This window comes from Zonotrichia leucophrys, chromosome 3 (genome assembly GCF_028769735.1).
Source record: "Zonotrichia leucophrys gambelii isolate GWCS_2022_RI chromosome 3, RI_Zleu_2.0, whole genome shotgun sequence".
Classification (NCBI taxonomy): Eukaryota; Metazoa; Chordata; class Aves; order Passeriformes; family Passerellidae; genus Zonotrichia; species Zonotrichia leucophrys.
In genome coordinates, this window is record NC_088172.1 from 112,346,441 (window position 1) to 112,411,654 (window position 65,214).

At 52.1% G+C, this 65,214-nt stretch overlaps 2 protein-coding genes across 4 annotated transcripts; both read right to left on the minus strand.

The window, feature by feature from the left end:
• Positions 1-3,759: 3,759 nt before the first annotated feature.
• Positions 3,760-34,976, minus strand: SELENOI (selenoprotein I). Of its 2 annotated transcripts, none has more exons than XM_064710000.1 (10): positions 34,819-34,976; positions 19,180-19,248; positions 18,789-18,897; positions 16,498-16,572; positions 14,935-15,197; positions 12,639-12,747; positions 11,147-11,195; positions 10,573-10,753; positions 9,482-9,664; positions 3,760-7,797 (listed from the first exon to the last, which is right to left on the minus strand). In XM_064710000.1, exons 1-10 carry the CDS (start codon positions 34,864-34,866, stop codon positions 7,681-7,683), a joined length of 1,203 nt encoding a protein of 400 aa, XP_064566070.1. In that variant the 5' UTR covers positions 34,867-34,976; the 3' UTR covers positions 3,760-7,680. The 2 variants fall into 2 exon arrangements, with proteins under 2 accessions (XP_064566070.1, XP_064566071.1); XM_064710001.1 differs by having other exon boundaries at positions 7,732-7,797.
• Positions 34,977-44,659: 9,683 nt separating this feature from the next.
• LOC135446257 (interferon-induced very large GTPase 1-like) lies at positions 44,660-57,611 on the minus strand. 2 transcript variants are annotated; one of them, XM_064709982.1, is made up of 3 exons: positions 57,572-57,609; positions 54,685-54,873; positions 44,660-52,024 (listed from the first exon to the last, which is right to left on the minus strand). In XM_064709982.1, exon 3 carries the CDS (start codon positions 52,020-52,022, stop codon positions 44,724-44,726), a length of 7,299 nt encoding a protein of 2,432 aa, XP_064566052.1. In that variant the 5' UTR covers positions 52,023-52,024; positions 54,685-54,873; positions 57,572-57,609; the 3' UTR covers positions 44,660-44,723. The 2 variants fall into 2 exon arrangements, with proteins under 2 accessions (XP_064566052.1, XP_064566053.1); XM_064709983.1 differs by lacking the exon at positions 54,685-54,873 and having other exon boundaries at positions 57,572-57,611.
• Positions 57,612-65,214: the final 7,603 nt, after the last annotated feature.

Genomic DNA, 65,214 nt, shown 5'->3' on the forward strand with positions numbered 1-65,214 from the left:
TCACCAGGAGGGTGGGAGCATCCCCGGGAAGGTGGGAGCAGCCCCGGGAAGGTGGGAACAGCCCCTGGGAGGGTGGGAGCTGAAATAAACAGGGCCAGGAGATTTCTTCTCCTTTTTAATGCCTTTATTAAAAGTGATCAGCTCAGGATTGGGCCGCTCGGCAGGGCTGCAGTCCCCGTCGCGTCTCCCAGGGCGACTCAGAGGAGGAGGATATGCGCAGCTCCATCCACCAGGGGCAGAGCCAGGGATCCAGTCCTCGTGGGAGCCTTAGGGCGTGATGTCCCCGTCAGATGTCGATCCCGTGACCTTCCCAGGTGGCTAGTCCCGGCGTCGGGACCACTCCCTGCTCAGGGCGAGAGGGGCTCCGAAGGTGTTCAGCATCTCTGCAGGCTCAGCACTCGGCTCCTCACGTCCAGACATCACTTTAGTCTCTCAGCTCTTATTTGGCTCGTTGTTTTTGGGGTTTTCTCGTTGCATCTCGAGTCGGGGTCCCACAAAGCATTCTGGACTTTGGAGTCACTTTGCATAACCCCCCCCACCCTCTCAGGTGTCTTCCCTATGTTGGAAGAGAGCACAGCCTCAGGGGAAGGGTCCGCCTCACCCAGCGAGGTTTTTTACTAATACAAAAGAGGAGATAAGCCTTAACGACCCGGTATTACAATAACAAAGCACTAAGAATCCTGGCAGAGACCTATCTGGCGGGGTCCCTGTAACTCTTTCTCACAAAAAAAATATTAACTGAATTTTTGTTCATAACAGGAGCTGCCCTATGAAGATGGGAGCAGCCCCGGGAAGGTGGGAGCAGTCCCAGGAGGGTGGGAGCAGCCCCATGAAGGTGGAAACAGCCCTGGGAAGGTGGGAGCAGCCCCATGAAGGTGGGAGCAGCCCCCGGAAAGTGGGAGCATTCCTGAGAGAGTGGGAGCAGGCCCGGGAAGAATTGGGAGCAATCCCGAGAAGGTGAAAGCAGCCCTGGGAAGGTGGGAGCATTTCTGAGAGGGTGAGAGCAGCCCCGGGAAGGTGGGAGCAGTCCCAGAAGGGTGTGAGTAGCCCCATGAAGGTGGGAACAGCCCTGGGAAGGTGGAAGCATCCCCGGGAAGGTATGAGCATCCCCAAGAGGGTGGGAGCAACCTCAGGAGGTTGGGAGATGTCCTGGGAGGGTGGGAGCAGCCCCATGAAGGTGGGAGCAGTCCCATGAAAGTGGGAGCTTTCCCGACAGGGTAGGAGCGTTCCCGAGAGAATGGGAGATTCTTGAGAGGGTGGGAGCAGCCTCGGGAAGGAGGGAGCATTCCCGAGAGGGTGAGAGCAACTCCGGGAAGGTGGGAGCATTCCCGGGAAGGTGGGAGCTGGTCTGGGAAGGTGGGAGCAGCCCCGGAATGGTGAGAGCAACCCCGGGAGAGTGGGAGCAGCCCCAGCAAGATGGGAGCAGCCTCGGGAAGGTGGGAGCATTCCTGAGAGGGTGGGAGCAGCCCCATGAAGATGGGAGCAGCCTCTGGAACGTGGGAGCAGTCCCGGGAAAGTGGGAGCATTGCCGAGAAGGTGGGAGCAGCCTCGGGAACGTGGGAACTGTCCTGGGAAGTTAGGAGGAGCCCCGGAAAGGTGGGAGCAATCCCGAGAAGGTGAAAGCAGCCCTAGGAAGGTGGGAGCAGCCCCATGAAGGTGGGAGCATTCCTGAGAGGGTAAGAGCAGCCCCGGGAAGGTGGGAACAGCCGCAGGAGGTTGGGAGATGTCCTGGGAGTGCGAGCAGCCCCATGATGGTGGGGATCCATGAAGATGGGAGCAGCCTCCGGAACGTGGGAGCATCTCCAGCAAGGTGGGAGCATCCCCGGGAGAGTGGGAGCAACCCCGAGAGGGTGGGAGCAGCCCTGGGAAGGTGGGAGCAGCCCTGGGAATGTGGGAGCAGCCCCATGAAGGTGGGAACAATCCTGAGAAGGTGAGAGCAGCCCCGGGAAGGGTGGGAGCAGCCCTGGGAAGGTGGGAGCAGCCCCATGAGGTGGGAGCACCTCGAACGTGGGAGCAGCCTCGGAAGTGGAGCATTCCCGAGGGGGTGGGAGCATTCCCAGCAGGTGGGAGCAGCCCCGGGAGGGTGGGAGCAGCCCTGGGAAGGTGGGAGCAGCCCTGGGAAGGTGGGAGCAGCCCTGGGAAGGTGGGAGCAGCCCTGGGATGGTGGGAGCAGCCCCGGGAAGGTGGGAGCATTCCCGAGAGGGTGGGAGCATGTCCAGCAAGGTGGGAGCATCCCCGGGAGAGTGGGAGCAGCCCTGGGATGGTGGGAGCAGCCCTGGGAAGGTGGGAGCAGCCCTGGGAAGGTGGGAGCAGCCCGCGCCGCCGGCACCCGGTGCGCTGCCGAAACCTATTGTCAGTCGCAATCCCTTAATTCCATTACACCTACCGCGGCAATCCGCTTAGGGGAAGCCGTGGAGAGGATGAGGAAGGAAGAGGCATGGTTTAAATACACCTAGGCTTTATCCCGGGGGGAAGCACACGGCCCAGGGCACGGGAGAGGCCGCGGGGCTCCTGGGCTCTGCTCAGGGCTGGCTGAGTCAAGGGGTTAAATTAGAAATATAATTAGTAAAAATCATATACTGTGATTAGAGCTTAACAAGAAAATCAGTCAATACTAGGTGGGGATAACTGAAACAAGGTTGGGAATGACAGGTGAGGTATTCCAAGAGTGCAGGAGCCATAAATACCACTGGCTTCGAAGAATGAGAGGAGGTTTGGAGCAGCAAGTCAAGAAGCCCTGCCAACTTGACATGGATGAAGAGTTTACCATGAGGAAGATGTTTTACTTCCTCCCCAGAAGCCAAATCACCCAATTAAAGAGGACAATTTCACAACCATAATGGATATTCAGCTGATTATATTACAAAGCATAATGATTATGTATTATGCATCCTTAGAAACATCTTGGATGTGTAAAACCTTTTCTGTAGAGAGAGCAGGAGTCTGCAACTCCTCATGCATGGGTTTGGAAACGATTCCACATGCATCCAGCGCTGTAATAAATACAATGTATTAATTATTTTATTATTAATAATACTATTAATTAATGACTAATAATAATATTATTTATCACTAATTATTAGTGTTTATTTATTACTTCTTTTCAACTTTAATTAGTTGAAGAGTTGTCTGTCCATGCTTCACTGGCCCCCAGTCTGCAGCCTGCTCTGCTGCTCGTGGGACCTTCACACCCTGTCACTGCTGTCACCTGTGTCCCTTGTGCTGCTCCCCAGCCCAGCTGTTCCCTCACACCCTGCAGATGTGTTCTGAGAGCTGGAGCTCCTCTGCCATGGAGCCAGGCTGGGAGAGCTGGGGGTGCTCACCTGGATGGGAGAAGGATCCAGGGAGAGCTCAGAGCCCCTGGCAGGGCCTGAAGGGGCTCCAGGAGAGCTGCAGAGGGACTGGGGACAGGGATGGAGGGACAGAGCCAGGGAATGGCTCCCAGTGCCAGAGGGCAGGGCTGGATGGGATCTTGGGAATGAGGAATTGTTCCCTGTGAGGGTGGGCAGGCCCTGGCACAGGGTGCCCACCCTGGATCCCTGGCAGTGCCCAAGGCCAGGCTGGACATTGGGGTTGGAGCCACCTGGGACAGTGGAAGGTGTCCCTGCCCATGGAATGAGCTGGCCCTGAGCATCCCTTCCCACACAAATCACTCTGCCACTTGCTGAATCCATCTCTGCTCACTGCCCTCCAGCCCATTCCCCGCTCCACCTTTTCCTCTTCACCACGTTCGGCAGAAAAAAAAAGACAAACACCAGTAAAAGGTGTGGAAAATTTTATTCTTTACTGAACTTTATTAGTTTTCTGTTTGGCTTAAACACAATAAATATTTCAGCAGTAGCATTGAACAGACTGGAATTCACACCCACTGCAGTACCTGAACCCCCAGACTCTGGACTCTGGGAAAGCCATCGGGGCCCCTGGGATCACAGCACCTCACTGGGGGCCACTGCCAGCACCAGTGTCCCCTTCAGCCCAAGGGACAGGAGCAGGAACTGTCCCTGCTGGCAGGGAGGGATGGGGGCAGATTTTGAGGTCTCCAACCAGCTCTGACCAAATGGGCTCTGTGGGTGCTCTGGGCTGAGGCAAATTAGCCCAAAAACTTCTGCTCCTGGGGCAGGGATGGATGGCCCAGCCAATTCCTTGGAGACCAGTCTGGGGGTTTCTCCAGCCAGGTCTGACCACACCTGGATGGGCCAGAGGGTCTTTTCCATAAGCAAAAAGATCAGCATAGCTCCCATTGTCACCATGGAATCACTGGGGTTGGAAAAGCCCTCTGAGCCCATCAAGTCCAACCATTCCCAGCACAACCAAGGCCAAAGTGCTGTCCCATGTCCCCTGGTGCCACATCTACAGGGCTTTTAAATCCCTCCAAGGATGGGGGCTCCACCCCTGCCCTGCACAGCTGTGCCAGGGATGGACAGCCCTTTCCATGAAGGAATTGTTCCCAATATCCAACCTGAACCTCCCCTGGCACAGCTTGAGGCCATTTCCCCTTGTCCTGTCCTTGTCCCACCAAGAGCAGCCTCTGTGTCACCTCAGCCACTGCTCTGACACAGCTCAGAGGTAGAGGTGGGCAAAACCAGGAGGAGCCAAGGCTGGTTTCCCAAAAGCACCCCTTCCCTAAGGACTTTCCAGCTCGGTCAGAAGCAGGCATGGATGCTCTCAGGGAAGAGTTCAGGGCCCTCACTGGACCAAACCAGCTCTGACTCCCAGCTGCAGATCCTTGACAGGCCAGAAGGTGACACCAGGCCAGCTCTGTTTAAGGAGCTTAAAGATGTTCCCAGAGCCTTGGGAGCTCCCACTTCCAGTGCACTGCTCCCAGCTCTGGCAAAGCCTTGGGGCAGGGGGATATGAGGAGAGGCAGCTGTGACCAACCAGGGCCTCCAGGAGAGCTGGAGAGAGGGACAGGACCCAGGGAATGGCTCCCACTGCCAGAGGGCAGGGCTGGATGGGATATTGGGAATTAGGAATTGTGCCCTGGCAGGGTGGGCAGGCCCTGGCACAGGGTGCCCAGAGCAGCTGTGGCTGCCCCTGGATCCCTGGAAGGGTTCCAGGCTTGGAGCAACCTATCCCTGGAAGAAGAGACAACACAGCTCAGCTCTGGGGCACCAGGCAGGAGGAGCTGAGGAGCCAGGGCCTGCCCTCTCCATCCCCAGGAGCACAGCCCATGGCAAGGACAGAGCCCAGCCAGTGACCACCAGCACAAACATCCCCCTCAGGGGCTGTTACCCAGGAACACTTTAATACTTAACACCCAAACCCATGGTGGGCAATAGCAGAGTTGGTTCTCAACTGTCACACAAGGTTTGGTCTCTTTGTTTCTATTCCCCTCTCAGAATCCAGGGGCAGAAATCCCTGGATTTCTAAGAGCAAAGGAGAACCCCCCCTCCCCAGCAGTTGCCTGGGCACTGGGATGGGCTCTGCCCCATCCCTGTCCCCACCAGGCACAAGCCAGCCCAAACCCCAGTGCTGATTTAAGGAGATTTTTTTTTCTACTTTCAAGGTGCAATAAATTAAGGCACCAAAGAGCCAGAACTCCCCCAAGATAAAGCCTGTGCAGAGGAAGCAGTTCCAGTTTTGGAGAGGGATGTTCTTCCTATACACCAAGACTTAAGCTCAGACAACTCCTCCCATCCTCAGCAGCATCCCAGTCCCCAGGGGCCAGTGATGGCCATGGGAAGAGACAGGACAAGGCAAGTGCCAGGTTTGGGAGCCCAGAGTTCAGCTGGAAGCCTGAGGGAACAGCTCAGTTCTTCTCTGCTTGGGCAAACACAAAACTAGACAGAAAATCATCCAACATACACATTTTTCAGTGTTGCCAGCCCAGCTCTGCTATCTGAACAAGTCCCACAGGAAGCTGTGTCCCAGCTGAAGATTCCCTCTTATTCCTGTGCGAGCAGGACTTGAATTTATCTCCATAATTCTATTTCATTAAATAGCAGGATTCAAAAACTCAGGTGCAGCCCAAGTCATTTATCCATGGAGGGTTTGTTTTTTTTTTTCTGTACAACATGAGTAAAATGGATTGGAGGAAGCTACTTTATTAAATAAACTCCAAAAGCCATCAGCCCCCTCTCCCAGCCCTGCCACAGCCGTAGGGACACGTGAGATCCAGAGCCTCCCACGAGGGATGGCAGCCCTGGGAAGGGCCCAGTTTGCTCCTCACAGGCTGCACTGTGACCAGGGGCTGACCAGGGGTGACCAAGACTGACCAAGGGCTGACCAGGGGCTGCCCAAGCAACCCGTGAAGTCACGAGCTCAACCTCAGGGCTTCCAGTCTTGGCATGACAGTGATTCCATTTCCAAAAGAAAAAGCATTAAATAGCAGTTACACGTTGAAGGCTTCCCAGAGCAGGAAGAGGCTTCCCCTGCAGAAGGAAATTGCTCTGACCAAGCTGTCAGATGCCCCACGTTGCACAACAATCAGTGTCTGAAGGAATTTGTTCCCATGGTAGTTCCACCTGCACGATTGGCTGTGCTTGTTCTCTTCCGGATGCAGCCTTTCCAGAGCCTGGGTTTAAGCTACACTCTTCATTCAAGCACAGGTCTTCATTGAATCAAGCCAACAGGAAAGAAAATCAGCATTCAGTCTTCACCACCCCACTCGAAGAAGTCAATTATAAAAACAAATTAAAAAATAAAATCAACGCAAACACATCTCTGACAAGTGGACAGTAAACGAAGAGATGCCTGGATGAGACACGCGGGTGCTGGGGACAAAGAGAGGGAGATCTGAAAGGTTCCCCACCCCTGGGAGCATCCTGAAGGTGCACACACGACCAACACAGGGCTTCAGGTGCTTCTCCCAGCGGTGGAATTGCAGTTGGGAAGGGCCAGGCTGTTCCTGGCTGTGGAAAAGGGGCTCAGGCAGCAGGAAAGGACCCACAGAGCCAACCCATGACAGCAAATCCATGATGGCAGGAATGAGGAGAGCTTGGCTCTGTAGTCTCAGACACCTTCCATAGCCCAGACCCCATTCCCAGACTGGGAACACACATGGACACTCAGGAATGTGTTAAATGTGGTCCCAGGTACCACACAACGTGCAGAAGCCACATTCTCACTCCTATGGGAAATTGAGCCCTGATTTTCCAAGCCCCCCATTTAGGATTGAACCACAAGCTTTGAGTGTCTTTTTTCCTCCCCTTAAAAAAAAAAAAAGAAAAAGACAACAAAGGTGCTAGCAAGTGTTTGCCCAAAAGCAGGAAGGCAGGACAGAATGTGGGAGAACTGTCACCATCTGCTCCCAAAGTACCAGCCCAGCACAGGGGCTGTCCAGACAGCAGCACAGGGGACAGCCAGGAACTACTCCCACCACCAGGATGTCCCCCTGCCCTTGGAGGAATCAGCTGCGTTGCTTTTGGTGTCAGGCCAAGATGCTTTGCTCAGGTAAAGCCTTTGCATCCCCAAGCAGCTTTCCCTGAGCAAGGGCCGGAGTCAGAGGCTTCTCTGGGAACATTCAGCTGGTCTAAGGTACAGTAACAGCGACCTGAAAAGGCTCCTCCTCCTCCAGCTCCACCCAAAACCCGAAGCTTGCAGGGATGGAAGAGCAGCAGGAGCCGCCCCGGCCCGGCCCCGCCCCGGCTGCAGCGGATCCCGCGTGTCCTTGGCCCTGTCCAGAGGATAGTTTGATCTGTGGTGATGGCTGAAGTATTTACAGGTATTTGCAGCAGGTATTTACAGTCCTTCTGCAGCCCGCAGGCCGATTTTCTCCTCCTCTGCTCCCAGTCAGTCCGGAGTGGGCTTCCGTAGGGAGAAGGGCCGGATGTTGAAGTGCCGGCTCAGCTGGCTCACCTGGGGAAGGCAGACACGGGATTGGGTTATCCTGGATCCCGGGGGGTTATCCCGGCTCCCAGGCATGAGCAGCAGAGCAGGCAGAGCCCCAGACCTGCTCCTTGTTCCCACCAAGCCCCTGCCAGCCACTGTGCCCAGCCCACCCCTGCCCAGCCCCATCCCTATCCCAGGCACTGGTTCCTCAGAGAACAGCCCTGCTCCCTTCCCAACCTTCCCAAACAACACCTGGGAGCAGGCTCACCCTCTGCTTTTCCCCTCCCCTTTTCCCCAAGGGCAGAAGTTGGGAATGTTGAGCCCAGACCTGCAGGATTTTACCCTCCTCCTTCATTATTCTGTTTAAATTCATTTGATCATCTCAGATATCTCTATAAAATATTCCTGAATCCATTCAAAGTCAGAGCTGGATAATTTACTTCCTGCAAAAGGAGGCTGAGCTTGACACAGTCAGGGCAGAGGCTTTAATCCTAATCATTCTCCCCAAATTCAGAGCAGTTTGGGATTAAGCCCCAATCCCAAAGCCTTTAAAGACTCTTCAGCTCAAAGTGAAGAGGAGCTGGCACAGATGGGCCCTTGGAAAGGCAGAGGGAGGGAAAGAGGGAGCAGAGCACTGGGAATCTCCCAGGAGGGCATGGGCAGGAGGATTACACCACCAGCTCAGCCCCATCTCCAGCTGTGATTCCAAGACCAAATTTATTTAAGCTTCTTAGTAATTCAAATCCTTCTTGCCCAGAAGCCTCATTACACTAATTGGAAAGACAAGGCAACCTGGCTATTACTCCTTGGCTGTAATTACAGCTGGGACACGACTCCATGGGCTCTGGGGTGGAACTGGGGCTCCCAGGGGAAGGGGCTTCCCAAGGAGGGTGTCCCCACTTCAGCTGGGACACGAGGCCCCTTGTCCTCCTTCCTCAGCAGCTTCCCAGTGGGACTCTGGGCTTCTCCAAGTTTGTTCTCTCTGTTAATCCAAACAAGGAGGAGGAAACCAATCCCTGGATCTGTGCACAGATGGACAGGAGGAAGGGAGGCCCTGGAGCTGCTGTGTTCCCACTTCCCCCAGCAGCAAAATCCCCACTCCAGCCTGGCTCTCTCAGCACCTTGGAGACCTCAGTGGGAGATTCAGAGCCCCTGGCAGGGCCTGAAGGGGCTCCAGGAGAGCTGCAGAGGGACTGGGGACAAGGCATGGAGGGACAGGAGCCAGGGAATGGCTCCCACTGCCAGAGGGCAGGGCTGGATGGGATATTGGCAATTAGGAATTGTTCCCTGGCAGGGTGGGGAGGGGCTGGGATGGATCCAGAGCAGCTGTAGCTGTCCCTGGACTCCTGACAGTGTCCCAGGCCAGGCTGGACACTGGGGTTGGAGCACCCTGGAACAGTGGAATGTGTCCCTGCCATGGCAGGGGTGGCACTGGATGGGCTCTGAGATCCCTCCCAGCCCAAATTCCAGGATTTTGTGCTTGGTTTTCCACTCATCTGACACACCCCAGGGGAAAGACAGCCCCTGCCACATCCTGTGCAGTTCCTTTCAACTCCATGCAACCTCCCCAAGCCTCTCACAAGGAATCCACCCCAAATCCCACAAGCTCACAGAACCATTCCCAGCCATATTCCCAGTTTCACACAGAGCACTCCCTGCCCCAAGCAGCAGCACTCCCAGCCACAGCCCAGCCCCAGGAGGTGTCACCTACCACGACCACTCCGTAGTGGATGTGTGCCAGGGTGAGGAAGGCTGTCAGCAGGTACAGCAGGAGCGTTTCACTGCCTGGAGCCAGCCCAGACACCACCAGGAGCAGCACGGCCGCGATGGGCAGCAGCATCCAGTTGAGGGGCTGGCACCGTGTGCTGCTCATCTGGCACACGATCAGCTGGCACTGAGGGGACAGGGACAGAGCCTGAGCCTGCTGTGGGCTCTGGGAGCAACAGATGTTTGTCCCCAGAGCAGAGGGGATGGTCACTTGTGTGATCTGTGACACTGTCCCCTGTGCTGGCACTGCAGGGGCACCTCCAGTGCTGGGGGCAGCTCTGGGCCCCTCCTGCCAGGAGAGACCTGGAGGGGCTGGAGCGTGTCCAGGGAAGGGAACGAGCTGGAAGGAATGGAGCCCAGGAGAGCTGAGGGAGCTGGAAGGGAATGGAGCCAGAGAGGCTGAGGGAGCTGGGAAGGGAATGGAGCCCCAGGAGAGGCTGAGGGAGCTGGGAAGGGAATGGAGCCCCAGGAGAGGCTGAGGGAGCTGGGAAGGGAATGGAGCCCCAGGAGGGGCTGAGGGAGCTGGGAAGGGGCTCAGCCTGGAGAAAAGGAGGCTCAGGGGGGACCTTGTGGCTCTGCACAAGTCCCTGACAGGAGGGGACAGCCAGGGGACAGGGACAGGACAAGGGGAAATGGCCTCAGGCTGGGCCAGGGCAGGCTCAGGTTGGACACCAGGAGGAATTTCTGCATGGAAGGGGTTGTTAAACATTGGAAAAGGCAGTGGTGGAGTCCCATCCCTGGAGGGATTTTAAAACCCCCTAGATGTGGCACCAGGAGCAGGGGTGACCTTGCCAGTGCTGGGGGACAATTGGACTCAGTGGTCTCAGAGGGCTTTTCCAACCTTAACATTCCCATTATTCTACCACTAGGCAGCTAAATTAAATTTTGACCAAAAATGTAGCCTTCCCATTTTAAGTTTATCCCCAAAAAGAGGCAGGAACTCCTTTCCCATCAGCACTTTGCTGCTCACAGCACATGTGAAAACTCAATTTAACCAATTCTCCAGTCCCCCAAGCATAAAGCAGAAGCTCTTACAGAGATGTTGGCAAAGGCTGTTCCAACCATGAAATAGAAGAGCCTGGGCTGGACCTCCAGGATGTCAGTGGGGGACAGGAAGATCCAGGTGGTGCAGAGCAGGAACAGCAACACCGGGGACACCAGGGGCAGCAGGATTTCATACACAGAGTGGTGCTTCAAGGTGTTGTTTTTGTAGGCCCTGAAACACAAGCAAAGAAAGGAAAATGCATGGAATGACTGAGAAATCCCTGGTGCTGCCTGCAGTAAGTACCTCAAGGGGCTCCAGGAAAGCTGCAGAGGGACTGGAGTGATAGGACAAGGGGGAATAATTTCCCACTGACAAAGGGCAGGGATGGATGGGATGTTGGGAATTAGGAATTCTTGGTTGTGAGGGTGGTGAGACCCTGGCACAGGGTGCCCAGAGCAGCTGGGGCTGCCCCTGGATCCCTGGCAGTGCCCAAGGCCAGGCTGGACAGAGCCTGAAGCACCCTGGGACAGTGGGAGCTGTCCCTGCCCATGGCAGGGGGGTGGCACTGGATGAATTTTCCACCCCCTTCCCACCCAAACCCTGCTGGGATTCTACAAAACTCACTTGTAGAAGTTGTACAGGCTCATGGGCAGGGTCACAGTGAGGGCACAGGCTGGAAGAGAAAAGTGCCACGTTAGTGCCCCAGGGCACAGGGGACACCCCATGCACCCCGAACAGGAGGCTCTGGCTGGGCTCTGCTTTAAATTCCCTGCACCAAAAATAGCTCCTGGTGCCCCAGGAATAGCTCAGCACATTTGGAAGAAGCTGCTCTCAAGTCTGGCCCAAGAGCTGTAATTAAAAGTTAAAGTCTGCTGTAAGTTGAAGACATTTCCATTTGAAAGGGCTGCATTAAGGAGCTCGGGTTTTGTGCTTTAAACAGTGACAAAGCTTAATTATAATACAACTCTAATGAGACACGAGTGCACACTCTTCAAATGACATGGCTGGGCACAAAAGTTTTCACAAGAAAGACAATTTGCTGTTTCTCTGGCTGTGTGCAGACATTTCCAGAGGCCACGTTGCCAAAAAGTTGTCATTTAACTGGATAAATGATACAAAGCACCCAAATAACTGAAAAATCCTGACCTAAATCAGAACCATCAACATTATCCATGATATTCCAGCACAACTCCTTCCCTGTTTATCCAGCAGAAGGCATGTGAACAGAGCTGGAAATATTCCTGCTTTAATAACCCAGCTCCTCTCCCCCGTGTGGGAACTGGGCTCCATTTCTCATATAGGAAAAGCACATTCATTATTCATGTCAAGTCACAGCTGTCAAAGGAAAGCTGGGAACATCTACCTGATAAAAGTGCAAGTACATTTAACACACCAATTAACTCAAAATTAAGCAATTACAAAGAACACCTGAAGGGAAACAGAAAATAAACTGAGCAGAACTTGTGATTTAGGCAATGGCATTGAACAACATCAGCTCAGCTCTACCCTTTGCAGTGGCTTATTTTGACTGATCACAGGAGAGCGAGGCTGGGCCTTTATTTCAATTTTATTATTATTATTATTATGATGATGTAATGTTCAGGTGGGTGGATGGAGGGCAGGATCCCCAAACAGCAGAGCTCCCACCCACCTCCATGGCTGCAACCTCCCTCCCACGCTGTGTTTGGGCTCTGCGGTGAGAGGGAGCCCCAGAGCAGCAAAACAAAAGTGTCCTGACCCCTCCAAACCAGCCCAAGGCTGGGGAGGCTCCACTGAGAGCCAGGTCCCACCACCCCCTGCACATTGGGCTTTATGCCCTGGAAACTCTGGGTTTACCACACTGGTTTTACCCCCAGGCTCTCACTGAGGACTAACTAAGCTTGGCTGGAGTGAAGTCAGCCCAGGCAGAGCAGAGTTAAGTTCTCCAAAATAACTCTGCAGGAGACAACCCTGTTTTGAAATCCTGGGAAAGATTTTCAGGCTGTGAGAACACCCTCAATTAGTCACTTCAACAACAGCCCGGGGGCAGCAAACAGAGCAGTGTTAGCAGGTCATTAGCAGGGGTTTGGGAAAAAGGTGAAGTTTAAAAGACAGGCTTCAACATGGAGTTTCTTACCAATAATCATTGCAGTGAATAGGTCTCTATATAAGAAATTAAACAGGAAAGGTGCATACCAGGCCTCAACTCCCACAAAGGCTGTCACTATGTAGACAATTGAAATGGTCTGAAAGAAAGCACAGGACAAGCAGGGGTGAGAAATGAGATGGGCAAGTCTGGCAGCACCTGGCTGGCAGCACCTGGGCTGGCAGCACCACACGTGTGCCAGGCAGCTCCAGGGAAAGGCAGCTCTAAGCTATGACATGTTCAGTCCTACCCACCAGCAGGAAGGAGAAAAATAAAGCAAATCCACAAATATCCCACATTACCAGGTGTAGGAAGGGCGAGCTGCTGAGCAGGGATTGAATTGGGCAGTGCCCATGCCCTGTGCTGGCACTGCTGGGGCACCTCCAGTGCTGGGGGCAGCTCTGGGGCCTCCTGACAGGAGAGACCTGGAGGGGCTGGAGCTGGGAAGGGAACGGAGCTGGGAAGGGAATGGAGCCCCAGGAGGGGCTGAGGGAGCTGGGAAGGGAATGGAGCCCCAGGAGAGGCTGAGGGAGCTGGGAAGGGAATGGAGCCCCAGGAGAGGCTGAGGGAGCTGGGAAGGGAATGGAGCCCCAGGAGGGGCTGAGGGAGCTGGGAAGGGAATGGAGCCCCAGGAGGGGCTGAGGGAGCTGGGAAGGGCATGGAGGGCCCAGGAGGGCCTGAGGGAGCTGGGAAGGAATGGAGCCCAGGGAACTGAGGGAAGGAAGGGAAATGGCCCAGGGGGCTGAGGGAGCTGGAAGGATGGAGCCCAGGAGAGGCTGAGGGTGCTGCAGGGAATGGAGCCCAGGGGGGCTGAGGAGCTGGAAGGGAATGGAGCCCCAGGAGAGGCTGAGGGAGCTGGGAAGGGGCTCAGCCTGGAGAAAAGGAGGCTCAGGGGGGACCTTGTGGCTCTGCACAAGTCCCTGCCAGGAGGGGACAGCCAGGGAACAGGGACAGGACAAGGGGAAATGGCCTCAGGCTGGGCCAGGGCAGGCTCAGGGTGGACGTCAGGAGGAATTTCTGCATGGAAAGGGTGCTCAGGCCTTGGCAGGGGCTGCCCAGGGAGGTGGTGGAGTCACATCCCTGGAGGAATATAAAAACCACGTGGAAGTGGCACTTGGGGCCATGGGCCAGTGGTGGCCTTGGCAGTGCTGAGGACAAGGCTGGACTCGATGGTCTCAGAGGGTTTTTCCAACCTCACTGATTCCATGAGGAGGACATGAGCAGGAGCTGCAGCAGAGATGCCCCAGCACAGCCTTGAACTCTCGAGGTGACCACAGCACAGGTTTTACACAAGTTGCAGTGACCCTGGAGGGGTCATTCAGGGACTCTTCCTTATCCATCAGCTGCTGGATTACAGGAGAAGCTCACCAGGGCTATTTCAGCTTTAATAGTCCCCTGAAGCTGGGTGGAACACGCTGCTCTGCCCTCCACCCCTGCCTTTCTCCAGCAGGCAGCTCCAAGACCTGGGTTAAGCAACATTTTGGGAGAAAGGATCAGAGTACAGTCAGGGCCCAGCTCTGGTCTGCTTGTAGTAGGAGAAATGATTATTCCAATTAATGCAGCTGCATTAATTGAACTCTCCTTCCAACTCGGTGCATTTCCCACCCAGCATCTGACAAACCAGAGGATAAATAAATGGACGTAAGCTAATGAGGAAAAAGGAAGAAGCTTTTTTACAATGAGGGTGGAAGCTCAGAGAAGCTGTGGCTCCCTCATCCCTGGAAATGTCCAAGGCCAGGCTGGACAAAGCTTGGAGCAGCCTGGGCTGGAGGAAGGCACTGCCAGCAACCCAGGTGAGCTGCCTCATCCCCAGCTCCCAGTTCTCCTCAGGAAGAGCTCCCTGCAGAGAATTCCCTAAGGAGGGATGGACACACCAACACCCCAAGGGGTCCATCACCATCAGTCTCAACACCCACTGCCCAGTGACCATGGTCTGGAGGGGCACCTCCCCAGGGATCTTTGCTTCAGGAACAGCAATTAACAAGCCAATTACCTCTGCTGAAGTTTTGAGCAAGATCCTGCTAGTGCCAAAAGGCATCCCAAGCTTCCAGGCTTTACCCACACTGCTACCACGTAGGGAACTACATAAAGCAACCACTCCAGTGGGCAGAACATGCAGGAAGCAGGGAGAGGGGAGCCAAGGCCATGTCCATCCTTCAAGCCTTGTTTGTCATGGAGAGTCCCTGTCCATGGACTGACTCCATGATTGACAATGCTTTGGATCCACAGCAGAACACCCCTCAGTGGGCAGCACTGCACCCAGCACCTTCTCAGGGCGTCAACTCACCACCTGGCTGATGTCATATCCCCAGGGCAGGAAGAGAATCCCTGTGTTATACTTCTCCCAGTGGGAGAGGATGAAGGAAAACAAGACCACCCACAGCAGGAGGTAGAGCACGAAGACGCTGACGCCGGTGGAGCCCCGGCCGAAGGTGGAGTACACGGTGACCACAAAGTACACGCAGGCCCAGCTGTCCAGGCCGTGGTCAAAGAGCTCTCCCAGGGGGGTGCTGGAGTTGGTCCGGCGTGCCTGCTTCCCATCAACACCATCTGGGAAGAGGGAGAGGAAAATGGATGATGTGTTAGTCTTTGAGCCAGGGCTTAGGAGCTCTCAGAGAAATATATCACACCTGAGATAGCTCAGCTACCCAGAACGGCATAAAATTAGCAGGATGGCTTCTGAGGTAGTGTTGGAAACAGAAAACTGTTTAATAAAAGGCAAAATAACAAAGCTCTTATGGAGAAAAACCCAAGCCAGGGGCAAGAGGTTCTTGCTGCTGCTAAAATACCCCACAAAAGTGATCATTTCCTTTGTTCTCTTCTTTTTCTAGTGAATTACCTAGGTGGGACCTCTTGGCCTCTGTCTAATCAGACAGCACCAGGCTTGAGTGGAAGTCCAAAAGGTCCTATGAGGTGTCTTTTGTACCAAACTGGGAGAGAAACTTCTGGGCTTTTTGCCTTTTTAAGCAGATAAAGAATAATTTAGTCACTCCCTCAACAGGGGGCACATTCCTACACATGGAGCTCTCCTGGACACTCCACACAAAGCAATGGGCCAGGGAACAGCAGCTTTCCCCACCTCCACCCTCAGTCAGTGAGTGGACTCCCCATCCCCTGCTCCATGGGAGGCTGGAAATGGAACAGTCTGATGAGATTATATTTATTTCCTTATATTTTCTTTACATTCCTTAGAGCAGCCTCTTCCTGTGCCTAAAGGAGGTCCAAGAGAGCTGGAGAGGGACTTGGGACAAGGGATGGAGGAACAGGACACAGGGAATGGCTTCAAAGTGGAAAAGGGGAAATTTGGGTGGGATATTGGGAAGGAATTCTTGGCTGTGAGGCCTTGGCACAGGTTGGCCAGAGAAGTTGTGACTGCCCCTGGATCCCTGGAAGTGTCCAAGGCCAGCCTGGATGGGGGTTGGAGCAACCTGGTGTTGGATTCGGCATGTTTACATAGGCGTGTTTTGTTTGTTTACAAACAAATACATACTAGGTGAACCTTTATGAGACTTTAAGAATTCTCTACAAATTCATTTCCCACATTTGGGATAGTGGAAAGTGTCCCTGCCCATAGCAGGGGGTAGAACCAGAGGATTTTGCAGGTCCTTTCCAACCCAAACCATTCTGGGATTCTCTGATTATTTAGAGCAGACCCAAGACAGAGTTTCAAAGTTCATCTCAAAGTCAGTTCCAGTATCCTCCTTTCCCATCAGATGCTCAGAGACAACTTCCTTATCTCCACATTGCAAAGCAGCTCCCAGAAACTGCTGGGAGCACACAATATAACACTTCCCATGGGGAGAGAGGGAACACACTCACAGCATGAGTGGGTGACCCTGAAAACTCTTACCTAACGTGTAGGCCATGAAGTTGAGGAGCCCCACCACGATCCACACACCATTGGGAACGTGCTGGTGATCAGGAGCTGCAGGGATCAGACAGACCAGAGTCAGGACAGTTCAGGATGTGCTTCCTGAGGGTTTATTTTGGCCCAAAAAGCACAGCCACGAGGACTCAAACAGTGAATCTGGGATGTGAGCTTTGCAGGATGTGATGGCAGAGCTGCCCCATATCAGCTCATGAAACCAGGTCAGTGAGGACTTTGCCTTTCAGGATATATTTGCCCTTTGTTCCCAGCTCTCTAAAATCATGGGATCTGAGAACTGGGGCCAGTTCTGCAGTGCCACTGCAGGCTGTGTGGAAGTGTGTGCAGAGGACACTCCTCAGTCAGTCACTGGCTCACAGAGCATCAAGTGGAGCCTCTTTGATGTGGCAACTCCCTGCCCCCGCAGGAACATGCCAGGATTCCCCGCCCAGTCTCCAGTCCCATCCTGCCAATGGAAACCGAGCTCTTCCCTACCAGCACCTCCACCTCCTCCAGCACGGCTCAGGCAGCGAGCCAGCAGAGCTGGCTGCACCTCACCCCATACCCACACTCGTGCAGCAAGGCTTTGTGAATGTCCTGGGATCACACCTTCAATTTCTCCTCTGATGGACAATGTTTTATTTTGTATCATGAGAAAAATGGAATGAACGTGAACACAATCCAGATTCAAGCTACTATGCAAAATAAAACCTAATTTGGGACTTTCAGCATGCTGATTAATACCCACACTGTGTTGGTTGTGGTAGAAGCAGAGTAACAGCCCATTCTTCTTGTCCAGCACCTTTCTCCTCTGTTAATATTTATTTCCTAATGGATATCATGGTAGGCTGCAATCAGGGAGCCCAAAGAGAAGGGCAGAAAGAGGCAGGAGGGCACAGGGAGGTCTCTGGGGGAACAGTGATCCCCTGAAATGCCACCTCCTGTTTCCTCAGGGCAGCAGGATGGTGCCCTTCCAGCAGCAAAGGGAGGGAGGGCATCACATCTGCAAAGCCATCCAAGGAGGAGGGAAGGCACAAAATTCTGGAGCAGCACCAGAAGTTCTTTCTCCAAGTAGGACATGTAAAACATGTATGTGAAAGGGTCCCAAGCTATCAGCTTCTCCATCCTTCCAAAGCCAATTTTTGAGAGGTTGGGAGAATTGGGGATGTCCAGCCTGGAGAACAGAAGGCTCCAGAGAATTCTCAGAGTCCCTTGCAGGCCTAAAGAGCCTCCAGGAGAGCTGGAGAGGGTGGAACAAGGGCCTGGAGGGACAGGACAAGGGGGAATGGCTTCCCACTGCCAGAGGGCAGGGATGGATGGGACACTGGGGCTTGGAGCAACCTGGGATAGTGGAAAGTGTCCCTGCCCCTGGCAGGAGGTGGGACCAGATGGGCTTTAAGGTTCCTTCAACCCAAACCATTCTGGGATTCCATGATTCTGGATGTCTGATGTCCTGGGGGTTTTCACCTTGAGCTACTGACAGCTTTTGTTCCCATGGCTCATGGATCTTAACAGCCCAAACCCTGGCCAACAGCCACAGGTGCCACCTGAACCTTCAACAGCTGTGACTTATCTACCAATAAAGGCAATCCCAAGAAAGCAAGATTTCTGCCATGTAACTGTGTTTTGATGATGGGTCCAGTTTAGAACTCCACAAACTCTCCTGAGTAACCTAAACCAGACCTGGCAGGGTCTAAGGGAGATAAAACCACAGAGGAGAAGCTCCTGAGAATTATCACACTGCATTAATGCTTTCCCTGGGACTCCTCCATGTGCAAAGGAACACGACTGAACTATTGGATTCACAGACAGATGAACATGGGGACTGTTAGAAAAGTTTAAAGCTGTGAATGATGAAGCTCAGAAAGAGGATTTGGCCTTGTTAGTCTGATGTGCTGGTGGTTTTGCCAATGGGGGAACAAGCTGGGATGCGAAAAACAAGGCTCTACCAGCTGATTTCAGGGAAGAAGCACTTCCTAACATTTTCCTGTTAGATTTTCAAACAAGGGCACTGGGTTGATTGCTCTGCAGGCAGAGCCAATTCCAACCCAAGACTCCAGCTGTCTCCTCCTCCCTGTCCCACCTGCTGCCAGCCAGGAGCACCTTTCCCTGGCAGCCAGAGGGAAGGTGTCACACTCTGACAAGTCCTTGTCACAAAACCCAGTAAGTTCAATCCCCTCCTCTGTCCCAGTCACTTTGGGAAGGCCCAGACCCAGAGGCCTCACCAATTCCCAGCAGAGGAGATTTCCCACCTGACCAGGAACATGCAGCCTTACCAGAAGCATAAAAGTCAGGGTCGAAGTATGCCATGAGGAAGAAGTTGAAGACAAGCAGCAGGAAGCCAGAAAACGTTATCAAATTTGGGGCCAGCCAGGTAGGGAAGATCTATGGGAAAGCAGCAAAATAACAGATGAACTCATTAAAACATGGACTGAGGAGCAGGTGCTGCTCCAGCCATGGTTGCACTGTCTGGGTGTTAGACAACACTGCCAGGAGCAGCTGGAGCATCCTGGGGCAGCAGGAAGCGTGGGATGCAGGCATTCAGGGACTGGGGGCAGGCTGCAGGCAGCCCCTCACTCATTAGTGGCACCACAAACGAAGCAGCTGATGGTGTTACAGAGCTGGCCTGGGCTGTGCTGTCCTGCCCAGGGTGGGACAGGGACTCACCTTCACGACGGCGTTCCAGAAGGGATGCATGACATACAGGGACAGGGGGTTGCTGTCCACGGCGCTGTACTGGGAAAGGGAAACAAAAACCAACAGTTAGGGCTCCAGCAACCTGCAGAAACAGCCAGACATCTGGAACCTTCTGAGCCACATCTGTGTGGAACCCCCACAGGACTCCTGATGTACCCCCCAGCCTTTGGAGATGCCAGCTCCAGCTCTCTGAGTGGACACAAGCAAGGAGCAAAATGCTGATCCTTTCAACTGCTTCCAACTGCTCTGCCCCACCTGGATGAGGAGAAATGCTCTGGGTCCCCCCAACAGTGCCATCTGTCACCTGCTCTGCTGTGACCCCTTTGTTCCCTTGCTGGTCCCAGTCTCCATCCTCACTTCCAGCAGTGGGACTGGGAGCCCCTTGAGCAGGATGGGTCTCAGAGGGCCCCTCTCCACTGAGGAGCTGAGATTTCACCAAAGGCAGCTTTGGGAATGGGGAGGGAGAGCTCTTATCCCTCACCCCATCACTTTCATAACATTTGAGGTGCTCAGGGTGTGTTTGTGGTAGGGGAAATAGAAATAGAAATAAAAATCAATGATCTAGACAAGGCATGAAACAACTTCCAGATAGAAAGTTAAAATTTGACATCATTTGGCTCTCAAGAGCAGCACGAGCCATTATCTGCTCTCCCAGCCCCTTCCAAACACAGATTACCCTGGCTAAAGTCCTCTTCTCCCAGGAACACTTTGATAAGAATGCCAAGAACAATTCCATAGGCTACCAAACTCCTGGGCTCACATGCTCGGTGCTGGGCTGGGCAGAACCTGCTGCTCACCCACCTGCTTGGGACAGCACCCCCAGCTCCAGCACAGCATCTGCCTGAGTCCAGTCCCAACCACAGAATCCCAGAGTGGTTTGTGTGGGAAGGAACCTTCCAGAAACTCCAGTGCCAGCCCCTGCCATGGGTAGGGACAGTTCCCACTGTGCCAGGCTGCTCCCAGCCCCACGGGGATCCAACCTGATAGGGGACCAAGGCCCAACCAGGCATCCAGGGACAGCCACAGCTGCTCTGGGCACTCTGTACCAGGGCCTCACCCCCTCATAGCCAAGAATTCCTTCCCAATATCCCACCCAAATCCCCTTTTCCACTTTGAAGCCATTCCCTGGCTCCTGTCCCTCCATCCCTGTCCCCAGTCCCTCTGCAGCTCTCCTGGAGCCCCTTCAGGCCCTGCCAGGGGCTCTGAGCTCTCCCTGGATCCTTCTCCTCTCCAGGTGAGCACCCCCAGCTCTCCCAACCTGGCTCCAGAGTAGAGTAGAGGGACCCCAGCCCATGGAGCAGCTCTGTGGCCTCCTCTGGACTCATTCCAACATTTGGTTGGTACCACATTTGGTTTGGTTGGTAAAAGGAAACTCCTCAGCAAAGAGCAGCTCCAAGTGATCCCCCAGCCCATGGCCTTGAACCAGCTCCTGTCACTGCACCCATGGATTGCTCCAACCTGTTCCTCTCCTTGTCTGCATTCCCCATTTTCCCTGGAAGCCCAGAAGTGGTGGGAAAGGGCAAAGAAACCCCCAAGAAACACACCAGGACCAAGAAGGGATAAGGGACCAAGATGGGTCTTGCTGGGGTCCCATCTTACAGCATTTGCTCCTCCTGGGTGAATCCCATCCTTGGCAGGGATTTCTGTACCCCCTCCCTGTGCAGGGTCAGTCCATCTCCCTGGGATTCAGCCCCAGAGGTTGTGTCCCCACAGGAGCTGCAGAGCAAGAAGCAACAAACCCCAAAGCCGTATGGAGGCAACTCTAAGCCACAAGGAATTTCCAATCTCAGCTTAATGCAATTTTGGGGGGCAGAATTCCAAATGCTTTACAAGATAATAGGATTTGAAGCACCAGTTAGGGGAGGAGGAGAGACTGATTTAATCTCATTATCCCCAAAACAGCCTGGAACAAGAAAACAGATGCAAGGCTTGGAGTGAGGCAGGGGAAGAGCTCCAGAGCCTCCGTGCCCGTGCTTGGAAGGTACCTCAGGGAAGTTTCACCAGGCTCATGGCTTGGGAAGTTTCCCTCTCTCCCTGCAAGAGCTGGGGACAATATTCAATAAACAACTTTTCCCCATGGCCACACATGTTCCCACCTTGCTTGCAGAACTCAAAGAGCTGGCAAGAGCAGTTTGTTGGAGAAAGGGCAGCTGCTCTGCAGAGGTTTGCTGATGCAACCATGGAATATCCTGGGTTGGAAAGGACCCACAGGGATGCTGGAGTCCAACCCCTGTCCCTGCCCAGACCCCCAACAATCCCACCCTGCACATCCCTGAGAGCATTATCCCAATGTTCCTGGAGCTCTGGCAGCCTCGGGGCTGTGCCCATTCCCTGGGGAGCCTGGGCAGTGCCCAGCACCTCTGGGGGAAGAACCTTTCACAATATCCACCCTAAACCTCCCTGGCACAGCTCCAGTGGTTCCCTTGGGTCCTGTCCCTGTCACAGAGTTAGAGCTGCCCCTCAGGAGGAAGCTGATGACATCCATGAGCTTCCTCTCAGTCTCTTCTCCAGCTGAACAAGCCAAGTGCCCTCAGGCACTCCCTGTGTGCCCCCTCCAGACCCTTCCCCATTGGGTCTGTGCCCCTCTGGATTCTCTCCCACAGCTTCAGATCCTTCCTATGCCCCCAGCTCCTGCCAGGCTCCAGCCAGGGCACTCCTCTGTGTGCTGAGCAAGGCCAGCCATGCTGGGCCCACTCTGGGGACACCCTGGGGCACAGAGACAGAACCAGGGCAGCTCTGGTGCCAGGCTGGCTGCCACCCTTGGGGACAGCGCTCTGGACAGCCAGGACACGGCTGCCTGCCCAGGACAGCTGCTCCCAGAATACCAATGAGCTGCCAGGCACCTTCAGGGACAGATCCCAAGACATCTTGGCCATGCTCAGCCTCCTCCAGCTGCTTTTCCTGTCAGGGTCTTCCTTACAAACTACTAAAGTTGTCCCTTCCACCTCTTCACTTGTCAACCCCAAACCCAGCAGTGTTTGAGCCTGGCACTGGCTCCATCATTCCCTCACCTCATCCTCACTGGAAATCAGTGTCACCTTCTGTATTTTGGACCTCCACACACTGGTCTAGTGACTCACATCCCTCTATAAATCATTCTTCTATCACGACCAGTGATTCCCACCAGCCTGGACTCTGGATTTCTGCCCCTTTTTCAGGGAAAGAAGGTTAAAGGAAAAGGAGAAGTGCCCAGAAGGAATTTCAAACACCCCAGAGCCTCCTTCCCAAAGCAGCCAGGCATTTGTAAAGGGCCCTGCTCTAAAATAGCTCCGTGCTCACAGACACAGCTTCTCCTCAGGGCTGCAGGGAGGAGCCAACCAGCCCAGACAGCTCCCTTGGGATTGGGTCAGAACTCCTCAGGGAAAGAGCAAAACCAGCAGCAACAACCCCTGGCAGCACACAGGAGCCTCCTGTCCATGCCAGGATGGCTCCAGGGAGCCACAGGCACCCCAAGAGTTGGGGACAGGCCCGGTGGCTGTGGTGCCATCGCAGACGAGCTGGCTGGCGTCGTTATGGGATTTACAGACACAAATGGCTTGTATGGCTTCAACCTAACATTAATCCTGCAACCAGGACACCTCTGGGAGATCCAATTATGTGTCCAAAGAGGAAAAAAATACAGATTTATAGCCCAGATTCTACTAATAGTCTTCCTGTCCCGGAAAAAACAATTCTGCTTTGAAGTAATCTGGTTACCCAGAGCCAGCAGCAGAACAAACACTGCCACAGAATCCTGGAGAATCCTGAGCTGGGAGGGACCCACATGGGTCACCACGTCCAGCTCCTGACCCTGCAGAGGACATGCCAAGAATCCCACCATGTGCCTGGATGATTCACACCATCACCACTGTCTGGGCCCAGAGGTGTTGGGGTGTGACACCCAGGTGGGCTGGGGCAGCACAGCACTGGTGGCACCTGGGCTGAGGACAGCACAAAGATGGATTTGCACATCCCATCTTGCTCCAGGCAGGATCAGGGCACTCAGCAGAGCTGCTCCAGCAAGTCCACAAGGCTGCTCCCTACAAATCTCCTTAAATACAAAGAGGGCACAAGGCTAAGAACCTTCTCCCCTCAGGCTCAAGATAAGGCAGGAGGCAGAAAACTCAACCAATCCCAGCAAATGGAAGCGAGCAGAGCCGTGCCAGGTAAAACAAGGCACGTTTGCCCTATGCCCACCCTTGGCCAGCGTGTGAGGAGTCACCTCACCCTTTAATGGTACTGATTAACTCGAGCCCTGTTTGCCTTTTCCAAGGTCACTTCTCAGCTGGCAGCAGAAGGGAGAGTGTTGGCAGTGCAGAGCTGCACCCACCACATGAGCCCGTGGGTTTGGAAGCTGAGGAAGGATGTGGATGTCCTGGCTGTCTGTCCCAGCTGCATTTTCAGTGTGTCCCTCCTCCTGCCTGGGTTGCACTGTGCAGGGTTCAGACATCCAGCAATGAAAGATGCTCCAAAATACAGCACAAAGTCACAGAATCACTGAGGCTGGAGAAATTCTCTCCAAACATCGAGTCAAACAATGTTCTGGCACTGCCAAGGCCACCACTGTCCAATATCCCCTGGTGCCACATCCACAGGGCTTTTAAATCCCTCCAGGAATGGACACTTCAGCACTACCCTGGGCAGCAGTGCCAGGGATGGACAGCCCTTTCCAGGAAGGAATTGTTCCCAACATCCACCCTGAGCCTGCCCTGGCCCAGCCTGAGGCCATTTCCCCTTGTCCTGTCCCTGTTCCCTGGCTGTCCCCTCCTGTCAGGGACTTGTGCAGAGCCACAAGGTCCCCCCTGAGCCTCCTTTTCTCCAGCTAGCCCTTCCAGCCCCTCAGCCTCCGGGCTCCATTCCTCCCAGCTCCCTCAGCCCCTCCTGGGCTCCATCCTCCCAGCTCCCTCAGCTCTCCTGGCTCATTCCTTCCCAGCCCCACCTCCGGTCTCCTCCACTCCCTCAGCCCCTCCTGGGTCCATTCTTCCCAGCTCCTCATCCCCTCTGGCCCATTCCCTCCATCTTCCCTTCCCTGGACACACTTCAGCCCCTCCAGGTCTCTCCTGTCAGGAGGGGCCCAGAGCTGCTCCAGGATCCAACTTTCTCTTCCCAAAGCTGCCTACAGGAATTACAGCAGAGAATTCTCTCTTGTTGGCAGGAGCCCAGGAGTGAACACCTGCAGGGTCCCAGCAAGGCCAGAGCCCCATTCCTCAATAAGGAACTGCCACACTCAGCAGAAGCCCCCCCAGCCCCCACAGCACGTGCTAATTCATTGGGAAAAGCACATTCCTGCCCTGCCAACACACTCTGATATTCACAGCCTTGCTTCTCAGACATCAGCTGGGAGATTCATGGAATCTCAGATTGCTTTGGATTGAATGGAGCTTAAAGCCCATCCAGTGCCACTCCTTCAATGGCAGGGACACCTTCCACTATCCCAGGGTGCTCCAAGCCCCATCCAGCCTGGCCTGGAACACTGCCAGGGATGAAACAGCCACAGCTGCTCTGGGTACCCTGTGCCAGGGCCTGCCCACCCTGCCAGGGCAGAATTCAGGGCAGTCTCTCCCTCCAGCAGGCTGTGGCTCTGTCCTGGCACTGGAATCACACCAGGGTGGGAAGGAGCTGACCAAGTCCTGACCCCATCCCACTGTTGTGTTGGTGCAGGGGAACTCATTTCCCCATGGATACATCAACACTTGGCGTTGATGGCAGGCTCTGGTGAGCAGCCTGCCAATTCCAGCTGCATCCAGCAGCTCTCTGTGCTTGGGAGCAGCAAAGATCCATGAATATGGGTCAGCACTGCTTCTGCTGCAGTGGGAGGTGATCAGCTGCACAGGGCTGCACAGATGGTGAGCTCAGGGCTGGCAATGATGAACCTTCAGGGTGCAGGCAGGAGAGGATCAGTCAGCAATGAACCCCTGGAGTGGCAATCCAGGGATCAGAGCAGTGACTTGGGGGAGGGGGGAAAAAGGCAGAGTCAAAAATGCAGGAAAAGGAAACTTGTTACAATAACACTGGGACAGCCAGAAGAATTTCCTATGTTGCCAGAGCTGGTCTGGGCTTCAGAAAAATAGGGGGGACATACCTGAGAGGGGGATCAGACCATCTCTGTGTGCCCAAAGAGAACAGGAGGGACCAGGAGAGCAAGGCAGTGACAGCAGAGAAGGCAGCAGCCTCTCACCACCCAAAAACTTCCACAGCCCTGTGCCCTCCCCAAGGGCATATCCCAAAACCTGCTGCCTGCAGGGTCAGTGAGCTGCTCTGGCACCTCCAGGCTGGGATGCCCCTCACGGAGGCCATGAGCCTCCAGGGAGGTCAAACACTGGCAAGACCTCAGTCCCTCTGGATTTGATTTGGATTTGATCCCAACAACAGGACAGGGGGAATGGCCTGAAGCTGAAGGAGAGTGAGTTTAGATTAGGCCTTAGGAAGGAATTATTCCCTTTGAGGGTGGGCAGGCCCTGGCACAGGGTGCCCAGAGAAGCTGTGGCTACCCCTGGATCCCTGGCAGTGCCCAAGGCCAGGCTGGATGGGGCTTGGAGCGCCCTGGGATAGTGGAATGCATCCCTGCCCATGGTAAGGGGTTGGAATTAAATGATCTTTAAGGCACTTCCCATCCAAACCAGTCTGGGATTCTGTGTCAATGCACAAGTCAGCGGAATAAAAGAGAATTTCTTACAATCCCTAGAAAAAGAAATCAAGTTGAACTTTTCTATTCAAGGAAGCCAAAAGCCCAGACACATCAGGAGATGATTCCAGGTAAAGCAAGGCACTGCAGGGAAGGAGGGGCAATGCTATCCCTATGTTTCAACATTTTATAAAGGTTTTAACCTTTTTTTCCAAAGCACATTTCTGCCTCTCTCTCATCCTCCCTGTCCACAAAAAAGAAATTCACAATTAACAGGAAAAACCCCACACTTGACACCCAGCTTTGTGCAAGATGTGAAGCAGAGTGGGTCAGGTCACTGACACAAATCCTTGTAACATGGGCACTTTTGGAGCCAGCCACGGGAAGTGATACTTGAATTTCCACAATGCCCTCCCAGTTCTCTTCCAAACCCTCTGGACAGCCAAAGACTCGCTGTTCATTAGCAATGAGTAACTTTTCTGAAGGAATTCCCTGCAGCCAAGACTCAACAGACACCAGTAAACATTGCAGCAAAATTTCAGTGCAATTAAAGAGCCCCAAGATGGGCTGACAAGCAGCCCACGCTCTGTTTAAGCGAGAGTTATGCACACCTTGCAACACTCAAGGCATAAACTGGGACCCAGATCTGCTTTGCATGCCAAGGAGAGAGTGCTGGAAAAGCCACCCAGCCAAAGGCACCAGCAGGCTTAGCACTTGTCACCACTTCAACTGCTCCTTCCTCTCCACAGGCCTGTGGCTGCTCATCACGGCACCTCAGTGCCCACACTGACAGCTGGGGTTGGCAATGCAGCTTCCTGCTGCTCCCCTGGGCTCACATCCATGAGAAATCTGCTTTTAGCAGAGGGCCCCAGCCACCAGCTGGGAACAGCAACCTCCTGCTTCAGGTGGGCCTGAGGCTGCAGGATGTGTGCAGCAGGAAATGGGCACAGCAGGAGCTGTGTCCTGCATCAAGGAAAGAGCCCAGAGGGCTCCTGCTGTGGGACAGGACAAGGAGCCCAGGAAGATGGACAGCACCTGGCAGTGTGTGCTGCCATGGGGAAGCCCCCAGTGCTGGGCTGATCCCCCAGTGTGGGCAGCAGGGCAGGGGATTCTGCCCCTGTGCCCAGGTGAGTGCCCACCTGCAGAGCTGCCCCAGCCCTGGGCATTCCAACAGCACAGGGACCTGGAGCTGCTGGACAGAGCCCAGAGGAGCCCCCAGAGCTGCTCCAGGGCTGGAGCCAGGCTGGGAGAGCTTGGGGTGCTCACCTGGAGAGGAGAAGGATCCAGGGAGAGCTCAGAGCCCCTGGCAGGGCCTGAAGGGGCTCCAGGAGAGCTGCAGAGGGACTGGGGACAGGGATGGAGGTCCCAGGGAACAGCTCCCACTGCCAGAGGGCAGGGCTGGATGGGATATTGGGAAGGAATATTCCCTGGGAGGATGGTGAGGCCCTAGCACAGAGAAGCTGTGGCTGTTCCACCCCTGGAAGTGTCATGGGGAGGTGTGGTAGCCAACACAACCACAAGCTGCCTGTGCCTGGACGAGTCATTGTCTCATACAAAAACCCACAAAGGTTTGAAGTTCCTCCTAGAAACCCTGCAGGACCCACTGGGGACTGAAGGTGCAGTAGGTCCTGACCACAAAGAGCTTCATCACCACCACTGTGTGGCTAAAACAGGCGAGTTTGGGATTCCCCCACCAAAACATGGTTCAGTACCTTTGACACCCTGTAGAGCAAAGGCCACTGCTCAGAAACCAGCAGCACCTCAGCAGCAATTTCAGGGCTGCTCTGGGTGAAGAGATGCAAACACAGCCAGAGCAAGTCCCAGGAGTGGCACCAGCTCATCACCCATCAAAACCCTCCAGCACGTCAGAAGTGTCCCTAGAAAGCAGCATAAATCCCTTCCCCTCATCTCATTGCTTAGCACAGGGGAGAAGCTCAGCCAAGGCTCGTGAGCTGAGTCGCTCCCAGTTAATCCATGAGCACTGCTGCTGTCTCCTCCAACCACGGCACTGCTCACACCACGAGAGCTGCAAGGGACACACTAAGCTGGGCAGCGGTTCAAACCCCTGAATTAAATCACAGAAAAGGAGAAGAAAGAATAAAACCAGCTCTAACTTGGAAATTACAGAGTCTAGGAGGTGCTCAGCAGGTGCCAGGCAGCACCTTGGGAAGCTGCATGTGTTTAATGGCAGGCACACACCCCGCTGCCTCAGAGCAATTAGAGGAGCCCTTGGGGAAGGAGTTAAGTGATTCCAGAGCTGGGCTCAAAGGCTTCCCCTCCTTCTCACCCTTCCTGCTATGGAAAAGCCGAGCTGGCAGGCTGGGGGGTGGCCTTTAATCACTGTGGCCTTGAGCCTCAGGGCCATGGCCCAGCAGCAAAACCCTTCCCTTTCCTGCTTCCCTTGCTCCCGGTGTTGATGTTCCATCGGTCTGAGCTGCCATCGGTGTTTCTGAACATCCTGCAGAGATCTCTTCAGGGCTCCTGTCTGCAGAGCAGCCTAGAGAATCCTGCCAGGAACAGCTCCCAGCCATCTGCTTCCCACAGCCCAGCATCTGCACAGCCCTGCTCCCCGTGGCTCTCCAAGTCTGGAGGAATGGGATTTCTGGTTGAGCAGCAGAGCACCCTCTTCTTCAGGGCACAGATGGGAGCAGCAGCTGGGTTCCCACCTGGAAGAAGGGTGCAGGGAAGGGAAGAGAGCATCCAGAAGGAAAATGCTTTCCACAATAAACTGCAATCCCTGAAGCCTGACCCTTGGGTGCAGTTCCCCAGGTCTCCAAGCTCGCCTCTGAACATCCTTTCCATCTAACATTGGAAATGAGGAATAGAGTGGTTTCCCTGTAACAAAACTCTTTAAGAATTTGAATAATCAAATGTGGGAAGGATTTTCTGCAGATGAGGCCTGCCAATACCATGGATCAGAGGCCCATTTGCTGCTCCCTCACCCAGGATTCCCACTATCCAAATGGATGTAGTATCCATCATTTTCCCTCCTTAGAGTGTCAGCTCTAATAAACAGCATTCAAAGGGCATCTTTAGGTCCCTTAAGGCCACCACCAGCTCCTGCTCAGACACACAGAATGGAAGGGTTTGAGGGTTTTTGGAGCAGCAGCTTTGCTATAAAAGGTCCTTCCCAAGCTTCATTTCAGTTTCCCCCTGCTGAACTCATGCTGGTTCCAGAAGTTTCTGGGGTGAACCACCAGCATGGTCCACCTTTGGACTCAAACATGACACGTGTCATCACCTGCCCTCTCCATTCCTCCTGTGCCTCAGGTAAGGAGTGGCATTCCCACCTCCTCCTCTGCTGGCATTTACCCCAGATCAAGATCCCTGAGGATAAGATCCCAGGAATGCCTGAGGCCCACGTGGCATCATGACAAAGCCTTGTACTTGTGCTTCACAGCGAGGAAAGCAGGGCAGCAGACACTCATGTGCAGCCAGAGCCTCCTGCACAACACCTGTCACCCCAACACCTTCCCTGCTCCTACAGGACCTGGATCAAAGAGCCACACAGGGATCACAGCCCCTGGAATTGTCACCTGCAGCTCCATCACACCAGAGACACCAGCAGAGGACAGGATCCCTTGGGGTAGAGCTGGACAACGTGGAATCACAAGCAGCTCAGACAAGGCTGGGAGAGAAAAGGCTACAGAGGAGGCAGGGCACGTGACTGGAATACAGAGAGACAGGGACAAACCATCAGAGCTGGCTGCAACTGCCAAGGACACGTGAAGCTGCAGAGCTGTGTCCTCACTTAGAATCATCAAATCCCAAAATGGTTTGGATGGGAAGGGACCTTAAAGCCCATCCAGTGCCACCCCTGCCATGGCAGGGACACCTCCCACTGTCCCAGGTTGCTCCAAGCCCCAATGTCCAGCCTGGCCTTGGGCACTGCCAGGGATCCAGGGGATGCCCTCACTGGAAACACAGCTGTGGCTGTGGCAGAGGAGCTGTGGGACATGGCAGGAGCTGTGACAGGGGACACTCCTGCAGGGGCACAGTCTGTACGAGCCTGAGCTGCCTTCGAAGCCAATAGAAACAGTGATCCATGGAATGGGTTGGGTGGGAAGGGATCTCAGAGCCCATCCAGTGCCACCCCTGCCATGGCAGGGACACCTCCCACTGTCCCAGGTTGCTCCAAGCCCCAATGTCCAGCCTGGCCTTGGGCACTGCCAGAGATCCAGGGAGCCACAGCTGCTGGCACCCTGTTGCAGGGGCCCACGCCTGCCTTGGGCCAATTCTATCCAATGATCCTCAGCCCTCCCCAGTGGAACCATGCCCTCCTCCAGACCATGTCCAAGCCCTCCCAGCAGAGAACAAGCAGCGACCTCTGTGAACACTCCTGGTGGCCCCTTTCCACCCTGCCAGCAACATTTACAAATTCCCAATTCCATCAAGGCCTCTCAGACAGTGTTAGAAACATGACCCTTTCCCTGCAGACCCATGTCCAAAGTCCCTCTCCAGCAGAGGAAGCAAAGCAGAACAGACACCTCTGTGAACACTCCCAAGGGCCCCATTTCACACTCTCCCATACATTTACAGAAGGAGGTTGCCCAGAAGCTGTCCACAAGGCCATTGGCAGACAGCTGTTAAGAACTCGACCTCTGGCATCCAACTGCAAGTTTCCACTCTGAAATAGCAGTGCCTGGCTGCAGCTTTCTTGGCAGGGGACACCCCACACCTGACAGTAACACAGCGTTGGGGTCTGGCAGAGGACATTCAACACCCAACCAGAGCAGGGTGCCTGGATTGCTTTTCCCTTGGCATGTGGACACACAAATCCTGCTCCATGGCCTCAAAACAAGCACTAGAGTTTGGATACTGAGATCTCTCGTTTGCCAGGGCCAGCCATCACCTGGGGCAGGCTGACAAGTCACAAGTGCTGGAGCAGACACAGCTGGCATTTGTCCGGCCTCAGGGGAAGCCTCAGCAGCTGCCAGGCAGGGCTGGGACACATCACCTACAGAGCATGGGTTTGGTCCCTCTGTTCCCAGCTCAGCTGAGCCTGTCTCCAGAGGGATATTTCCTCCAGCCAAAGAATTCCCTGCTGCAGGAGTGTTACAGGCAGAGAACCCCAGGATCACTGAGGCTGGATAAACCCAGACCATCAAGTCCAGCCTGTGACTGATCCCCACCTTGTCACCAGCCCAGAGCATTGAGGGCCACATCCAGGCATTCCTTGGACACCTGCAGGGATGAGCACTCCAAACCTCCCGGGGCAGTTCCTGCCAAGGCCTGACCACCCTTTCCATGCAGAAATCCCTCCTGATGTCCAACCTGAGCCTGCCCTGGCCCAGCCTGAGGCCATTTCCCCTTGTCCTCTCCCTGTTCCCTGGCTGTCCCCTCCTGTCAGGGACTTGTGCAGAGCCACAAGGTCCCCCCTGAGCCTCCTTTTCTCCAGGCTGAGCCCCTTCCCAGCTCCCTCAGCCCCTCCTGGGGCTCCATTCCCTTCCCAGCTCCCTCAGCCCCTCCTGGGGCTCCATTCCCTTCCCAGCTCCATTCCCTTTCCTGGACACGCTCCAGCCCCTCCAGGTCTCTGCTGGCAGGAGGGGCCCAGAGCTGCCCCCAGCACTGGAGGTGCCCCAGCAGTGCCAGCACAGGGGACGGGCACTGCCCTGGCCCTGCTGCCACCCCAGAGCTGGCACAGCCCAGGGGCCATTGGTCTCTGGCACACCTGGGCTCAGGCCCAGCTACTGACACCAGCAGACCCAGGAAATCTCCAGCACCATTAAACCATGACCTCCTCTCTGCCAGCACTGCACCTTGTGCTGCACGGCTTCCTCAGGCTCAGGAGCTCCTCAGTGTCCCTTCAGGAGCAGCCACAGAACCGTTCCCTCTCTGTCCCTGCCAGCCTGGCACAGTAGGAGCACACTCCTGCCTCACCCCAGCCAGCAGGAACGTGCACACTGCAAACTGAAACCATCTGCACTCCTGACTCCATGGCAGGAGTGACCCAGCCAGGGCTGGAGAGGGCTGGGGATCATCCTGCATGAAGCTCCTCTGCTCCTGCTCTGTCAGCTCCAGGGACACCAGCTCCTCTCCAAGGACAGGCTCCTTCCCTGTTGGGGACACGCTGCCTCCTCCACATCCCCCCAAATCCACTGTCTCTCCTCCAAATCGATGGAGTGTGGCCAGAGAGCCTCTGCCAGGCACAGCTCAGAGGCTGAGGCACAGCCAGGGACTGGCACAGGGTGCCCAGAGGAGCTGTGGCTGCCCCTGGATCCCTGGAAGTGTTCCAGACCAGGCTGGACTGGGTTTGGAGCAACCTGGGACAGTGGAAGGTGTCCCTGCCCGTGGCAGGGGGTGGCACTGGATGAGCTTTAAGGTCCCTCCCAGCCCCATTTGTGAGTCTGACAAGGTAACCCAGCTTTGGAAGCTGCAAAGGGCAGAGCATGCCAAGCCTCAATGCCTAAATCAAGGCTGGAATAGGTGACCCAGTACTGAGATTTGTGCTGGATCAGCCACTTTCCCAAGGCTAAAATAGCCAGGAACAAAGCTCCCCAAGGAAACAAGACACGGAGCAAGCAAGGAAGGCAGCAGGGCAGAGACACGAGTGGGGCACAGACGCTGCCCTTGGAGCACTCAGTGAACCCACCCACTCCTGTCCAAGCCTCTACTGACTCAGTAAAGCCACAGGCTCTGGGGCAAAGCTCTCCTGTCCTTGGACACAGCTCCTTCAGAGCCCTGCTCCCACATTCCAGCCCTGTGCCCCCAAAGCAAGGCCAGGGAGCACCCCAGCAGTGCCTAATGGGGACAGGGAGTGGCTGATGCTTTTGTGCTGTGTGGGACTTTCCTCCTCACCCCGGGTGCCTTTCAGGGTTCTGCTCCCAGATCCAACTGCAGCAGCGTTTCTGTCTGAGGAGCCTTCAGGAAATAACCTGGCAGCAGTTTTGGTCCCTGCCACACTATCCAAAAGGGTTTGAAGTTGGGACCCCCTTCTCCCTGCACTGGTGCTGAGAGGGACAACAGCAACCCCACCAATCCCTCCAGCAGGACTGGAAACAGGCTGAACATCCAACAGTCTCCCTCTTGGAGCAAAAGAATTGTCTTTGCAGGAGCCAAACCAGTCCCTTTGGGAGGCCTGGCTCACAGCTGAGTGTTTTGATTACCTTTCTCCAGCACCCACACAAACCCACAGTCGTTCCCTGCCTTTCTAAACACGCAGACATCTTCCTGATGAATCCCCACACAGCCAGCCTTCCACAGGGAATCTCGTGCACCCTGACACATCATCCCAAGTCCATTTCTCTCCACCTCACCAGGGTGCAAGAGGAGTGTGAGCAAGCCCTGGCCACCCCGGCCCTCATGGATGGCTCCAGGAGGAGCTGTGCTCCCTGAAGGCCTCAGACTTGTCCTGATTGTCCCACACTCTTAAGTGACACCCCACAAGCCACCCTGGAAGGATGACTGGAACATGACGGGTCCCACAAGAGCAAAACAAAGAAGGTGAGGTGAAGCCTTTTTACTTCACAAAAGAAGAGTGTGGGAGAAGAAAGAAATATGGAAAATATGGAAAACCCTCCTCTCCACATAAACACAGGATCCAGCATTTCCCCATGTTCAGGATGTTGCCTACTTTGGCCCAAAATCAGGGCCCAGGGATTCAAATGCCACGGCAGAGCCTGCTGGCACTTCCAGCAATTCCTTCCAAGGTTCCCAGCACTTTGAACAATGCACAGCTCGGCATGAGGAGATGGGAATGATGTGGGTTCCATGGGTGTGACTGCAGGGAGCAACCATGGGGCAGGAGCATGGTGGTCCTGAGCTCCATGGGGCAGTTCCTGGGCTGGCCCTGCTCCAGGGAAACCCACAGTCCCTTCATTGGGGGGGACAGCCCCAGAGCTCACTGTGTGCAGGGACAGGTCACCACTGCCTCCCTGGACCCCAGCCCAGGCAGAGGAGAAGCTCCCAGTCACACCCTGATCATTCCAGCAAGGGGGGTCCCATGTCACACACGGTCCCACCTTTACCACACTGGTCCTCACTGCACCCACAGCCCCCCAAATCCCAGCTCTTATTTACTGCAATTCCTCTGCCACAAGACCCCGGGTGTCTCTGCAGCCCCCCAACCCACAAACCCGGGGTCTCACTGCAGCCATCCCCCCAAACCCTGTGTTTCCCTGCCACCACCCCCAAACCGGGGTTCCACTGCAGAGCTCTCTGTAACCCCAATGTCTCACTGGAGCCTCATCCCAAAACCCAGATTTCACTGCAACACCCTGTCCCCAAACTCCAGGTTCCCCTGCAGCCTCCTGCCACCATCCCAGGTATCATTGCAGCACAAACCCCCTGTCCCCAAGCCCCTGGGTGTCACTGCAAAGCCACCATACCCTGGGGCTCTCTGCAGCACCAACCCCCTGTCCCCAAGCCCCTGGGTGTCACTGCAAACCTACCAAACCCTGGGGCTCTCTGCAGCACAAACCCCCTGTCCCCAAGCCCCTGGGTGTCACTGCAAAGCCACCATACCCTGGGGCTCACTGCAGCACAAACCCCCTGTCCCCAAGCCCCTGGGTGTCACTGCAAAGCCACCATACCCTGGGGCTCACTGCAGCACCAAGCCCCTGTCCCCGAGCCCCTGGGTGTCACTGCAAAGCCACCAAACCCTGCGGCTCACTGCACCTCCCACCCCTTCCAAACCCGGGTTTCAGGTCTCACTGCAGTCCCCCCAAATCCCCGCACACCGCTGCAAACCCCCTCACCCCAAAACCCCAGATCTCACCGCAGACCCTCCCAACACTCGGACCGCCCTACACTTCCCCCTCGCTCCCTTTAAATCTCAGGTTTCACTGCAGCCCCTCCCTCCGCCCCAAGCCCCCGGACTCCCTCCATATCCCCTCCCCACACCCTGGCTCTCCCTACAGCCCCTCCGGAGATCCCACCACGGCTCCATGCCCCGCTGGAGCCTCCCCTCCTCCATGCACCCCAACCTTCCCTCCCAGCCCCGGCCGCCCCTCAGCACCCTCCTTACAGTGCCAGGCCCCGAGCCCGGCCCCCGTCAGCGCCGCTACCTTGTACTTGCTGAAGCCGGCCAGCTGCTCGGGGCTCACGTACTCCATGCTGGCGCTCCCGCTGTGGCCGCTGCCGCCGCTCGCAGTGCTACCGGCGCTCCCGGTGCCGCTGTTCCTGCTGTTCCCGGGGCCGTTCCCGCTGCTCCCGGTGCCGCCGCCGCCGCATCGGCCCACCCGGCGTGGCAGTGACGTCACCGCACCCCGCCCCGCCGCGATGGCGCCGCCTGGCGGCCGGGAGGGCCCCACGCGTGAGGGGAGCCAGGAAAGCGGGAAAAGAGATCCCAAAAAACACATCCAGGCCTGGCCTGCGTCAGCGTGGAGAGATTCTCCGTGTCCTGGCACTCCAGCCCTGCTAAAAAGTCTCTCTTGGATCTCCTTTAGGGGCCAGAAAGGGCTCACAGATATCCCTGTACCATTCTCATCTCCTTAAGTCCTCATGGATTCCATGTGGAAGGAGACCCTGATGCCCATCCAGTGCCACCCTCTGCCATGGGCAGGGACAATTCCACTGTCCCAGGGTGCTCCAAGTCCCGTCCAGCCTGGCCTTGGACACTGCCAGGGGTGGGGCAGCCACAGCTTCTCTGGGGAGGGAGGGAGAACATGGGGAGGAACAGAAACGAAGAGCAAGACTGGTCTTCTTAGGCCTCCCCTGTTGAAAATGCCAATCTCTTCTTTTAGAAGCTTAAAAAGTTTAATAGTAATAAACTGTTTATAAAATAGTAATACTAATTAGAGCAATAAGAATTTGGACAATCAGAATTGGGACAATAAAGGATAATAAAAGCAAAGAATTATGAATATTCAGACGTTTTCCCCTTGAAAGCATGGCTCACTCACAAAGGAATAGCCCATAAAAGCAACAGCCTGTTGCATATCCATATATCTCATACATGATGCATACATTACTTTCAAACTAGGGATTTCTCTGGTTATTCTCAACTTTCCTCCCTAATCCTCTTGGCTCCTCAAAGATGTGAAGGAGGTGGAATAAAGTTTGTCTTTTCCAATAAGGTGTCCTCTTGGGGATTTTGGTGTCTTGTTGCTGTTATCTCTGTGCGACAAATTTCTTCAGCTAGTTAGAAAAAGTATCTTATAGTATAGTTTTTATTTTAATATTATGTTGTAGCCTTAAACTATATTTAACACGCTACTGAACATTATTAATACAATATAACTTTTTAACATAACAGATATAATATTTATGTTAATATTTGCGAAAAGCCAATCATAAAATATGCACATGTCACACCAGCCCTGCTAAGAAGTCTCTCTTGGCTCTCCTTTAGGGACTAGAAAAGGCTCAAAGGTATCCCTGTACCATTCTCATCTCCTTAAGTCCTCATGGATTCCATGTGGGAAGGGACCCTAAAGCCCATCCAGTGCCACCCCTTTCCATGGACAGGGACAATTCCACTGTCCCAGGGTGCTCCAAGTCCTGTCCAGCCTGGCCTTGGACACTGCCAGGGATGGGGCAGCCACAGCTTCTCTGGGGAGGGAAGGAGAAGAAAGAGAAGAAGGGAAACTAAGAGCAAAATTGGTTTTCTCAGACCTCCCCTCCTGCCCTTCCATCTCCATGTTATAAATGAAGTCCCATGTGTCTAATTTAATAAACCACAAACTTAAAATTTACCAGCAGTTTTAACTGGGATAGAATAATACAATCAAATAGAATTCAGTTGTTACAAAAACAAATTTGGCAGTGGTTCAGAAAAAGCATAAGGAAAAAAACAATTGATTGGGGTACAGGGAGGGCTTCCCACCCTGCTTCATGTACAAAGGCAAAAGGATCCAAACACAACTTATATACTACATGCTAATACGTATTCATTGTGAAAAACACCAATCACTTCTTTTTAAAATTTTAAAAAGTTTAATAAGAATAAAATGGTTATAAAACTAGCAATATAATTAGAATAATAAAATTTTTGGACAATTTGCATTAGGACAATATGAGACAATAGAAACAAAGAGTTATGGATGTCTGGGTACCTTTTTCTGGGCAAAATAAGCCAGAAAAAGGACACACGTTAATAGAGGATTAACCCTTAAAAGCAATAACCTGTTGCATATTCATACACCTCATACATGATGCATAAATTCCATTCAAACACAGAATTCTGTCTGGGCAGTGTCGGCTTTTTCCTCTTAATCCTAACTGCATCTTCAGGGCTGAGCAAGGCAGGAAGAAGTTCATTTTTTCTGATAAGGGGGCAATAAATTCTTTTTCTCTGAGAAAAGAGAAAGAGGTGTCCTATGGCTTCTATCTCAGTGACAGTACCTCATTCCTCTCTTTAAAAACAGTGTCTTACATGGCATAGTTTCTATTTTAACATTATGTTATAACCTAAAACTAGATTTAACACACTACTTAAGAGAATTACTACAGCATAACTTTCTAACATAACACATATAAAATTCATTTTAATATTTGCAAATAGCTAATCATAAAATACGCATTTTTCACAGCATGCTAATACATATTCATCAATATTTTCCCATAAATCTCCTCCTATTTTTGATTCTTGTAATCTACATCACCATCCTACAGCCCGTGCTCCACTCGTCTCCAAGGGGTCTTCTGGCTCTTCGGCGGTCTTTTCAGAGGAATGCTCATTGTCTTCCTTACTGTCCTGTGAATAACCTGGCACGAGGCCCAAGCCTTGTGTTACAGAAGCCAGCATTACATTCCAAAAATAAGGCTTATTATTTCATAGACACCTGGAATCATTTCAATTCTGTCCATTTCAAGGCCGATTTTTCTTTGGAATTCGTAACTTCTGCCAACTATGTGTAGGGAATTTTTCCTCCCCAAGGCCATTTCTACTTTTGAATATTCTGCATACATCCTATATCCTGTTTCTCACAAGAATCATCTGTAAAAGAACCCTCCTGCTCTTTAATGCTAATCATGTATACTTTTTCTTATTATTGGATTACCATTATTTTCTAAAAATTATTTTCTAATATGAAAAATGTTACAATTTATTTAGCACGAATCATGTCCATTTTTTACACCCATCTCAGTTCCTCCCAGCCAGGCACCCCAGGCCTGTCCCCCTCCTTTCTCCAGCCCCGTCCTTCTCAGCATGTGCAGCAGAGAGACCCCACTGGAAAGTTCCTGCTTTGCTTTACAGTCACACCTGTTGGGAAAATCAATTCACAAACATCAGAGGTTTATGTCCAAAATTTTTTTGTGAAAAATGCATGTTATATTATTGGCTTTTAACAATCATTAAAATGAATACTATATGTGTTATGTTGGAAAGTTATGCTGTATTAATCCTTTTTAAGTGGTGCTATACTAATATTTTTAAGTAGAGTGGTGAATAGAGTTTTAGGCTACAGAAACTATGCGGTGTAAGATACTTTTTCTAAGTAGCTCAAGGAGAGATAACAGTAACAAGACACCAAAAATGCCAAGAGAAGAATTATTGCCTCGCTGTAGGGAAGAACCAGACTTTGAGGGACCAAGACAATTGATTTACAAGATGAGGGGGGGTTGACAATAACCAGAAAACACCCTTTGATTGAAAATAATTTTGCACCATGTATGAGATATATGAATATGCAACAGGCTATTGCTTTTAAGGGTTAATCCTTTGTTAGCAAAATGTGTTCTGTGGCAGAGCAGAGCAACAACTTCTGTAATTCTTTGTTTTATTATTGTCCTTTCTTGTCCTAAATCTAATTGTCCAAGTTCTTATTACTCTAATTTTATTAATGTTTTTATAACTATTTTATTACTATTAAACTTTCAAATTTTTAAAACAAGTGGCTGGCATTTTTCTGCCTTTATTCGAATAAAGGGAGAGGCCATGGGGCATTCCCCTGGTCTCTCCAATTTTTGGAGGACGCAGCCTCCTTTTTATTCCATTTTCCCAGCCACATTTCCCTTCTCTCTTTCCCCATTGGCTGAGATACTTGAGAGGCACAGACTTCCCAAAACACCTGATACCAGAGATTTCCCCTTTAATGTTTAAGCCTTCCTTTTAATTTTTAATTCTTATGGAATTTGGGAGTTTTCCGCATTGTTTCTTTCATCTTTCAATGACCAATTTAATTTATCAGAAAACCCCAAAGTTTATTTGTAAATCTTTTTCCATTCATCAATCAGTGGAGTCCTTCCCATTGTTTCATCTCCCAGTGCTACTTTTACCTACCAGCAGAGCCACGGTTTGTTTGTAAAGACAAATCCACCATTCCTTTCACCCCCCAACACCATCACCTCTCCTCGGGACCCAGGCAGGCTGTCATAGACTGGAAAAAGTTGATTAAATTCCTTGATTTTCTATCTTTTGCCACCAAAGCTCTTTATAATTTTGATCGTTTGAGAATATCTGCTTGGTATTTTTTCTGTGTGACAAGATAGAGTAAAGAAAACCCAATTTAGCCCCTTACATTTCAATGTTTTAAGTTGTTACACAGGGTAACCCCATCCTTAGTCCCAGCTGGTGCAGCCTGGGAGAGCTGCTGCATCCCAGTGTGAAAAACGCCATTCACTTTTGGTAAAATTTTAGAAGTTTAATACTAATGAAAATAGCAATGAAAAAAGTAATAAAACTTAGGACAATAAGAGACAATAAAAAGCAAAGAGTTACGGATGTCCTGGTGCCTGGCACTCCACCAAAAAGCACACCTTGCTAAAAAAGGTCTACCCTTTAAATGGAATAATTTATTGCCTATTAATATATTTCATATATGATTTAAATATTTTTTAAACTAAGGGTGTTTCTGCTTAATTTCAGCTTCGGCCCCCATCTTGTGAATCAATCTTCTTGGTTCCTCGGAGTCTGAGCTTTCCCAATAAGGAGGCAATAATTCTTCTCTTGGGAGCTTGGTGTCTCTTGCTGTTATCTCTATCCAGAGAGGATAATGAGAAGAATTTCTTGATTATCTCTTCCATTCCTTGAGCTAGTTACAAAAAGTATCTTAACATAGCATAGTTTCTATTTTAATATTATGCTGTTGACTAAAAACTATATTTACCACACTACTTAATTTAATACAGCACTACTTAAAAGAGATTAATACAGCATAACGTTCCAACATAACACATATGGTATTCATTTTAATATTTGCCAAGAACCAATTATATAATACATATTTTTCACACCAGTGTCACTGGAAGGCACTGCATCCAAGAATTGTTGAGGTTGGAAAAGACCTTTGATCTGTTTGTGCTCCTCCCCACAGCAGGGCCTGCAAGGAAGGAGTTGCCAGATGATGCCAAAGAGGGAGACTTTGGCCAAGGAGTCGTGGCAGAGACAGGGAAAGGTGCAGAGAACGGTCTGGCTGTCCTGGAGAGGGAGCTGGGACAGCTGGCACAGGTGAGGGACCCTGCACCCTCCTGATACCCCAGCCCAGGCCTGAGGCCACCCCCCCTTGCTGCACTGGGCCCTCTCCACTGCCCCCCTTGTGGCACTGGGAACCCCCACTCGCTCCAGTAGCTGCACTGGGACATTCCCCACACAGCCCAGGAGGTGACACCATGGCCAGGGGCACCTCCACTCCCAGTTTGGCTCCTGGATCCCAAGAGCACACCAGTTAACTGAAAACAATTTTCATATATACTTTCTCATTACATTGGTCAAATGCATATTCATGAGGATTATACATATTCAAACATTCCTTTGAGTTTACATGTTCCAGGAATTCTTTTGCTTGGTTCGACACTTGATCCATCTTCTTAAAGCATGTGCCACTCTGCAGATGAAATTTATATTATTTATTTCCTCACCAGACCCCCTTTTCCGTGGTTTGAGAGTTCTTGATAGCCTGGTTTTTTTCAATGTTATCTTATCATACAGATAAGGTACTCCAAGAGTACATAAAATCAATATTAGCTATTTCACACAATTATCTGAGTTACTCTCACCACTGTCAGTTAGTTACACAAAAAAAAAAATAAAAACCAGTAGCTACTTCAGTGTCACCGACATCTTTTCATAAAAATCCTTTCTTTGGGATTTTTCCCCCTTCTGAGAAGCTGTGGCCTCAGCAACAAAATGTAAACAATGGTTATATGTTGGTGTGGAATGCAACAGGTGGATCCGTGATTGGTCTCTGGTGGATGTTTGGATGAGCTGGGTCTCACTCTCTGCTGGGACACAGACCTTTGTTCTTGATTCCTTTTCTATTCTTAGCTTAGCTAGCCTTCTGAGAACTTTTCCCTCTATTCTTTTTAGTATAGTCATAATGTAATATATATCATAAAATAATAAATCAAGCCTTCTGAACATAAGGTGAACATTCTCGCCTCTCTCTTCATCCTGCAACCCTTGTGACCACTGTGACACTTCTGCAACAGTTAATGTGATAATAAACAGCAAATAGTCTCTATTTTAGTATTTTGCAGGAGCCTTAACTATATTTATCACACAAAAATATATAATCTACACCGGGATTATGGTAAAAAGGCTGACAAATTAGACTGTACAAAAAGCAGTTAAAAAGTGATTACAAATTGTACTATAGCAAAATAATTTGGAAAAGCCAATATGACAGCGAAGGGCAATGACTACATCGTTATTTCTTACAGACCATGGCAGCAACACAGCAAGGCCAGGTGTCCCCAGTCCCTGGCACTCAGCCCGTGCAGCACACGCTCACATGGCCCAGCTCTGGCTCCTGTCACTGGCTCTGGGTCTGCTTGGCCAGGGCTGGCCTTGGCAGAGTTTGGGCCCGTTCCCCGTTGGTCCTGCAGGTTCCCAGCTGAGCAGCTCCAGAGCACAGAACCTCGCTGGGATCAACCTTCTCAGCCCTCTGTGTGTGTGACAGGCCAGGCTTGGTTCCCAGCCCTGCCTCCCTTGGCACCTGCCACTGACATTGGTTTCCCTGGATGTTGTGGTTTGGGGCTTCCTACCCTCTCACTGTCCCTGCAGACAGTGAAGCTGCTGGTGGAGCAGAGACCCTGAATGGAGCAGAGCCTCTGCTGTCACACCCCCTTCCCCAGTGCCACCCCCTGTCCCCTGCCTGTCTGCAGCACACAGAGCTGGAGTCACCCCCAGCTGTGGCTCCCCTGAACACAAAGGAGACACAGAGCAGTCCAAATCAACTCCTTTATTAGCAGAGTGTGAAAACCAGCAATCACTTGTTTTAAAATTTTAAAAGTTTATTAGTAATAAAATTGCTATGAAAATATTAATTAAAAAATAGAGCAATAAGCTCTTGGATAATCAGAGTAGGACAATAGAAGACAATAAAAAGCAAAGAGTTACAGACGTCTGGGTGCGTTTTACTCCTTCTGCCAAGCAAAAGCACACCTTGCTAACAAAGGATTAATCCTTAAAAGCAATAGCCTATTGCATATTCATATATCTCATACATGATGCAAAAATTATTTTCAAACAAAGGGTCTTTTCTGGTTATTGTCAACTCCCCCACTCATCTTGTAAATCAATCATCTTGGTCCTTCAAAGTCTGATTCTTCCCCATAAGGAGGCAATAATTCTTCTCTTGGAGCTTTTGGTGTCGTGTTACTGTTATCTCTACATGAAGAATTTCTTGATTCTTTATCCATTCCTTGAACTAGTTAGAAAAGTATCTTCCATCACATAGTTTCTATTTTATATTATGTTATAGCCTAAAACTTATACTTATCACGCTACTTAAAAGAGATTAATACAACATAACTTTCAAACATAACACATAATAGTATTCATTTTAATATTTGCAAAGAGCCAATGATATAATATGCATTTTTCACACAGAGCCTGCAGGGGATGAGGCTGAAGCAGCCCTTCAGCAGCTCTCCAGGAAGGCTTGGCCCTCCCATTGCCAGCGGGGTTGCAGCACCTGCACAGCAAAAGCCCCCACAGCTCCCTGGGGCAGAGCCAGCTGGTGCCACCTTCTCCAGAGCACGGCTCTGGTGCCACCAGCCTGCCTGGGCAGCACCAGCACTGCCCCGAGGGCTGCTGCAGAAGGTGCTGCAGACAGGATTCTCCACATGGGACATTCCAAAGGCTTTTGCTCAGCAGAGGGGCCAAGGGCAGGAGCAGCTCCTGCTGGGGCTGAGGGCTGGAGGGAAGGGCAGCAGCCCCAGGCACCTGAGCAGGAGCGGCTGCCCTGGACAGAGACACAGCACCCCTGAGACAGGGAGTGACAGCACTGCCTGAGCCTGGGGCAGTCGTGTCACTGCTTTCCTGAGCCCGCAGGCACAACAGCTCCTGCTGGGAGAACGGCCTCAGTTGATGCAGGAGGCTGCAGTGAGGGAGGGAAGGATGACACCCAAAAGCCAAGCAGCCCAGCTTGCAGCCAGTGTGGAGCTGGCGTCAGGCCCTGAGGCTTTCTCCAAGCAGGACAGCTCCTTGCTGCAGGAAAACTGCCTTTGGGCTGTCAGATTTTAGCCCTTTTCTGACCTAGAGATGGGGCAACTGAGAGGTGTTTTAAAAATTTTCATTCTATTTTTCAGTCTCATATGAAGGATGAGACAATACTGATGTTCTAATTCATGCCATCACAATTAGAAGCTGACTATTAATTACAAAACATTATAGGCATTTCTTGGCTTATTAGTTTTGTGCTACACTATGCTGGAGATGCCCTAAATCCAATTATTTAAAACTGCCCCTTGTGGGTGCTCTTACAATGCATTGTTTATTGTTCTATTCCTCTAAAGTATCTAATCTTATTTGCAAGGCCATCTTTCAAAACTTTTTTCTAGCTCTATTTCTCTCTCAACAACATCTGTCTTATTCTATGGCATTTCTAACTTAGCATTTCTCATCTCAAAATTTGCATACAGATCCATACTGTGTGGGCCTTTTGTCAGGACTTGAGAACTCTCCACAAACCTATTTCTCACATTTGCCCTCTTTCTTGGATAGAAAAAACTTTTTTGATGGTCTTGTTCATCATTTTTCATGCACAGTGAAGTACACAAGGCACTATTACTAACTTTGCTATGATAATGATCAATACCTATAAATCTATTTTGCAAAGTTCTAAGATGTAAAACTCCATCTTTCAAATGAGTTGTCTAACTATGATCTATCATTTGTTTTAATTTGATTTGTAAAATCTCTCAGTTTTTGAAGTTGTTTGTGAATTGACACTGAATGGTCAGACAAGTTCATACAACACAGTCCTTCAAAATTTTCACAACTGTGTTTATGTGCCACTAAAGGAAAATCAATGGCAGCCCTGTTCTGTAAGGTTGCATTTTGACAGCACTAACATCTGTCATCATGTTACTAATTGCAATGGAAGTAGTATTGACTTTGCTCAGCCAACACCTCAATTGGTTTAATGCCTCACCTGAGGGAAGTTGAGGTAGAAATAAAGCTGATGTAAGTTGTTTTGCAGGGCTCTAGGGTTTGAAATTGCTATTACAGTTTTCTTCATAATGATGGGTAAATCTTTTTTCTCTATGTTTTCTCTTGATGGCTTTTTTTAACATTTTGTGCCATCACAGTGAGCTGTACAATGCTACATGGGCCACTTTTCATTTTTGAGGGAATGCCTTTCTAGGCTCTATCTCTACAAATGAGCTAATATCTTTTTGGCAATTGCCATGGGGGATATGGGGCAGTACAATTGCACCACAAACTTGAGTTTCTGTACACAGGATGATGGGGAGTAACACTTAATTTTGGATCTCCCTGGAACTGAAACTCAGCACAAAATTCCACTGCTAATGAACCAAGAATTTCTAATTCTTGAGGTACAGAAGGTGCTTTAAGATCAGGCAAGAAGGCAAGAGGATTCTGGCTTTCTCATGAACTGAGGCATTACTGAGAGATGGCCACAGTAACTTGCCTTCTTTCACCAAATTTGGGAAATTTAGATGCCATGATTGGAACATGATTTGAGAATGTCATCATTGTAACTGCATTTTATGGAGAGCCTGGTACAAAGTTCTCCTAAACTCCAAAGCTGTTGTGGTTCTTCCTCCCAAAGGATGTGGCCTAACGCTTCTCCAGCTCAGACAGTGCTTCCTGCTTGGTAATTCTCTGCCACGCCTCAGGGATTTCTCCTTTACCCTGAAATTTCCCATTGTGCAGAGCTTCCAGCTGTGTCCTGAAATGAGACACAAACCATTTCCAGTACGCCTGCATGGATGAATCAGGAAGAATATTCCAAGTGGAAAAAGGAGGTCCAGCATCCCGGTATGTTTTGTAAGGGATCCATGGGCCACCACCAAATCTGAATCTGCAGTCACTTGCAACAAGGCTGGAACAAATATCAATGGCCAGGTGGTCTGTCCCATGCCACTTCCATCCCTTCAAAGCTTGTGGGCGATGGAAGACCACCTGATGGTCTCCATCATGATTCTGCATGGTGTTTGTGCAGACAGCCCCACAAAAGGGACACTGCTCCCAGCACCCTGCAAAGTGCTCTGCCAGGATGGCGTGAGGCTGCCTTGGAAACGAACTCAGGTCAGCACCAGCCAATTCTTCCATGAGCCTTTCCCTCAGGTCATCCAGAGCTTCTGCCATGGCACTGCTGAGGAACTCAATGTCTGTGACCTCCTGGTGCTCGATGCCCTTCAGGTCACTTCTGGGCAAGTTGATCACCTCTGTCAGTTCCCTGCAAAATTCATCCAGCCAAAGAGAGACTTTGTCTTGTCTGTCTTTTCTGTCTTTGACAATTTGGGTTGATAAAGAAACAGCTGAAAGGATGTTTCTATAGAGAATATCAAGGGAGGAATCTAAAAACATCCTCAGCTTCCTACTCCCATCTAAACAGTGACTCTTAACTCGTATCTTAATGTAACTCTCAAAAAACTGTTTTGGAGACATAAGGTACTGCTTGAAATACTCAAAATTTTCCTGTTCTGCCAGGAATCTCAGGATGCAAACTTCCAGATTGGCTCTGCTGCCCTGGAAATCTGGGGATTTCTGCATGTCCTCAGCGATGTCTTTAGCTGTCCTCTCATAGACTGCCTGGCGAAGAGCTGGTTCAATCTTGTCACAAAGGAAAACAGCAAAAGTTGTGACAGAAGTGGCTCCTTGGCAGGAAATCTGGAAACATTGGAAGAAATCTTCTCTCTTGCTCATCAGGTACACAACTGGGTCATTTGCCTTTCGGAATGCTTCGTGCATGGCTTTAAACCTTTCTGCTGCCATTGTGCACAGATACAGAGACAAATCCATGCTGTACTCTCTGTTAAAAGTACAGGTTGCATTGCTGGGGACAGAGTTGACAGCTTTCTGTACTTCATTGAGTATTTCATGAATAAAATTTCGACTATAATCGCGTTTCTCCTCTTCCTTCTTAGCAATGTTTGCCATCACACATGCTATGATGTTGTCTGTGATGTGCTCACAGTTGATCAAATCAGCAACGGAAAGCCTCCTGAAAGGTGGGAATAAGCCTAAATGCTTTTTCTTCATTATGTGTTTCTCTGGATCAAAAAAAAACCCTCTCCCTCTGGAAAATGATGTGATCTGTGCATGGAAACCTGGCTCCTTAAAGTGCTCTAGAAGGACATCTTCAATTTCTGCATCAATATCCACCTGTTCCGGAGGACGAGCAGCACGGGAGACTTCGGCAATCCACTCATTCCAGACACGAGTAAAGTTGTCCTTCAGTTCTCTCTCACTGAGGCTCTTCCCTTTCAGAGTCACAGCCAGCTCCCGACTCCTTCTCAGGAGCTCATCTTCATAGTCCAACTTCCTTGCATCCAGTTTCTTCTGCTCCTTCTGTAGCTCAATAAGATTCTCACATTTCTTTTTTGTTTCATGAAGAAGAGTCTCTTTTAGTTCTTTCAGCTTCAGCTCCGTGCTTGATTTCCACTGCACCAGAGTCTCACAGTCTGTGTCTTCCCTGAAATACTTTTCCACTTCCTTCTCAATAGCATCACTTGTCCCTTGCACCTGCTTTTCAAGGTGTTTTATGGTGACATTCTGCATGTCCCCATTCCGAATTTTGTTGACCAGTCTCATCTGTACATCTGAGATGTGACTCCTCAGCCTCCAGGTCCACTGACTAAAGGCCCTTTCCAGTCTCCTGTACACTGCAATCTCCAGGGAATTCTTGAAGCTGAACACAAAGTTTTCATTCAGCAAAGCATTCCAGAGGTCACCAACACGATCTTTCAGGCTTGAGAACCTCAAAATGCTGTGCTGTGAATTCTTGGCAGCCTGGAGGATTTTGCTCTTGAGTTGCTGGACATTCTGGCTGTAGGTGGGGTTGGGTGGTGCCATTGGGGGGTCTCCTTCCCACAGGTGAGCAAAGTAGTGAATGTGGGTGTTCACATCAAAGCCAATGACATCGCTGAAGGAGGAGATGTCACAGAATTCCTGCTGAGCAGCTACCATGGTCATTTCATCCAGCTTTTCCTGCAAACGCCTTTGTCCTTCCATGTTCTGCTCCTTGGCAGTTGCTTCTCCCACGTTTTGGTGGACAAAGAGGCAGCTTGGGGAAAGATTGACTTTCTTCATCCTCAGGAAAGCCTGCACAGCAATCTGGAGAACATCTTGCATTTCTGATGGATTTTCTCCAAAGATATTGATCACAGTCATGTTGCCAACACCAATGACAAAGGTGGCCAGCTCGTTGTCATGGTTCAGGGACTGTTTATTGGCCATCTCAATGGCACGAAGTCCTTCTGTGTCAACCACCAGCACAAAATCAAAGCCCAAGTCTTGCTGCAGCTCCTCGCCCACTGGGATGAGCTGCATGAAGGCTCCGCGGGTGCATCTCCCTGCGCTGACGTTGAACTGCAGACCAAACATGGCATTCAGCAGGGTGGACTTGCCTGTGCTCTGGATGCCGAGCACGGAGAGCACAAACACTCGTTTGTCCCCCAGCCTCTCAATTAAGCTGTCAAAGATTGCTTTCACCCAGCGCAAGGGCAGGTAAGAAGCATCCCCATCCATCAGCTCCACAGGGTACCCTGAAACCATCAGCTCTGCTGCAATTTCTGGAAGTTTGTCAAAATTGTCATTCGTAGAGTTGATAAATTCCAGAGCTTCATAAATCTGCCCTACCTCTCTCAGAAGGTGCTCCAGACCAATGGATGAATCGTTGATTTCATTAGAGAGGGCATTCAAACGACTCAGCAACTCAGCATTCACCCTGGGATCTTTCTTGCTTTTCTTTCTTGACAGGATTTTAGACCATAACTTGTGATAGTCTCTCCTCAGTTCTTCAAGGCGACCACAAGACAGCTCGTCCATAAAGACCTTCATCCAGTGCAGGAAGTATTTCTTGGTATCTGCTGGCTGGGCCTGGAGAAAGCCAAGGAATGATTTCATCAGTGCGTTGAGAGGGAAAGCTTGGTCAAGTTGCTTCCTTCTTATTGCTTTCTTCTCATTTTCAATTTGGCTGCGATGATGCTCAATGCTCTTGTTCCCCTTCTCCTGCAAGCGAGTGAGTTCTTTGTCCTTTTGGCACCACTGGTGCCACAGTTTTCCTTGAAGCGGCAGCAGCTGGGATTTGATCTCAGACAGCTTCTTTTTCTTCAGAAGCTCCACCAGCTCCTTTGCCTTTGCTTTGGCTGTCACACACGCGGGTTGATCTGCATCCACTATGAATCCGTGCTGGCGAGCTTTGTCCACGCAGGCCTCCAGGCTGAAACATGGATTAGAACCTTCCAAGAGATCCCCAATTGTCTTTCTCAGCTCATGTATCAGTTCTGCCTCATTTCTGTTCTTGATCCCTATTTTTATGTTTTTACTGGCCTGTCCAGCTGCAGCATTATCATTTTCTGTGAGAAGACAAACCAAAGGCTTTTGTGACTGCCACAGGTCCTGCAGAAGCTTTTTTCCCCTCCTGTCCATGTGCTCCAACTCAGAGACAAGAACCACGTTGACAGCAGATATCTCCTGCAGGAACTGCAGCTGTGCTCCATGATCCCTGGCATCTCCATGCAGGTTACAGAAAGCCACGCAGCACACAAAGGTGTCATCAGAGCTTCCACGAGGACAGTACCAGGCGATCTCCACCAGCCCTTCCATCAGCAAACGCTCTCTGGTGCTGCCTCTGCAGTGGCGGTGGAAGAAAGTGTCGTGTTTGCGTTTGCTCAGCAGAGCGTTGAGGAGCTGGGACTTGGAAGAGGAGGCCGAGCTGCCAATGCGGATGAAGGACACGATGGGTGTCTGTGCCTGAAAGATGAGTTTGTTATTGTAGCTCTTTGTTTGGGCCTGATTTCCTGACTTGTCCACCTCTTTCCAGCTCCTTTGGATTTGGCTGAGGGAGTAGAGCGGGAACTCGATGTGTGAAGTGCTCGGGTTGGGCACCAGCAGAGGCAGCGCCAGTTGGCAGAACGCCAGCTTGGTTGCCAGGGTCTGTCTCAGGAAGTCATCAGCACAATGGAAAATGGCCATCTGCAGGTCCATGGGGTGCACATGGCTGTCCCTGCTTGCGTGTTTAGGGCCTGGTTCTGTCAGATTGTCAAAAAACTGATCAAAGGTATCTGAGTGTTGGTCCTCTTTTGCTGTGGTTTGTGGCACAGGTGCAAGGCCTGGGTTGCTGTCATCCCAGCAAGTCAGGTACCTCACCCCAGAATCAGCGGTTAACAGCTTCTGCAAGAAGTACAGTGGCAGTTCCTTGTCCTGGCTGGGCTGGCTGTCCTGCAGAGACGTCTTGCAGATGATGTGAAAATCTCCCATCCCCATTTTCCTGGGATAGTGACTTTCCAGTCCAAGGCGCTTGAGCAGCTGGAGGAACTCCTGGTTTGAAATTACTTCATTTTCTTGGGATTGGCTGCTGTCCAACTTGGACTGGGACTGACTGGAGACCTCAGGTTTTGGAAAAGTGTCTTCCAGGTCGCTGAGTATGTTCTGCATCCTCTCTTCCTCCCATTTGTCATCCAAGCATCCACTGGTCAAGGAGTCCAAATCCCCTTTCAGCCTTTCCCAGTCTTTGTCTCCACTGTGCTTTTGGAGGAGATTCTTTATCTGTGGGGACCACGAGCCTTTCATGTGATCTTCCATGAAAACTAAACGCTCTGTTTTCTGCTCAGGGGACAGCTCTTGACTTTCGGGTGTCACAGTCAGACCCGTCAGCAGGAGGAAGGCCTCAGCTCTGTCGGCATCTTGCTCCTTCAGGTTCATGTACTCCGCATGTGCCGCTTCCATTTCCTCGACCATGTACTGAATTTCTGGGTGTCCAAGGAGGTGCTGAAAAGTGCTGCTTTCCACCTGGTACCCTGTGCTGGTTGCAATCAAAAGCACCAACAGCTCCATGTCCTTCTGAGCCTGTTCCTGGAGAGACTGGAGTAAGGAATAAATGGCCAGGCTGCTGGTCAGGGTGGCTTCTATCTTTGCTTCATGAACATCAGAAGCAGAGCTTCCTGCAGCGTAGGTGACAGCATAGATGTGCTCCTTCATTTTCTGCAGTGTTTTGATGAGCTCTTGAAGCTCAGAGACTTTGGGAGATCTGGGAAGTGGCTGCTCAGTCTGAAAGATCCATTGCATAAGTAAGGAAGCCTCAGGGAAGTCCTTGACAGAGTAGATATGAGGATTCAGGAGACTCCTCAACATTACCTTGATAGTGGTGGTGTTTTCTGGAGGCAACTCCTGGCATCTCTGCATGGTGTTCACCAGAAAGTCCTGCAGGGCTTTGTCTGACAGGCACACGTTGATCCACACACTGGGGTTTTTGGTTTTTGCATTCAGATCATCTTTTAGCTCCATCAGCATGAGCAGCTTGTTTTCATCCACTTTCGTCACCTCCCAGGCCTTCACAGTTGCCATGAAATCTCTGGCCTCTTGCACTGCACTGCCCAGTTCCTCCCCAAAAACGGTGCCAATGCTCTGATTCGTCAGCGCTTTGTACCCAGCCCTGAGGGCTCTGCTCATCTGATCTATGGATTTAAAATCCTTGCAGTGATTGTACAGGATGATGTCCCACACTGGGATCAGCTGATAGCCACGGTCAATAACACACCACGTTGTGTTATCAGACACGAGCCCCGTTTTCCACTGAGGAAGGGAAGCTGTGTCTGCTGGACCCCCTGTGTTGATCACGTAGAGCTGAATTTCTGTATGAGATCTCTGTCTGGCTCTACCCGAGACAGATGCCTTTGAGCTGGATTTGGAAACATCCAGGGTCCCTTCTACACTGGCCCCGAAGCCACCCCAGCTGGCCCCAACAAAGCTGTTCAGTGCTTCAGACATTTGTCGCTTCACCTCTTCCCGCTGCTCGGCTCGGAATCCTTCTGCAGACGCCTTCCACCAGAATATCCCCCCAAAGTGGAGGGGACCCTGGTTTATGTGGGACCCAAACCTGCTGAAGAAGCTCTCACACATCTTCACCAAGTTGGGGTTGTCTTCTTCCCAGCTGAAGCTCAAAAGCTGCTCCATTTCTTGCAGCTCCTGCAGAGCCGCATCCGAGAGGCGAAGCTGATGCCTTTGGAAGTAGCAGGAGGCCAGAGGGATGTACTGGTACTTGGTGGTGCAAAAGTAGCTCTGCTCAGAGTGGGACTGGTGGGTGTCCTGTGACTGCGAGGAGCTGCTGTGATCTACACTCCCTCCCAGAGTAATCCCCCAGAATGAGGCTTTGGCAGAAACGCTCATGCTGAACCCCAGCTGCTCCATGGACCTGGTGAAAGTGGATTCTGCTGCAGAGGAGGAGAACTCCTTCCTCTCAAGCAGTGATCTTTGCTCTGGACCAGCAAGTTGGAATCCCTCAGGAACCCTGAGGAGCTGCTCTCGCTTTGCCAGCACATCTTCAGGTCTGCTGGTTCTGTAGATGCCCTGCAGGGCCAATCCCCCTGACGCCCGCCTCAGCACCTCCGTGTCAGGAATGTTCTCCCTCCTGCCTGCTGACAGCTCCTGCTGCTCCAGCTGCTTCTGGATGCTCTCCAGCACATCCACCAAGGGTTTCTTTGGTGCTGGCCAGAACTCTTTGGGAATCTCCATGGCTTGCCACAGAGTCTCTGCTTTCTCCCTCAGATCATCCTGGCTGTGGCTGCGGCTCTTGAGCATTTCTGTCAGATCCTTCAGAGCTTGTTTGGCCACTTCTTGTCTTTGCTTTGCTTTCTCTGAGTTATGCTTTTGCATCTCCTCACATGTTTTGTCATCTGTTATGTTCAGGAGTTTCTGGAGTGCCTTTTTCTCCCAGGGGTGCCGTACCTCACACTCCAGCCGGAGGTAATCTTTATATTCCAGATGTTGCAGGGCTTCTCTGCACTTGATTCCCAAGATCTGCATTACTTTGGGCAGCCAGTATTCAGCATCCAGTCCTTCCCTCTCAAATGCCTCTGCCAGGAGCTGGGCCTTTGAATCCTCCTCCTGTGTGTCCTCCTGCGAAGCCATGGCTGTGGAGGAAGAACAGAGACTTTCCCTAAGGTGTTGTCAGAGGCCCCAGGCTCCTGGCAGGGGCTCTGCAGCAGCTGCAGCCCTGGGGATTGCTCCCACACGGCTGCTGGACCCTGGTGTGGGATGGCAAAAGAGCCAGGGTCTGCTTCCCAGCACCCTGGATGTGCCTGTTGTTTTCCTGTTTGCAGGATCAACCCAGAAGCTGAGTGTGTATCCCAGAGACAGCACAGACACACAGAGACACAAACACAGACACACACAGACTCACTCAGCCACACAACCTGCCCTGGACAAGGTGCTGCCTTCACCATCACCCACATCCTCCCAGCAGAACTCCTCCATCCACAAGTGCAGACAGCCGGGGCCATTCCAGGCTCCCTGGAGCACTGGCACAGCCCCTCTGCCCATCCAACAGCCCTGCCTGCATCCTGCACCCTCTGCCCAGCCCACGGCTGCCCTGCTCGCTGCCTGGCCCAGCCTGCTGCTCCCAGCACCCGCAGGCAGCGCTCACACACTCCCCCCATGGCACCCCACACTCCCCAGACACACTCCCCCCATGCCCCCCATGGGCTCTGAGCTGTGCTCCTGCTCCAGCTGCCAGCGCAGCCCCTCCCTCGCCCCTCTCTGGCCTCTTCCCAGGAGCTGCTTCCTGGCACCCTCAGGGGCCCACCCCAGTGCAGGGGGAAAATCCACCTTGTCCCTGCCCACAGCTGTGCCTGGGACATCCTGGTGGCCTTTCAGGGGAGACTGGAGATGCTGGGATCCAGCTAAGAGAGGTGCCCTCTGTGATCTGCTGCTCATTAGCACAGAAGGTCTCATCAGGCAGGTGCCCATAGGTGGCCATCTTGGCTCCAGCCGCCACAGAGCCACCAAGTTCAGAATCTCTGGTGACAGGAGGAAAAGTGCCTGCAAACCTTCAACTGGGCACCTGCCTTTAAACCTTTGGGGATACGGGCACTGTCACACAACCCTGAAGATTGTCCCAGTCTCAGTTCACTTGGATGAACTGGATGAGAGAGTTATTCCCTGCAAAAATTCTTCTGAGCATTCAGCTTCTGTCCTGTTGCAGTACAAGCTGATTTGTACTGCATTTTAATCAAGTTTTAAATAAGAAACCCAGCCCAGTTCCATAAACCAGCCTCCAGACTGACTGACAGAGGTTTCAACAAATAACAAGTCTCCTCAAGTACCACCATTTGACTGGTTCAGAGTCTAAGGGGCATGGAGATTAGACCAAGGGCTGTTTCAAGTGGGGAACTTTGATCTTCTTATAAAAGCCAGCCCTGAACAATAAAACAGGCAGTTTGGCTGAAGAACAATGGAGGTCTGTCGTGTGTTGCATCTCAGACACACAAACACCACATGTCACTGTCTCACAAAGGTCACAAAACTGTCACCAGTGCAGGGACTGACCCAGGGGCTTGGACTGGACTCCTGCACCCTTCCAGAGGCTTCAGGGGCAGCTTTTCTGCTGCAGTTAGTGTTTGTGTTACCCCAATTTTCAATTTTGTAATCCGGATTCTATGATAATGGTTGCTTCCAAAGCCCTCCCTATGTTGTTCCAAGTTGGTATCTCCCTAAATTGTATCTGCCCCAATGTAAACCACGCCCCTTTCTCCTCCCCTTTGCTCTCATTGGAACTGCCTCTATAAACCACTCCACTTACTCCTCCCCTATGGTTATCCCACTGGCTGGCTGTTCGTATCTGCCCACCAGTTTTGGCCTGTATATAAACCACTGCAGAGCTGTGCTATTTTTCTTTTGCTTCTGAATCTCTGGATTAAAGACTTTCTGCACTATCAGGCAGAGAGCATCTGTCAATTCCTTTACTTTTCTCCCTGACGCTGGAACAGCTAATCCCACTGTAGAGCTGCAGCTCTAAAGTTCAGCTCCTGGTGAATTCATCCGGGAGTTGTTCCAGACACCTTGGCATGGCTGCTGGTGTTCTAAAAGAGCTAGCTAAAGGCTCCAGTGGTTGCGTCACTTACCCTAGGGAGTCCGTGCATGTGAGAAATGAAACCCTGAAGATGGGAGCTCTTTGTCAGAATGGTAATTGCTAGTTGATGTTGATGAAGTGGATAGGGTCTTAATTTGAAGTGTTGGTCTGTTGTTGAATATTGAATGTTAGGGTTCTGGGACTTGCCTTTGGTTGCCACTGTTAAGAGTTACTATCTTATCCTGTATTTGTATCCCTTTCCATAGGGAACCCCTTCACCTGCTCCCAGAAGGACTCACACCCAGACTGAATTTAATGAGAGGCTGCTGGAACTATTTGGACCCTCTCAAAAACAACAAACCAGCACATAAATTATTATTTTAACCCAAAAGAACCACAGGAAATCACCCACCATTGACCAGAGCTGCATTCCATCCTGTCACCATAAGTTTAATAGCACTCAGTTTAGATGACATCCCTAAACTAAGAGCCAACTTTGTCTTCCTAAGGACTCCTGTGAGGACAGAAGCTCCAGCTCTGCCAATAGACAAAGCTGCACTCCTCCTCCTCAGTGGTGTGGTGTGCACAACCCCTCAGGTTCCCCACACAGAGCTGTTTTTAATAAAGGCCTTTTTAAAGGAGCTGGCATCCTGGCCCTGTCTATTACAGTGCAGATTTGGGCAATGTGTGCAAGGGCTGTGGGCTCTGATTTCCCTCACCCACCTCACAGCAGATGCTCCCGTTGCTCCCAGCCTTGGCTTCCCAGCAGACACCGGCAGCCGAGGGCCCCAGCTCAGGGGACACAGCACAGCAGCAGGGGCAGGCCTGGGGCACACGGTGGGTGTGGAGAAGAAGACAGGAACCCCTCAAGAACTCAGGAGGAAGAGCACCAGGAATGACAAGCCCAAAGTCCTAAAGGAATAGAGCAGACAGTCAGGAGAAAGCAACCCATAGAGGATTCATTCCAGGGAGCACTGGAAGCCAACCCTTCTCTGTAGCAGGCACAGGGACTGCAATGCCTCCATGGCGTTCAGCAGCCTAAGAAATGCCGAGTCATGATGACTGGACCTTAGAAGCCCCTCTTCTGCCTTCGGACACTTACTTCTCTCTCTGTAAGTTTATGGGTTACTTGACCTTTGACCCTTACAACTGGACAATTTATAAAACTCCTGTACTCTATATAAAGACCTACTTTTGCCCAGTTTGACAGAAGTATTGTCACCAAGAACCTTTGCAGAAGACAACAATAAAGGACATCTCTGTGGAACCTCATACAACCTTCTCTCCCTGTGTCTGCCAAAGGAAATTAGCAAGCAAAGAGCTACAAATCACTAAAGAGGTGAACTGCTTGCTAAGGTTGCCTGCGGCTGGGAGCTGCCTGGGAGCTCAGTCAGGCTGTCCTGAACAGGACAGCACTTTTGGACTTGAGGCAGCCAGCCGGGGATACCCTGAAACCCAGCTGAGGTTTGCCCTATATTTCTCCTCCCCTAGCAACTCCCCAGGCAGCAAAGACTCCTCAGGGCTCTTCTTGGGAGGTGACCAGAGCAGGGTTTCACCTGGGACCTACATCCATGTTCCCCCACCAGAAGGAAGCTGGACATGCTGGAGAGGTGGGACAGAGCAAAGCCCCTGAAGGTCACCAAGGCCAAGTGCAGGTGCTGCCACTGGGTTGGGGCAATTCCAGGCCCAGACACAAGCTGGGAAGAGAATGGATTGAGAGCAGCCCTGAGGAGAAGGACTTGGGGGTGCTGATGGGTGAGAGGCTGTGCAGGGAACATCTGTGCTCTGGGGGCAGCAGACAAGGTGAGGAGGGGGCAGAGCCAGGGGAACAGCACTGCCAGTGGGGCAGCAGGGCCCTGTCCCACCACTGCCCACATCACGCAGCTGCTGCTGGGGGGAAGCTCAGGGCCCTGGAGAGGGGGGAGAAGCAGCGCTGGGCTTGGATCCCAGCAGCCCTGAGCCCCCTCAGCAGCTCCTGTGCTCCCACCAGCAGGATGGGGACAGGAGGGGGACAGCAGATGTAGGAAAAGCCACAGGCTCGAGATAAGGGCAGTTCAGCAGCAGAGGAAAGCCGGACGTGCTGGCAGAGCACAGGAGGGATTTCAGACACCAATTGCTTTCTGTGGGCACATGTCCAGCTGCTCCCTGGGCAGCAGAGCCTCAGTGCAGGGCGCCTGCTCAGGATGGGAACTGCTGGCTCAGGGTCACTGCTGGAGCTTGTCCACTTGAGTCACTTGTCCCACCCCTGTCCTTTTCCACATTCTCTCCTTCTGGAGCAGTGCCAGTGCTGGTTCAGACTCAGGAGCCAGAGGCTGCCATGGACAACATCAATTCCAGCCCAGCCACACCCTGAACCTGCCCCCAGGCACCCTTGGCTGTCCCTGCACGGCTTCCCAGTCCTGCAGGAACAGGGGAAAAGCCCCATGCGACTGTGTCAGTACTCGCAGAGAGGCGCTGAGCACATTCAGGGCATAACTCGGGACCGAGTTCCTCCTTAGAAGCAAAGGAGGGAAGCAGCAAGGCTGGCAGCAGAACCTGCCATGGGAATGCCCACACCCCGTTTCACGGAACAGCCTCCCGAGAGTGTTTTCCGCAGCCCTGGCCCAGGGAAAGGGGCTCTGGGAACACTGCTGCCTTTATGGGTCCATCCCAGGGACCAGAGCGCTCGGACTGGTGATGCTTAGAGTGTGAGAGAGGATAATCCCACCCTCCCTGCCCGGGCAGGAAAAGGAATGATCCCCCCGGCTCCTGCCCTCAGGGGAGCGCAGCCATCCGGCCCCACCGCGGGGCTGGGGGTGCCCGGGCCGGGCAGGGTCGGCCCCGCCTGCGGGGAGCGTTTCCCGGCCGGGCACGGGCTGGCGGCAGGGAAGGGGCTCCGCTCGCCATCTGTGCCCGGCCAGCCCCGCTGCCGGCTCTCGGGACAGCCTTTGCGCCTCTGCAGCCTTCCCTGTGCCCCTCCATCCCCGCATCCCTCCTCCTTCCCCCGCCGCTCCGCTCCCGCCGCTCTGAGCCCGGGGCCCTCCCAGCTCAGCCCCGCAGCGCACACGGCTCCCCCGAGCTGCCCAAAGCGGTGCCAGCAAAGGCGGCTTCCTGCAGCCCACGCTCGGAGCGCACAGCGCCCGCCCGCTGCCCTCAGCCCCCTCTGCTCCTGCCCTGCCATCTCCCCAGCCCTGGCAAAGCACAGGGAACAGGAGGCAGGAGAGCAACAAGATCCCGCTCCCGGCTGCTCCCGGCTCACAGCCCCGCAGCTCATCCCCGTCCCGATCCCAATCCCCATCCCCATCCTCATCCCATCCAATTCCCATTCCCCATCCCCGTTCCCCATCCCCATTTCCATTCCCACCCCCATCCTCATATCCCCATATCCCCATCCCCATATCCCCATCCTGATTCCCCATCCCCATTCCCCATCTCCATCCCCCTCCCCATTTCCATCCCCATTCCCAATCTCATCCCCATTCCCCATTCCCCATCCTCATCCCAATCCCCAATCCCCATCCCCATCCTCATATCCTCATCCTCATCACCATCCCCATCCCCATTTCCCATATCCCCATCCCCATCCCCATCCCCATATCCCCATATCCCCATCCCCATCCCCATTCCCTACCTTCTCCTTCCCTTCTCCCTGCTCGAAGTCCAGCACAGCCCACCCAGCTCTGGCTCCTTTGGAGGGAGCTCCTTCCCTTTGTATAGGAGCAGTGATTTAGCAATTACTGCTTTCCTGTAAATCTTGTGATTTTCTGCAGCAGTGTGAAAGTGAAACTGCTGCTGCCTGGTTGGGAGTGAAAGTTTTTTTGGTGAGATGTGAACTTGAGGGTGGGGTGTTGGAAGTCTTTTCCAACTTTTTTCCTTTAGAGAAGGAAAAAAAGAAGAAAAGGATTAAAAGTTGTTGTTCAACGTGTAGCATGGGACGTGTCTGCCGTTCTTTATTGCAGCACTGGTCATTTGGGGGATACTTCTTCCAGTCAAGTCTGACAGTGTTGGATGAACAGAGCTTTTATCATACACACTGATTGCATATTCATTAGCTATCCCTGCATACTTGACTTTATTTTACACAGTCACATCCCTTACCAGGAGTCCTTATGTGGTTCCTGGGGTCTGTCTTTAATATCCCATGTCCTTTTTAGGGGCATGTTCCTTGATCCCCATTTTTGAGTAAGGGAAATATCCTTGGTTTGCACAACTGCTGCTTTGTCAGCCTTGCACAGCTGAGCTGGCGTCCTGCTCCCATTTTTCATAACTTCTGTTTGCCTGAGTTACATCCTTTATCTGTTTCTCCAAGGCTGTGCTGTTCTCCTGTCCATATCAAATCCCTCCTCTTCTTGATTCTAAGTTCTTTAGGGAACCAGTCTCTTAAGATTTTTATTTCCTTTAGGAGTGTAAGGCATTAAAACAACTGCAACACTGAATCTTGATGCTGGCTAAAACCATACAGCAATTATTAAGGTGGTGATTATAAACAGATGTTTCACCAGGTCCAGCTGGGTACCCATGAAGGACATTTGGTCCAGGTTTCTTCAAATCGCCAGGAGCTGTTGGTTTTGAAATTTGGGGTTGTTTCCAGATTTCCTGGACATCTGTAGACACTCTACAGTGGGTTTTGGTCAGTGAATACACAGCAACTGGAGTTAATTACAGTCCATGTTCCTCCTTGTGATGCTAAAACAAGGTGTAGTGCCATTTGGTTTTGTAAAACAGCTCGTGACAAGCTCTTGACTTCTTCCCATGGGGCTTAGGCCCTTTTAATTCTGGAACAAGGTATCCAAAATTTTACTTTGAGCCGTTTCAACGCAGTAAAAGTTGTCAGCAGTGCTTGGAAAGGTCCCTTCCACTTTGGTTGGAGTGGAGCAGTTCCCCAGTCATTCAAACAGACCCAATCTCCTGGTTGGACCTCGTGCCCTGGTGTGTCCAACCACTGCAAATCCTGAAAGGTTTTACTGAGAGAAATGAGGCAATTATTGAAATCAACCTCTGCTTTTTAACATGTGTGTTTCCTGGAGTGTGGCACTTGGTAGGGTCGACCACAGAGCAGCTCAGAGGGGCTGATTTTGCTGGTGCCCCACGGCTGAATTCTGCTTTGAAGTAGAGCACCAGGTAAGGCTTGGACCCAGGTCAAGGAGCTTTCCTGACACATTTTACCCAATTGCAATTTGATTGTATAATTCACTCACTCCACTTTGCCACTGGCCTGGGGCCTGTAAGGAGTGTGAAGATCCCAAGCTATTCCCAAGGCTTTCCTAAGTTGTTGTATCACTTCTGCAATAACATGGGAATCTGTGTCTGATGACACTCCCAAAGTTACCCCCAATTTTTGATTTATTGTATTTTTGGTTTTTTGTACTTATTTGATTTGACAGTCCTTTAGTCACTTCCCTAACCTGGTTGGTGTGACAAGGGAAGGTTTCTGGCCACCCAGAAAAGGTCTCCACCAGAACTTTATAATTCTGGATTTATACTCCCCCTTCTCTGGGCAATTCATTAAAATCAATCTGCCAGTGTTCACCCAGAACATTTCCAGGTTTTGTGGCTCCCAGCATTATTTTGTTAGCCTCGTTAGTGCTGTTTCTTTAACAAACTACAATTTGCTGGATTCCTGATTGCACAATCTGAGCCATCTTAGACCAAATTATAGATTTTTGCAAACGTTTTAAAGTTTTTCAGCACTCCAATGCGTGTCTTTGTGTTTGTGACCCCCTATTTCACACAAGATCAGTTCTGGGATTGCTTTCCATCTGCTTGGGGTAACTGCCCAGCCTCGTGGATCGAATTTTGCTTCTAAGGTTCTGCTGTTCTTATCAACTCCTGCACTGGGCAGGCTCTGCATTTCTGGGGGTCACAGCGATCTCGGGGCTCCTCCAGCACTGTTCCTGCATGTGCTGCTCAGTCCCAGCTGCTTTGTCCTCACACGGCATCTCCTCTGCTCCCACAGGCTCCGGGACATCCACAGGGACATCATCTTCACTCTGGGGACAGGGGGGAAGGTGACACTCTTATAAATAACTGTGTAGTTGTTGGCTTTCGCTATTATATTGTCTTTTGCAAATTATTTTGTGCTGTTTGTAATCACCTTTTAATTTTTCATATAATATAATTTCATATTTATTATTCATTTTCATATTTATTTCATATAATAACATTTGTCAGCCTTTTATGTTTAATACCCTAATTCCAGCGTAGATTATATATTTTAGTGTGATAAATATACTATAGTTTAGGCTCTCTCAAAATATTAAAATAGAGGCTATGTCCTGTGTATTATAACATTAACTTTTGCAGAAGTAATTGTAGTTGTGAAATAATAACTAATGCTTTTATTTTTGTAGATGACTGACAATAGTGAAATAACTAATATTGATTGAAAATACTTGTAAAAATGGCTAAAATGTCTGTATAAGATAACATTGAAAAGAACCATGCAAAAAACACTGAAAGAGCAAGGAGAAATCCACCACTGACCCTTCAGCTATCAATAATTACCAAACCACAGACCAGGGGGCCTTGTGAAGAAATAAAATACAAAACTCTCAAAATCACATCTGCACTGTGGCACATGCTCTAAGATAAGGTCAGGAGTCAAACAAAGCTAAGGAATTCCAGCAATAAATAAACTCAAGTGAATGTTTGAATATGAATAATCCTCGTGAATATGTATTTGCCCAATGCAATGAAAAATATATAAGGGTTGTTATAGTTAATAGTACAAGTGGCTATGGCTGTACATCCAGCACTCTTATTTTTGCTTTATCCCTTTTATCCCTTATTAAACTTCCAAAAACTTCGAAGAGTGTGTGGTGGTGTTCACAGGGGTCCCAGGAAGAGGGGAGAGACGAGGATCTGACTCCATGTTTCAGAAGGCTTATTAATTATTTTATGATATATATATTATATTAAAACTATACTAAAAGAATAGAAGAAAGGATTCCATCAGAAGGCTTGCAAGGAAAGGAAGGAAAATGGAATGATAATAAAATCTTGTGACTGGCCAGCAAGTCTGAGACAGCTGGGCTGTGATTGGCCATTAATTAGAAACAATCACATGAGACCAATCACAGATGACCTGTCACAGACATCTTTTTATGAAAAATCCTTTCATTAGTATTTTTCCTCCTGAGAAGCTGAGAGGCCTCAGGAACAAAACGTAAACACTGATCATCTGCTGCTGTGGAATGCAACAGGTAGACCTTTGATTGGCCCATCTTGGATATTTGTAATTAATGGCCAATCATGGCCCAGCTGGCTCGGACAGAGAGCCGAGCCACAAACCTTTGTTATCATTCCTTCCTATTCTATTCTTAGCCAGCCTTCTGATTAAACCTTTTCTTCTATTCTTTTAGTACAGTTTTAATGTAATATATATCATAAAATAATAAATCAAGCCTTCTGAAACATGGAGTCAAATCCTCGTCTCTTCCCTCAACCAAAAACCCCTGAGAACACCGGCACAATGCACCTGTTGCATTCCACAGCAGCAGATAACCATTGTTTACATTTTGCTCCTGAGGCCTCTCAGCTTCTCAAGAGAAAAAAATCCTAAGGAAAGGATTTTTTATAAAACGTGTCTGTGCCAAAGAGCGAGCCTCGTTTCTCGCAGCACCATCCATCCCCCGGGCAGCGCCAGTGGGGACACACCCCAGTGTCCTGGGGTGACGTTATGATGCTGGTATATCCCCATTCATCTGTTCTGTGCCTTTAAGACCGGCTCTGAAGAGTGGAATTTTTGTTTGGGTTTCTCTTATCAGGGACACAGAGACAAGCGGTACACAGGGTTGTTTTTTCACTTCTTGCTTCAGCTTGCTGCTTTTGCTTGCTCCCTTTTCTGCTCTTGCTTCTGCTCTGCTTTGGCCTCTGCTTATTAGCTAGTTCTAGCTAAACAGTCCACATTGCTTCCTGGACTGTTTCTCCTCTCCTGTTCCTGTGACCATCTCGAACCTGCTCCGGACTGGGACCCGGGAACACCGAAGGTTCGGCTGCAGCGGCTGCCCCAGCGCCGGAGGGACTGAGAACAGAGCAACCACCCCTGAAAGAGACTTTCTGATTTTGTCATCTTTCTCAAAGCGGTGTCATCGGGTATTGTTCATTTTGTGTGCTGGGGGTGCTGGGCCAGTCAAATAAACAGGTTCTTTCCACCTCTCTCCGAGGAATTTTTTCCCGAACCGGTTGAGGGGAGGGGCCCTCCTTTGCAGATTCTTTAACAAATTTGCCCTAAACCAGGACACCCAGCACGGGGGATGCTCACCGGCAGCGATGCTCCGCAGCTCCTGCACCTCGTGCCGCAGCCGCAGCCGCAGCAGCTCCCGCAGCAGCTCCCGGCGCCGGCTCCGCGGGGCGACCCCCATGCGCCGCAGGGAGCTCTCGGTCAGGAGCAGCAGCGCCCGGCCCGTCAGGGCGTGCTCCCGGGCCAGCTCCGCCGCCCCGCCGTGCGCCGCCAGCCACGAGCCCACCTCGGCCCCCGACCACTGCCCCGCCGGGCGCTGCGGCCCCTCGGGCACCTGGCGGGGAGGGGAGGGAGCTGCCTGAACCGTCAGGGTCAAGATGCCACCTCTGTGCCACAGTGTCCCCCCACCCAGACCGAGCACAGCCCTTGGTCACATCCCTGCACTGCACCCTCATCCCTGTTCTCAGCCCATGGGGTCCCCAAATCCCTGCCTGTGCGGGTCCCCATCCTCCCCCCCGGGGATCCATAAATAAGTACCTGTAGGAATCCCCCCTCTTTCACCCATGGGGATCCCTGAAATCCCCACCCATGGGAGTCCCCAAATCCCTGCCTGGGCGGGTCCCCCATCCTCCAATCCTGGGGATCCACAAATCCACAAATCCACCTATAGCAATCCGCCCTTCTTCACCCATGGGATCCTCCATCCCCTGCCCATGGGGGTCCCCCATCCTCCATCCCCGGGGATCCATAAATTAGTACCTGCAGAAATCCCCCCTCTTTCATCCATGGGGATCCCCCATCCCCTGCCCATGGGGGTCCCTGAAATCCCCACCCATGGGAGTCCCCAAACCTCTTCCTGTGGGGTTTTACATCCGGATAACCACATCTGGATAACCACATTTCTCCCCACATCTGGATACCCAAACACCTACCCATGGCATCCCCCATCCTCCATCTGTGGGTATCCCACCCCTTTCATTCATGGGGGTTCCCAAACTGCCGCCTGTGGGGGTCTCACGTCCCCATCCATGGATTTTCCCCCTTTCCCACTACTGGGGTTCCCTGGCACCCCATTGCAGCTGTCCGGGGGGGTCCCCAGCCCCTTCCCACTCTCACCTCAGCCTCGGGGCTCCCCTCCTGGGGTGCCTCAGCCCCATCCTCCGCCGGGAGCTCCATGTGGGGCCGGGGGCAGTTTTGGCTCCCTGCAAACGGGGCTCCGTCAGCGGGGGGGGTCTGGATCAGCCCCCCCATATCCTGCCGGCCCCACAACCCCCCAGCCCTCCACCCTGGCAAACCGACATCCCACGGTTCCTGCCGTGGGCACACAGTCGGGGGCTGTCGCGTTCCTCGGTGCCACCCACCCCGTGCCCTCACAGCACAAGGGGCTGCTCCCGGGGGTGACACGCCGGGGACACCGGCCCGGCCCTGCCGTGCTCTGAGCCCGCAGGGGACACCGGCACCGCCCGGCCGGGATCTCTGACTCTTTCCTTCCTTCCTTCCTTCCTTCCTTCCTTCCTTCCTTCCTTCCTTCCTTCCTTCCTTCCTTCCTTCCTTCCGCCACTTCCGCCACTTCCGCCACTTCCGCCACTTCCGCCACTTCCTTCCGCCACTTCCTTCCGCCCCTTCCTTCCGCCACTTCCTTCCTTCCGCCACTTCCTTCCTTCCGCCACTTCCTTCCTTCCTTCCGCCACTTCCTTCCTTCCGCCACTTCCTTCCTCCCTCCTTCCTTCCTTCCTTCCTTCCTTCCTTCCTTCCTTCCTTCCTTCCTTCCTTCCTTCCTTCCTTCCTTCCTTCCTTCCTTCCTTCCTTCCTTCCTTCCTTCCTTCCTTCCGCCACTTCCTTCCTTCCTTCCGCCACTTCCTTCCGCCACTTCCTTCCTTCCTTCCTTCCTTCCTTCCTTCCTTCCGCCACTTCCTTCCTTCCGCCACTTCCTTCCTTCCTTCCGCCACTTCCTTCCTTCCGCCACTTCCTTCCTTCCTTCCGCCACTTCCTTCCTTCCTTCCGCCACTTCCTTCCGCCACTTCCTTCCGCCACTTCCTTCCGCCACTTCCTTCCTTCCTTCCTTCCTTCCTTCCTTCCTTCCTTCCTTCCTTCCTTCCTTCCTTCCTTCCTTCCTTCCTTCCTTCCTTCCTTCCTTCCTTCCTTCCTTCCTTCCGCCACTTCCTTCGCCACTTCCTTCCGCCACTTCCTTCCGCCACTTCCTTCCGCCACTTCCTTCCGCCACTTCCTTCCGCCACTTCCTTCCTTCCGCCACTTCCTTCCTTCCTTCCTTCCTTCCTTCCTTCCGCCACTTCCTTCCGCCACTTCCTTCCGCCACTTCCTTCCTTCTTATCCCCCCTTCCTTCCTTCTTATCCCCCCTCTTCCTACCTCGCTCCGGCTCCGTGCCCGACACCAGCAGAGCCAAAGGAACCTTTGCCCGGGCGCTGCCTCCACGGGCACAGCCCCGGGCGTGCCCCGAGCGCTGCCCCACAAACGGCCCCGCCGGGCACAAGGGAGCCCTGGGCATCCCAGGAGCCGAGGCACGGGGCTGAGCGGGGCTCGAGTGGGCTCCATCCGGACCGGGAGCAGCGCAGGGGCTCTGCCAAGGATCCCGCAGCCCTCCCGGACCGCTGCCGCCAGCCCACCCCGCTACCCTGGGCACCTTGCACGCCGCACGGGCACGAACGCACCGAAGTCGATGGCTCCGAGGGTCCCGCAGGCGGCGGGGACGCGGGAGAGGCAGCGGCGGAGCAGGGCAGGAGCGGGATGAGCCTCCGGGATGAGTCACATCCGATTCTGCAGCCCTGCCCGGCCGAGCGTGTGCGGGCCGGTCCCGCCTGCAGCTGCCCAGGGCGCTGCTCTGCCCCCGCAGCCTGCAAGGGGTTAAATTCCCCCAAATAACACCTGCGGGGTGGGCAGGGCACGGCTGGAGTGCCCGTCCCGGGAGGGATTCAGCGGCAGCGGGGATGTGGCATTTGTGGGTCAGTGGTGGTCTCTCAGATGTGGCATTTGTGGGTCAGTGGTGGTCTCTCAGATGTGGCATTTGTGGGGGAGTGGCTGGACTCAATGAGTTTTCCCAGTTTTCTTTTCCATCTGTGAAAAATGCATGTAT

Bases quoted from the DNA above. Each gene is read 5' to 3' on its own strand.
- LOC135446257 (XM_064709983.1), bottom strand. From the start codon at position 52,022: ATGGCTTCGCAGGAGGACACACAGGAGGAGGATTCAAAGGCCCAGCTC.
- SELENOI (XM_064710001.1), bottom strand. From the start codon at position 34,866: ATGGAGTACGTGAGCCCCGAGCAGCTGGCCGGCTTCAGCAAGTACAAG. The intron at 16,573-18,788 runs GTAAGGCTGCAT...TGATCCCTGCAG, and splicing joins CCCTGACTTTTATGCTTCTG to CTCCTGATCACCAGCACGTT. The intron at 15,198-16,497 runs GTAAGAGTTTTC...CCCTCTTCCCAG, and splicing joins CTTCATGGCCTACACGTTAG to ATGGTGTTGATGGGAAGCAG.